The 71,014-nt window shown below is 45.9% G+C and overlaps 3 protein-coding genes and 1 non-coding gene across 14 annotated transcripts in view; 3 read left to right on the forward strand and 1 right to left on the reverse strand.

Moving 5' to 3' along the window:
• The first annotated feature begins 1,785 nt into the window (after positions 1-1,785).
• On the forward strand, positions 1,786-23,165 carry CALU (calumenin). 2 transcript variants are annotated; one of them, XM_070754508.1, is made up of 7 exons: positions 1,786-1,891; positions 9,046-9,281; positions 15,139-15,332; positions 16,807-16,973; positions 18,928-18,988; positions 19,168-19,367; positions 20,723-23,165. In XM_070754508.1, exons 2-7 carry the CDS (start codon positions 9,055-9,057, stop codon positions 20,825-20,827), a joined length of 954 nt encoding a protein of 317 aa, XP_070610609.1. In that variant the 5' UTR covers positions 1,786-1,891; positions 9,046-9,054; the 3' UTR covers positions 20,828-23,165. The 2 variants fall into 2 exon arrangements, with proteins under 2 accessions (XP_070610609.1, XP_070610608.1); XM_070754507.1 differs by lacking the exon at positions 15,139-15,332 and adding an exon at positions 14,879-15,072 and having other exon boundaries at positions 1,810-1,891.
• A 1,717-nt stretch (positions 23,166-24,882) lies between these two features.
• On the reverse strand, positions 24,883-30,798 carry OPN1SW (opsin 1, short wave sensitive). The gene is given in 6 exon segments (XM_070754509.1): positions 24,883-25,002; positions 25,880-26,119; positions 26,900-27,065; positions 28,059-28,102; positions 28,104-28,228; positions 30,453-30,798. Coding segments are annotated over 6 exon segments (1,041 nt in total).
• Positions 30,799-32,791: 1,993 nt separating this feature from the next.
• TRNAP-AGG (transfer RNA proline (anticodon AGG)) lies at positions 32,792-32,863 on the forward strand. The gene has a single exon. It is a non-coding gene; the product is annotated as a tRNA-Pro (tRNA).
• A 30,596-nt stretch (positions 32,864-63,459) lies between these two features.
• CCDC136 (coiled-coil domain containing 136) overlaps positions 63,460-71,014 on the forward strand; it is a 38,629-nt gene continuing 31,074 nt past the window's right edge. For 7 of the 10 annotated variants that reach the window (XM_070754515.1, XM_070754524.1, XM_070754513.1 and 4 more), the window contains exons 1-3: positions 63,842-63,895; positions 66,860-67,198; positions 69,891-69,965. In XM_070754515.1, the coding sequence (XP_070610616.1) occupies positions 63,850-63,895; positions 66,860-67,198; positions 69,891-69,965 (460 nt within the window). In that variant the 5' untranslated portion in view covers positions 63,842-63,849. Of the gene's footprint in view, positions 63,525-63,687; positions 63,726-63,841; positions 63,896-64,819; positions 64,900-66,859; positions 67,199-69,890; positions 69,966-71,014 lie in introns of those variants that run through there. The other 3 variants (XM_070754518.1, XM_070754519.1, XM_070754517.1) reach the window with 3 other exon arrangements.

Here is a 71,014-nt window from a genome sequence, read left to right on the forward strand (position 1 = left end):
AAGTGTTTCCATTGTTTTGTCCACCCCCTGTAATTAGCAATTAGCAAGAAAGAGAACTCCGGTATTTGGGGGCATGAAAGGGGAAGTGAAGGGAAGCTTTCTCTGAACCTATAAAGTGGTTGAATATGTGCATAAAAGGGAAAGTTTCAGGTTTCGTTATGACCGAACGGGCTAAAATATATGTCAGGAAGGAAAGAATCGGTGATAGCTAAGTGGCTGAGAATGAAATTAAAAAGCCACAGGTTGGTGAATGTCCCACATTACACTCCAAGTGGAAATTGCGGAAGAATCCAAGATCCGAGGGAACTCGGTTTCTGAGAAAACATTTGAACGGAGAAAGAGGAACATAAAACCATTAAATCACTGACATCTCTGGGGAAATATCTACAGACCCTTCGCATCCTGGATATCAGCCGCTCCGAGTCTCGGGAGAGGGTTGGCATACAAATCTAATAAATAATAATAATAATTATTATTTCAGCTTCTACCCACAAAAGGGCGCTACAAAGCACGGCACACCAGAACAACTGGAAACAAGGATGGTTTTTCCCCCCAGATGCCATCACTCTGCTAAACAACTCATTCCCTGACTATTGTCAAACTGTTCAGTAAGGGTGTGCATAATAAGGGTGTTGCAGAGCCAAGAGTGCAGTGATCCAATGTACACGCACACACATTCTGTTACACTCTCTTCTCTCCCTTTCTCCCTCTCTTCATTCTCTCCCTCTCTCCCCCTTTTCTTTCTCTTTCCCTCTTCTCTTTTTGTTTCTCCCTCTTTTCTCTCCCCCTCTCCTCACTCTCCCGCCTTTTCTCTCTCTTCTCTTTTTCTTCTCCCTCTCCTTCTTTGTTCTCTCCCTCTCCCCACTTTTCTCTCTCCCCCTTCTTTCCCATTCTTTCTCCCCCTCTAATCTCTCCCTCTCTTCTTTCTTTCCCTCCCTTTTCTTTCTCTCCTTCCCCTTCCTCTCCTTCTCTCCTCTTTTCTCTCCTTTCTCTTCCTCTTTTTCTCTCTCCCTCCTCCCTCTCCCCTTCTCTTTTCTCTCTCTTCACTCTCCCCCCTTTTCTCTCTCTTCTCTTTTTCTTCTCCCTCTCCTTCTTTGTTCTCTCTTCTTTCCCATTCTTTCTCCCCCTCTTCCTGACTCTCTCTCTCTCTCCCTTCTTTCTTTCCTTTCTTTCCCTCCCTTTTCTCTCCTTTTTTCTCTTCTTTCTCCCCCTCTCTTTTCTGTTTCTTCTCTCTCTCCCTCTCTTCTCTCCTTTCTCTCCCTCTCTTTTTCTCTCTCCCTCCTCCCTCTCCCTTTTCTCTCTCTTTCTCTCCCTCCTGCCTCTCTTTTCTCTGTCTCCACATATCACAGCAGGGGCTGGACTAGGGGATCTTCACAACGCTCCTTCCCTAACACGTGTTTGTTCGTGCTACTCTGACAGCATGACTACACCAGTGTTTCCCAACCGTGGCCCCTTGAAGACATCTGGAAATCAGCATTCGCTGGCTGGGGAATTCTGGGAGTTGAAGTCCAAATCTCTTCAAGTGGCCAAGGTCGGGAAACACTGGACTACACAACGATGAATGACACCGGCATGACAGATAACGATTGCGACACCCCCACAGAAACACCCGCCTCCACTCCGCCCTCGCCGCTGCCACGGCGGCAACTGCGGGGCCGTGGCCGCCGAGCGCCCCTTTTATAGCCTGCTCCGGGGAGGGGCGGGACCGTTCTCCCCCCGGCAGCCAATGGGAGAGGCTTTGCCGACGTTCCCGCTCGCCGTCCCCGGCCTGGGCCTCCGTCACGTGGGCGTTGCGCGCCTGCGCGGCTCCTCCCCTTTCTCTGTCGTCTGTTTCTTCCCCCGCCCGGCGAGGTTTTGCCGCCGCTGCTTCTCTCCGTCGTTGCCGCGGACGGTAAGCGAGGACGGTCGGACGGTCGGACGGTCGGGGAGAGGGGGCGCTGGATATGTGTGTGTGTGGGCTTCGGCTTCTTTTAGGCTGGGAGGGAGTCGCTCGCTCGGCGTGGAGGGCCAGGGGGTGGACTACACCTCCCATGCTCCCCAGCCGCGCCTGGCCGAGCCCCATGGGCTTTATAGTCCCCCCCACCTCCCGATTTTCCTCCCCTTCCAGGCCGGACAAGGTGGCTCGGGCAAAGGCCTCCCTCCCTCCCTCCGGCCAACTCACCCCCCCTGGCCGGCTTCCAGCTGCCCAAAGGGATCTCCCGGCCCCATCGTCCCCAGCGGGGGTCCCCCCCCTGTTTTTGGACGGAAAAGGAGGCCCAGGGGAGCCCAGGAGGAAGGAGCCAGTTCAGGAGGCGCGGAGGGGTGGGGGTCAAAAGGAGGACGCGCCCCTCACCCACCTTTTGGGGGTTCTCCTTTGGGTCCGCTCCAGGTCGGGGAGGGGGGTCCTGAAGAGAGAGGGGGGTCTCCTTTGGGTGCTCAGTCTAGCAGCTAGAGGGGGGAGGTCTCCCTGGTGGAACACGCTGGGAAGGGAGGAGGAAAAACTTGCTGACCCCTGGACTCCCAGGAGAGCCTGGGGGGGGGGGGGGTCCACTGGGAAGGTCTCAGCTGTTGAGCCGCAAAGATGGGACACACAGGGCTTCAAACTTGGCAACTTTCACACTTGGGGACTACGACGCCCAGAATTCCCCAGGCACAGTGGGGAGGGCAGGCAGGGAAGGGAAGGGAGGGAGGAATGGAGGGGAAAGAGGAAGGAAGGAGAAAGAGGGAAGAAAGAGAAAGAAGGGAGGAGGAAGAAAGAGGGAAGAAAGAAGGGAGAAAGGGAGAGGAGGAGGAAGAGAGAAAGAGAAAAAGAAAGAGAAAGAAAGAAAAGGAGGGAAGAAGTAAGGAAGGGGGAGGGATGGAGGGGAGAAGAAAGAGAGAGAAAGAGAAAGAAAGAAAAGGAGGGAAGAAGAAAGGAAGAGAGAGAGAGAGAGAAAAAAAGGGGGGAGGAGAAAGAAAGGAAGAATTCTGGGAGTTGAAGTCCACAAGTCTTAAAGTTTGGGGACCCCTGATTTCTGACCCCTTTGGGAGTGGGCCTCCCTTTGCACCAGGAGGAAGTTGGATTTTTTTTTGGGGGGGGGGTGTTGCTCCAATGCCTGCTTAGAAGGGGGCAACACACAGATTCCCTCCCCCCCACCCTCCGGGACAGCCAGAACCAGCTTGGGCCCAATTGTTCTGGGTGCAGAGCTTGTCTTTTACAAAGATGTATTTGTGTAGGTCAGGTGGGATCTCCAAACTTGGTCCCTTTAAAGCTTGTGGACTTCAACTCCCAGAATTCCCTAATCTGGCTGAGGGAATTCTGGGAACTGAAGTCTACAAGCTTTAAAATGGCCAAGTTTGGAGATCTTTGTTGTACGCCAGTTGAGGCTTTGATCTCTCGCAGGTCGAGACCAGGAGTCTCCAAACCTTGGCAACTTTAAAACTTTGTGGACTTCAACTCCCAGAATTCCTCAGCCAGCTTTGCCACGTGAGGAGTGCTGGGAGTTGAAGTCCATAAGTCTTAAAGTGGCCAAGGTTGGAGACGGTTGGGCTATACCAGGGGTAGGCAAAGTTGGCTCTTCTGTGACATGTGGACTTCAACTCCCAGAATTCCTCAGCTAGCATGATTGGCTCAGGAATAATTGAGTTGAAGTCCACAAGTCATAGAAGAGCCAACTTTGCCTACCCCTGGTCTATACTCACCAGGTAGAGGCCTTTCCCTAGCTGGACTCACCTGGTTCCACCTTCCCAGCCTAGTAAGTCTCGCCTCGAAAAAGAAACTTCATTCGTTCCGTGACCTGGTTCTTAAGTAGAAAAGTTTGTAAGAAGAAGCAATTTTTCCCATAGGAATCAACGTAAAAGAAAATAATGCGTGCAATTGGGGAAACCACAGGGAGGGTGGAGGCCCTGTTTCCTCCCAGGAGATTCCTAGAGAGACCCCATGGAGGCTTCTTCCCACCTTTTCCCTCCCTGTTTCCTCCCAGGAGATTCCAAGAGAGGCCCCACGGAGGCTTCTTCCCACCTTTTCCCACCCTGTTTCCTCCCAGGAGATTCCTAGAGAGGCCCCACAGAGGCTTCTCCCTGCCTTTTCCGGCCCTGTTTCCTCCCAGGAGATTCCTAGAGAGGTCCCACGGAAATTTCTCCCCACCTTTTCCGGCCCTGTTTCCTCCCAGGAGATTCCTAGAGAGGCCCCAGGGAAGCTTCTCCCCGCCTTTTCCGGCCCTGTTCCCTCCCGGAAAATTCCTAGAGAACCCCAACAGAGGCTTCTCCCCGCCTTTTCCAGCCCTGTATCCTCCCAGGAGATTCCTAGAGAGGCTCCACGGAAGCTTTCCCCCTCCTTTTCCGGCCCTGTTCCCTCCTGGGAGATTCCTAGAGAGGCCCCACAGAGGCTTCTCCCCATCTTTTCCGGTTGCAGTTTCGTAGACTTAGGTTTGTAAGTAGAAAATGGTTCTTGAGAAGAGGCAAAAAAAATATTGAACACCCGGTTCTTATCTAGAAAAGTTCATAAGTAGAGGCATTCTTAGGTAGAGGTCCCACTGTAGCTCTTCTATGCAGATAGTCCTCGACTTTTGACCAGGATTGGGCCTAATCTTGTCTTTGCTTAACAAAACAGCTGCTACGTGAGCTTTGCAAGATTTTATGAGCTTTCTCCCCGCAGCTGTTAAAGTGAATCCCAGGAGCTGTTAGCGACATGGTCATTAATTGCCCCCTTGATTTTGTTGGTCGGAAGGTCGCCAAAGGAGATGGCATGACTCCACATGCGACGGTCATAAACATGAGTCAATTGCGAAAACATCTGAATTTTAAATCGTGTGTCCATCAGCGGCTGCTGCAACAGTCGTTAAGTGTGAGAACCAGCCATAGGTCACTTTCCCCTCCAGTGCTATGTGAATGGTCACTAAACAAGGACTGCTTGTATATCCGGACGTATGGAGTGAATTTTCAGCTGCCTGTCATCCTTTGCCACCTCTTGAGGAAGTAAAATGAATCCCTTATCTCGTCCGTTCCCAGTTTGTGTCTCTTGTTAATGAATGAACAAAACTTGATTGCCAGGTCCAGGGATCGACTGCCAGGCTTCATGGTGGATTCATTCCAGGGAATTCCAGGCAGTGACTGGATTCCAGTGATATAAGTCCAATTGTGTTTAAAACCACCAGTCTCCTTGCTGGAAAGTTTGCTGAGTAAAATGCACTTTTATGACAATGGGGCTCTCCCCGCTGGTTATATTTTTAATATTATTTATGTATTTATTGTTTTATTTTTATTTTATATTTTATTTATCTTATGTTATATTTTATATTCTGTTTTATTTTATATTTTTATTATTTCATTTTATGTTTTAATATTTTATATTTTACTATTAAAATTATTTTATAAATATGTAAAATATTTTGTATTTTATTACTTTTCATGCCCTTTGTTGTAGTTTTTTTCTGTTGCTTTTTACATTTTCAATTTCTCTGGGTTCCTGCGCAGAGTTGTTATATTATTGTTATGTCAGTACAACACAGCAAACGAGATCACTATGCTGGATTTCGTATTTCATCACCAGTGGGGCGCTTCCCAAGCACCTAGAACTGCGTGATGCAGCAGCGAATTATGTTTGCCCATCCCAGTAAAGCGGCCTTTTGCAATTGACAGATGGAGATTTTGTCAATTCCGATGGTTTTCAAATGTCCGCTGAGATCCTTTGGCCCTGCGCCCAGCGTGCCAAGAACCACTGGGACCACTTTCACGGGCTTATGCCAGAGTCGTTGCAGCTCGATTTTTAGATCTTCGTATTTCACTAATTTCTCTAGCTGCTTCTCCTCAATTCTGCTGTCTCCTGGGATTGCGATGTCGATGATCCATTCTTTTCCTCCACAATCACAATGTCTGGTGTGTTATGCTTCACAATTCGGTCAGTCTGAAGTCCCATAGTAGTTTTGCTTGCTCATTTTCGACCACTTTTTCGGGCTTATGATCCCACCAGTTCTTTGCCACTGGAAAATGGTAGTTCCGGCACAAGTTCCACTGGATCATCTGTGCCACATCTGTTGTTGTTGTTGTTGTTATTATTATTATTATTACTATTATTAATTTGCATGCCGCCCTTCTCACTCCATAGGTAACGAGGTGGGTGTCTATATGGGTAGTTCTTGACTTACGACAATTCGTTTAATGACTGTTTGACGTTACAACAGCTCTGAAAAGAGTAGCTTAATAGAATAGAATTCTTTCTGGGCCAAGTGTGATTGGACACACAAGGAATTTGTCTTTGGTGTAGATGCTCTCAGTGTACCTAAAGGAAAATATACATTTGTCAAAAATCATAAGATGAAAAACACTTAATGATGGTCATAGGGATGAAATAAGCAGTCAGGAAACAAACAATATTAATAAAAATCTTAAGGATATAAGCAACAAGTGACAGTCATCCAGTCATAAGTGGGAGGAGATGGGTGATAGGAATGATGAGAAAAAGCTACTAGTAATAGTAGTGCAGCCTTAGTAAATAGTTTGACAGTGTGGAGGGAATTATTTGTTTAGCATTTGGGGAAAAAACCTGTTCTTGCGTCTAGTTGTCTTGGCGTGCAGGGCTCTGTAGAATGAATTTCTGCCTGCGGTATTTGCTTTGCTTATGAATAGTTCTATCTAGATGCATGCCTTCCTCTTTTGCTAAGCTCTATATCTCTCAAGTCAGGTATTCTCAAACTACGTTTTGAGGGTAGGAGTTGAAACAGTTTGTGTCCAGGATGCGAGGGGTCAGTAGATATTTTCACCGCCTTCTTTTTGACTTGTGCAGTCTACAGGTCCTCAATGGAAGGCAGGTTGACAGCCCTTAAATTCTGGGCTCCGTTGTGGTCGTTGGTCGAGGACCTCCCGTGTTAAACTCACAGAGACCAATATATCCGGTGATTTTGCTGTAGGATCCTTTAAACTGGAACCCGGTGCCATTCCAGGGACAAGCTGCTCTTAACCTACGTCAGTGGTGTGGTTGAATTTGTGGTCCCGAAAATAGCACAGCGTTGGAAGGACACCAATCCACCGGTCCTCATTGCCTCGGAAAGATTTCCTGACATTTTGAAGTCACCAGTTGGAATTTATCCAAGGTTCTTTTGGCTGTGTGATTGTGTGTGTGCGCGCGCACGTTTGTGCGCCTTGTCCCGAAAAGGTGGTGAAATATAAGTTGGCTTCTTTGCAAAGAGATCCATGCAGGGATCTGGAAGGATCCGAGAAGTTATAAATAGATCTGTAGGCTGGAAATGCGACCTGCATGGTCAGGAATGGGTGAAATGCATTTAAGCCCTGGGATAGCACAGAAGGTCCTCGACTTACGACACTTCGCTTAGTGACCGGTGTTACAACACACCGGGAAAAAAAGTGACAGGTTCATTTTATTATTATTATTTATTATTATTATTATTATTTATTAGATTTGTATGCCGCCCCTCTCCGAAGACTTGGGGCGGCTCACAACAGTAATAAAAAACAATAGTAATGGAACAAATCTAATATTAAAAAACATATAAAACCCTATCATTATTTAAAAAACCAAACAGCACATTCATACGAAACATAAAACAAAGTATAAAAAAAGCCTGGGGGAAAGGTGTCTCAACTCCCCCATGCCTGGCGGCATAAGTGAGTCTTGAGTAGTTTACGAAAGACAAGGAGGGTGGGGGCAGTTCTAATCTCCGGGGGGAGTTGGTTCCAGAGGGCCGGGGCCGCCACAGAGAAGGCTTTTCCCCTGGAGCCCGCCAAACGACATTGTTTAGTCGATGGGACCCGGAGAAGGCCAACTCTGTGGGACCTTATCGGTCGCTGGGATTCGTGCAGTAGCAGGCGGATCCGAAGTTTTGCACACTTAACGCCCTTTTCAAGCCTCCCACGGTGGTTTGATTTACATTGGATGTTTCACAGCTGTCTCATATTTACAACAGTTGCGTCGTGTGTGTAAGAAAGTTACACGCAGGACCGGATGATAAAATAATTACAAAGATATACCAACATTTTTAAAAATCTGACAAGATGGAAGAAATAGTAAAAGGTCCCATGATTGCATGGGCCAAAAATGTTGGACCCAATATTCACCTAGCCGACTGGGAAAAATCCTGGAACACTAACTGTAAAATTACAATATCTGCAGCATATAGAGAAAGCTACTACAAATTATTTTATAGATGGTATCTTCCCCATTCAAGACTGGCTAAAATGTACCCGAAACTGAGCGCAAATTGTTGGAAATGCAATAAAGAGATTGGCACTTTCTATCACCTGTGGTGGTCCTGTCCCAAAGTCAAAGGGTTTTGTGGAATACAGTGTTCCCTCGATTTTTGCGGGTTCGAACTTCGCGAAATGTCTATACCACGGTTTTTCAAAAATATGAATTAAAAGGTGACAGCCGGGCGCCGCCGCCCAGCGGAGCGCCATTTTGCGATTGTTTTTCTTTTTGCATGCATTAATCGCTTTTACATTGTTTCCTATGGGAAACGATGTTTCATCTTACGAACTTTTCGCCTTACGAACCTATTTCCGGAACCAATTAAGTTCGTAAGACGAGGTTTAATGTATATCCAGCCTTGGCCACTCTAAGACTTGTGGACTTCAGGTCCCAGAATTCCTCAGCCAAGGAATTCTGGGAGTTGAAGTCCACAGTTCTTAAAAGTTGCCAAGATTGTCATTTGTCATTGTTATTGTAATTTTTATATTGTTGTGAGTCCTTCGGGATTGGGCGGCATAGAAGTCAAATTAAATAAATAAGATTGGATCCCCTCTACATTGGAGCTGTCAAGATGGTCAGGTCAGGATTGACCCAGTGGATCCAATTTTGGTGACTTTTAAGACACGCGGACTTCAACTGTGCTGGCTGGGGGATTCTGGGAGTTGAAGTCCATAAGTCTTAAAAGTGGTCCAGGTCACCCGCTCCAACCTAAAGATGTTTTCTTTGGTCCGTCCTGGTTCTTCCAGGTTTCAATATTGCCAACTGACCTTCAGGTCTGGTCTTCAGTGGTCCACCAGCTCCTTGAGCCACACCATTCGTGACTCCCCACAGATGTCCCCATATTTATAACTCTCTGCGTGTCCTCTGCTTGAATCTTTTACCAGGACCTCACCATGGTGTTGGCTGTTCAACAAGTGGTCGGCTACTTGGCCCTGTGGGCCCTCTGCGTTCAAAGCAAGCCCACCGAGAAGAAGGACCGCGTCCACCATGATCCTCAGTTGAGCGACAAGGTCCACGATGACGGACAGAACTTTGATTACGATCATGACGCCTTCTTGGGGGTTGACGAAGCCAAGACATTCGACCAGCTGACCCCAGAGGAGAGCAAAGAGAGATTAGGGTAAGATAAGAGAACCTTAAACTGAATTGAAACTAGCCCTGGAATGGCAGCTTCTCCATGGTTTAGTCCAGAGGTCTTCAAACTTGGCAACTTTAAGACTTGTGGACTTCAACTCCCAGAATTCTCCAGTCAGCATAGCGCAATTCCTAACTTAGATGACGTTTCTGGCCTCTTCCAACTCTATCATCCATGGCTGGTGAGCAATTCTGGGAGTTGAAGTCCACAAGTCTTAAAGTTGCCAAGTTTGGGGACCCCTGCTTTTTAGTCTATGGTTTCCAAAATTAAGTTCCACTTTTTCTCCCCTAGAAGGCAGTTTATTTATTTATTTTAAAAACCCAAGTAGTTCTCGACTTATGACCATTTATTTAGCGACGGAAGATGCAACAGCAATGGAAAAAGTGACTTACGACCGTTTTTCCTCACTTACGACTTGCAGTATCACCCACAGTCGCATGACCAAAGTTCGGCTGCTTGGCGTCTGATACATATGGCGGTTACAACGTCCCAGGGTCGTGTGATCCACTTTTGCGACCTTCTGACAAGTGAAGTTAGTGGGGAAAGAGCCCGATTCACTTAATGATGACAGTGTTGCTAACTAACTGAGCAAACACAGGGATTTTTACCTCACAATTTTTATGCTAAATGTAACAAGCACAGGGATTTTTACCTCACTATTTTTATGCTAATTGTAACAAGCGCAGGGAATTTTACCTCATGATTTTTATGCTAATTGTAACATATGCAGGGATTTTTACCTCACGATTTTTATGCTAACTAACAAGCACAGGAATTTTTTTACCTCACAACTGTGGCAAACAAGGTCGTAAAGTGGAGCAGACTTCACTTAACAGCTGTCTTCGCTTAGAGAAAAGAAACTTTTAGGGCTCAATTGTGGTCGTAAAGCCAAGGACTTTCTGGGATTGCCCACCCATGAGCAAATTAAGTGTCACTCATGGCTTTTGACAGAATGCATTCTCCAAAACATTTGATTCTTTCCAGCTCATTTATTTTCCTTGCTGTTTTTTTAAAAAAATCTGGATTCTTAATTCCCAATGGGAATTGGGTGGCATAGAAGTCGAATTAAATGAATAAAAAAAATTAATTCTGCTTCTGTTTAACCCTCTGGATTTAAACTTGGTTTTTTCCTCTTCAGTTAGTACCGGTTTGCATAGCCACGGTCTCAGTTTCTTGGAAACCTGGATAGCTCATCTTTTTTTAAAAAAAAATAATTTTTATTAAATACATATATTAAAAAAAAGACAACATATGAACATACATTATACACACATAAATTAAATATTTTCAAGTTGTTTGACGTCCGCATTTTAGCGTTCTTATCTATATACAGTGGTACCTCGTCTTACAAACGCCTCGTCATACAAACTTTTCGAGATACAAACCCAGGGTTTAAGATTTTTTTTGCCTCTTCTTACAAACTATTTTCACCTTACAAACCCACTGCCGCCGCTGGGATGCCCCACCTCCGGACTTCCGTTGCCAGCGAAGCACCCGTTTTTGCGCTGATGGAATTCCCCTGAGGCTCCCCTCCATGGGGAACACCACCTCCGGACCTCTGTTTTTGTGATGCTGCAGGGGAATCCCAGCAGGGGAATCCCAGCAGCACAAAAACGGGTGCTTCGCTGGCAACGGAAGTCCAGAGGTGGGGTTTCCCAACGAGGGGAGCGTCAGTGATATCACAGCATCGCAAAAACACAGAGGTCCGGAGGTGGGGTTTCGAGGACTTCGGTGTTTTTGCGATGCTGCGATTTCATTGATGCTCCCTTCGCTGGGAAACCCCACCTCTGGACTTCCGTTGCCAGCAAAGCACTCGTTTTTGCGATGCTGGGATTCCCCTGCTGGGATTCTCCTGCAGCATCGCAAAAACACAGAAGTCCGGAGGTGGGGTTTCCCATGGAGGGGAGCCTCAGGGGAATCCCAGCAGCACAGAAACGGTCGCTTCGGCTGGCAAAAGGGGTGAATTTTGGGCTTGCACGCATTAATCACTTTTCCATTGATTCCTATGGGAAACATTGTTTCGTCTTACAAACTTTTCACATTAAGAACCTCGTCCCAGAACCAATTAAGTTTGTAAGACAAGGTATCACTGTATTATACGTTTGTATATCCGTACATATAGTCTTGTATAGGGAGCCATTTTTCATTGTGAGTTTTCTTTCCTCTTTTGCATCCATTTATACCATGTGGTCGAGGTAGAATAACAGTCCGAATCTTTTTTGTCGTTCAATTCCATGGTTAACCGGCCCATTTCTGCACAATCCAATTTTTAAGAATTGTCTCTTTATCTCCAGGTACTGTACTTTTGAGTCCTTCCATTTTTGTGCATAGGTGATTCTAGCTGCCGTCACAATATGTAGCAGTAAATATTTAATATTTGGGGGGTATATTTTCCTAGTAATACCTAGCAAGAGTAGTTATCAGTGGCACCTGGCCACAAATAGATGGGCTAAAATATATCCAAATTGTAATCAGATCTCCTGGAAGTGTAAAAAGGAAAAAGGCACCTTCTTTCATGCATGGTGGACGTGTCCCGAAACTAAAAGAAACTTGGAAAAACCTTCATAGATGGTTACAAGAAATAACGGGAACCATGGTTGGATAGCTCATATTTTAATTTTGCTGACATGCAAGTAAGTGGCCACCCTAGAGAAAAAGAAGAATTTAGGGGTAACATGATAGCAGTCTTCCAGTATTTGAGGGGCAGGGCGAAAATCAACAGATGGAAACTAACCAAGGAGAAAAGCCATCTGGAATTGAGGAGAAACCTCCTAGCAGCGTCGACAATTAACCAGTGGAACGCCTTGCCACCAGAAGTTGTGAACATTACTGGAGGTTTTTAAGAAGCGACTGGACAACCAATCCTTTGTCTGAAACGGAATAGGGCAGTGATTTTTAATTTTTTCCCTCCACTCCAAATGCATACAAATCCAATAAACAAACAAACAAACAAATAAATAAATAAATAAATAAAGTATCAATGCATATACCTTGCAAAGATCTCAAAGACAAACATTAATCTCACATTTCTTAACCAATCTCTTTTATACTCGTATCGACACCCCTATCTTAACTATCTTAATGTCATTTGGCGGGCCCCAGGGGAAGAGCCTTCTATGTGGCGGCCCCGGCCCTCTGAAATCAACTCCCCCCGAGATTAGAACGGCCCCCACCCTCCTTGTCTTTCGCAAATTACTCAAGACCCACCTTTATCGCCAAGCATGGGGGAGTTAAGTTATCCTTTCCCCCTAGGCCATTACAAGTTATGCATGGTATGTTTGTGTGTATGTTTGGTTTTACTATAAGGGTTTTTAATTGTTATTATTAATTGGATTATTACATGCTGTTTTTTTACCATTGTTGTTAGCCGCCCCGAGTCTGCGGAGAGGGGCGGCATACAAATCCAATAAATAATAATAATAATAATAATAAAAGTACAATACAATGCAACAGCAATAATAAGAAGTCAATCTAAATAGCAAATTTTAAAAACCCCATTAGCAATAATATATTGCTAATGAAATTAGATTCTCTTGTTGTCCCTTCCCTTTTTATATTGCATACCATCATCCTTTAACTATTAGTATGCACTTTGAAATTAATATTTACCTTATCCTTGTATTATACTTTTATTTTATTTTTCTCTGAGTCTTCGGAGAGGGGTGGCATACAAATCTAATAAATTATTATTATTATTATTATCATTATCATTATCATTATCATTATTATAATTATGTCAGTACAACACAGCAAACGAGATCACTATGCTGGATTTCGTATTTCATCACCAGTCGGGCGCTTCCCAAGCACCTAGGACTGCGTGATGTAGTGGTGAATTATGTCTGCCGATCCCAGTAAAGCGGCCTTTTGCAATTGACAGATGGAGATTTTGTCAATTCCGATGGTTTTCAAATGTCCACTGAGATCCTTTGGCCCTGCGCCCAGCGTGCCAAGGACCACTGGGACCACTTTCACGGGCTTATGCCAGAGTCGTTGCAGCTCGATTTTTAGATCTTCGTATTTCACTAATTTCTCTAGCTGCTTCTCCTCAATTCTGCTGTCTCCTGGGATTGCGATGTCGATGATCCATACTTTCTTTTTCTCCACAATCACAATGTCTGGTGTGTTGTTGTTGTTGTTGTTGTTGTTATTATTATTATTATTATTATTATTATTAATAATAATAGTTTTCCCGGAGCCTACAAATCTTTAGTCTTTTAACTAGCTTTATTCTGATTGATGGATTAAATAAGGGAGCTGTTTTCTTCTTTATCTGGGCACACTTAAGGAGGGGCTTGGTATGCCAGTATATTAATTAATATACTATTAATTAATATTAATGGACATTAATTAATGTCCATTAATACAATGCGCTTAATCTCCCTGCTTGTACGGCGTCAGCTCATGAGAGGCCCGGAACAGATCCAACCTTTGGCTGAGAATCTCTTCCCCACCCCAACCTTCTCCCTGTGCAAGTGTCAACTCGAAAGAGGAGTGACAGCTGTGGTTATATTTGGCTCTTAACGTGGACGCTTCTCCTGCTCCAGAGATTGGCAGGGTGGAGAGACAGACTCATGGGCTTTGGAGTCTGCTCTTACATCAGCTTTTTCAATTTTTTTATCACCCGGGGCTGTTTTGAGAAGGGAATTCTCTCTGGATCGAAGTTTCTAGTTTTGGGTTGAACGACAATGGATAGATTGATGGATATTTATTTATTTATTTATATTATTTTATTCTTCTTAATTATATGCTGCCCAACTCTTGAAGGACTCTTGGCGGCTTCCAGCAAGAAAAAAAACTAATTAAAAACAATTAAAAATAATTAATTAAAAACCCTAATAACCCTTATGTAATGCTCACTTTAGAGCTATAGATTGGGAGAGATGATCGATAGATGAAGAATTCTGGGAATTGATGTCCACTCCCTTTAAACCGGACTGAAGAATTCTGGGAACTGAAGCCCACCCCTCAAACCAGACGGAGGAATTGTGGGAACTGAAGTCCACTCACCTTAAACCAAACTGAAGAATTGTAGGAATTAAAGACCACCCTTCAAAGCAGATTTAGGGGATTATGGGAATTGCAGTCCAATCCATCTTAAAGCTGTTGAGATGAAGAGATATTACTCTCCTGGGCCATAACAAACTGGACATTTGGGGGTCTGGTCTTCTGGTCCTTTCCGCCCTCCCTCCTCCATCTCTCTCTCTCTCCTCTCTTTTCTCTCTCTTTCTTTTTCTCTTTTTCTCTCTCCCCCTCCCTCCTTCTCTCTCTCCCTCCCTCCTTTCTTCTCTCTCTCCCCCTCTCTCTTCTCCCTCCTCTCTCTCTTCCTCCCTCCTTCTCTTTCTCCCTCTGTCCTCCTCTCTCTCCCTCCCTCCTTTTCTCCCTCCCTCCCTCCTCTCTCCCTCCCTCCTTTTCTCTCTCCCTCCCTCCTCTCTCCCTCCCTCTCTCTCCCTCCCTCTCTCCCCCTCCCTCCTTCTCTCTGTCCCTCCTTTTCTCCCTCCCTCCTCTCTCTCTCTCCCCCTTCCTGAGTGCCTGCCTCCTCCTCCTCCCCTTAACGCTTTTTCTGCCTCCCCCCCATACAGAAAAATTGTAAGTAAAATAGACGGCGACCGGGACGGGCTTGTCACGGTGGAGGAGCTGAAGGCCTGGATTAAGTTTGCCCAAAAGCGCTGGATTTTCGAGGACGTGGAGCGCCAGTGGAAGGGCCACGACCTGAACGGGGACGGCCTGGTTTCGTGGGAGGAGTATAAGAACGCCACCTACGGCTACGTCTTCGGTAGGTCCGCTCGGCTCCCCCCGAGGCTCAACCTTGCTGCCCCCCCTCCCCACTTTTGTCTTGTAGCGCCATTGTGAGCAAAATAGACACGGATAAGGATGGGTTTGTGACCGAGGGGGAGCTGAAGGACTGGATTAAGAAGGCGCAGAAGAAGTACGTCTCTGAGAACGTAGCGCGCCAGTGGCAGGAGTATGACTTGAACCAAGATGGCTCCATCTCCTGGGAGGAGTACATGAATGTCACCTATGGGACTTACCTGGGTAAGGGGCAGGTGCGCGCGCGTGTGGCAGCCTTGTTGGGAAGGGCTGTGAGTGGCCCACGGCCGGCTCGGGGTCGCGGGCTTTGAAGAGGATGAGACGGGTCCGTCTGGGTGTCCCAGGAGGGAAGTGTTATCAATGGGAAAGTGAACCCAAGAACAAGGGGGCCCAATCTGAGGTCAGTTTATTTATGCCACCAGGCTTGGGGGTGATGTGATGTGATGTGCTAGTGCCTGGAGGCTGGATGGGTGTCAACAGACTCAAAATCAACCCAGACAAGACGGAGTGGCTGTGGGTTATGCCTCCCAAGGACAATTCCATCTGTCCGTCCATTACCCTGGGAGAGGAATCACTGACCCCCTCAGAGAGGGTCTGCAACTTGGGCGTCCTCGTCGATCCACAGCTCACATTAGAGAAACATCTTTCGGCTGTGGCGAGGGGGGCGTTTGCCCAGGTTCGCCTGGTGCACCAGTTGTGGCCCTACCTGGACCGGGAGTCATTACTCACAGTCACTCATGCCCTCATCACCTCGAGGTTCGACTACTGTAACGCTCTCTACATGGGGCTACCTTTGAAAAGTGTTCGGAAACTTCAGGTCGTGCAGAATGCAGCTGCGAGAGCAATCATGGACTTTCCCAAAAATGCCCATCCAACACCAACACTCCGCAGTCTGCATTGGTTGCCAATCAGTTTCTGGTCATAATTCAAAGTGTTGGTTATGACCTACAAAGCCCTTCATGGCACCTGGCCAGAATATCTACGAAACCGCCTTCTGCCATATGAATCCCAGCAACTGGTTAGGTCCCACAGAGTTGGCCTTCTCAGGGTTCTGCCAACTAAACAATGTCGCTTGGTGGGACCCAGGGGAAGAGCCTTCTCTGTGGCAGCCCCGGCCCTCTGGAACCAACTCCCCCCAGAGATCAGAATTGCCCCCACCCTCCTTGCCTTTCGTAAGCTGCTTAAAACCCACCTCTGCCGCCAGGCATGGGGGAATTGAGATACTCTTTCCCCCTAGGCCTTTACAATTTTATGCATGGTATGTCTGTATGTATGTTTGGTTTTATAATAAGGGTTTTTAACTGTTTTAATATTGGATTGTTATATGCTGTTTTTATTACTGTTGTTAGCCGCCCCGAGTCTATGGAGAGTGGCTGCATACAAATCCAATAAATAAATAAATAAATAAATAAATAAATAAATTAGATCCCAGCCTCTGGCCACTGAATGCTTAATATACTTATGGTTTGTATTGAATGAATGATTTTGATATTTAGCTTTTATAAATATTTGAAATTGACTATATTAATTGAATCCAACTGTATTTTGTACGCTGTTTTATTGTTGACATGTTGTGAGCTGCCTCGAGTCCACAGAGAGGGACGGCATACAAATTCAATAAATAAATAATAAATAAATACGGTCGAACGGTGGCCTGTAGTTGCCTCTTCGGTAAACAACCCACCTCTTGCTGCTGCAGATGATCCAGATCCCGACGACGGCTTCAATTACAAGCAGATGATGGTGCGGGATGAAAGGCGCTTCAAAATGGCCGACCAGGACGGAGACATGGTGGCCACCAAGGAGGAATTCACCGCTTTCTTGCACCCGGAAGAATATGACTACATGAAGGACATCGTCGTGCAGGTGGGTGGGCCTGATTTCTGACGGTCTCCAAATGGGTGACTAGGATTGATATTCCTGGAGGCGTTTGTAATCTGGCATGATTTAGCTTTACTAGATAAATAGTCAAAGCAATGGAAACTGCAGTTTAATGTTTCCAAATGTGAAATAATGCACTCGGGGAAAAGGAATCCTCAATCTGAGTATTGTATTGGCAGTTCTGTGCCAGCAAAAACTTCAGAAGAGAAGGATTTCGGGGTAGTGATTTCTGACAGTCTCAAAATTTATTTATTTATTCAATTTTTATGCCGCCCTTCTCCTTAGACTCAGGGCGGCTTACAACGTGTTAGCAACAGCACTTTTTAACAGAGCTAGGCTATTGCCCCCACAATCCGGGTCCTCATTTGACCCACCTCGGAAGGATGGAAGGCTGAGTCAACCTTGAGCCAGTGATGAGATTTGAACCGCTGACCTTCAGATCTACAGTCAGCTTCAGTGGCCTGCAGTACAGCACTCTACCTGCTGCGCCACCCCGGCTCTATGGGTGAACAGTGCGGTCAGGCGGTGGGGAAAGCAAGTCGAATGCTTGGCTGCATACCTAGAGGTATAACAAGCAGGAAGAGGGAGATTGTGATCCCGCAATCTATATATATTTGCCACTTTTATAGTTATATATTATATTATATATTTGTTTTCGTAGATTTTCACGGGTACAGGTATGACGGTCTTGGTATATTCGAGTTTCTTCCCGTGTAGGATTTAGAAATTTATATATATACATGCACATACACACATATAATTTTATATATATGAATCACATGTTTTTGCTGAATTTGAAAATTAAGGAAGACTAGGATAGATCTATTTCGGCCTTATTTTGGCCTCATCAGTTAGCCATACCCTCCCTGGGACTTGAACTTGCAACCTTTGCCTTGTAAGGCAGAGAATTAACCTCTAGGCTACAGTATCCAATCCCTTCAGCTATGTATATATGTATGTATGTATGTTTTTTGCTGGGGATGCGTTCCAAGACGACCTGTGAAAAACGAATTTCCGTGAAGTAGAGGAAATATATTTTTTATGTATTTAAGGAGTATTTGGACTTTTAAACCCACCCTTTGCATGAAACAGTCATTCTATAATGTTTCTCAGCTGGAACTACATGGGATGTCCTACCAGTTTCTTTAATAGAGTACAGCAGTACTGTAGAAGAATTTTATGCATTTTTAATAGATTTAAATTTTTTAATGGATTTAAGCCCCCTTTGAAAATCCATCAAGTAGTGAATCTGCAAAAGATGAACCGTGAAGTAGCGAGGGATTATTGTATATATGTCACGTGTTTTTGCTGAATTTGAAAATTAAGGAAGACTAGGATAGATCTATTTCGCCCTTATTATATATAATATAATATAGTAATATAATATATAATATATAATATAATATAATATAATATAATATAATATAATATAATATAATATAATATAATATAATATAATATAATATAATATAATATAATATAATATAATATAATATAATATAATATAATATAATATAATATAATATAATATAATATAATATAATAATATTATATTAATACAATACAATACAATTACAATACAATACAATACAATACAATAACATACAATACAATAAACTATTGTATTTATTACATTATATTATATTATATTACTATATTATATTATATTACTATATTATATTATATATAATAAGGGCGAAATAGATATATAATATATATATATAATATTATATTATATATAATATATAACTATATAACTATAAAAGTTATATATATATATATATATATATATATATATATATATATATATATATATATGTCACATGTTTAAGCTGAATTTGAAAATTAAGGGAGACTAGGATAGATCTATATATATATAAAACCACCAAAGTGGCAAACAAAATGAATAACACTGCCTCTGATTTTTTTCCCCCTACAGGAAACCATGGAAGATATCGATAAGAACGGAGACGGCTTCATTAATTTGGATGAATACATAGGTGAGTCTTCGGAGAAGGGCAGCAAATCTTAATAATAATAATAATAATAATAATAATAATAATAATAATAACAACAACAACAACAACAACAACAACAACAACAACAACAAACAACACTAATAATAACGCTACTGCTACTGCTACTAATAATGCTGAGCCTTCCGGCGTTCCTTCCGCAGGCGATATGTACAGCCACGACGGCAACACGGAGGAGCCCGAGTGGGTCAAAACGGAACGGGAGCAGTTTGTGGAGTTCCGGGACAAGAACCGCGATGGGAAGATGGACAAGGAAGAGACCAAAGACTGGATCCTGCCTTCCGATTACGACCACGCCGAGGCCGAAGCGCGGCACCTGGTTTACGAGTCAGATAAGGACAAGGTGAGAGGGCTTCTTCCTCCGGGCACCTGCCTCTCGTCTCTGGCCCGGGTTTCTTCTCTCTCTCCTGCTCAGCTGAGACCCCAGAAAAGACCCCCCCCTCCCCGTTCTTCCTCCTCCAAGCGAGGCCCAGGGGAACTAACTGGCCGCAGGGAGGTGTGAGGCAGGAGGCGGTCCCATCAATAGTCCGGCCCTGAGCTATTTAGGGCTTTAAAGGTGGTAACCAACACCTTGAATTGGCCTCGGAGACAGCGCGCGTAAAGTTGGAGTAATACGGGCATACCTAGGTATAGAGAAGGGATATAAGAGAAGGAAAGGGAATGAAAGGGAGGAATGAAGGATGGAGAAGAGAAGGAAAAGGAATGAAGGTAAGGAATGAAAGATGAAGAGGAGAAGGAATGAAAGGGAGGAATTCAATTCAATTCAATTTATTAGATTTGTATGCAGCCCTTCTCCGAAGACTCGGGGCGGCTCACAACAATAATAAAAACAGTATAATAATGGAACAAATCTAATAATAAAATTATATTAAAAACTCCAACAATTTAAAAACCATACAACCCATACATACCAAAACATAAAATATAAGAGAGCCTGGGGGAGATGTCCTAGTTCCGCCATGCCTGGCGATATAGGTGGGGTCTTGAGTAACTTGTGAAAGACAAGGAGGGTGGGGGCCGTTCTAATCTCTGGGGGGAGTTGATTCCAGAGGGCCGGGGCCGCCACAGAGAAGGCTCTTCCCCTGGGGCCCGCCAAACGACATTGTTTGGTCGATGGGACCCGGAGAAGGCCAACTCTGTGGGACCTTATCGGCCGCTGGGATTCGTGCGGCAGAAGGCGGTTCCGGAGGTATTCTGGTCCAATGCCATGAAGGACTTTATAGGTCATAACCAACACTTTGAATTGTGACCGGAAACCTATCGGCATCCAGTGCAGGCCACGGAGTGTTGCAGAAACGTGGGCAAATCTAGGAAGCCCCACGATGGCTCTCGTGGCCGCATTCTGCACGATCTGAAGTTTCTGAACACTTTTCAAAGGTAGCCCCATGTAGAGAGTGTTGCAGTAGTCGAACCTCGAGGTGATGAGGGCATGAGCGACTGTGAGCAATCGGAATGAAGGATGGAGAAGAGGAGGGAGAGAAGGAGAAGGAGCGAAAGGGGAGGAACACTGGAGACATTTCATCACCCAACTAGGGAACCTCCTCAGTGCTAAAAGGCAGCAGGGGTTTGTAGAAGAGGCCCTCGGCGTTCTTCGAAGCTGCTCGTTTCTTCCGCAGACGTTTCGTGACCCGAGTAGGTAATGCCATGAGGGTCTTGCCTCGGTTGTTTTTCACCTTCGCCTTCTTTTCCTTCCCACAGGACGGCAAGCTCACGCGAGAAGAAATCGTGGAGAAGTACGACCTGTTTGTGGGCAGCCAAGCCACGGATTTCGGGGAGGCCTTAGTACGGCACGACGAATTCTGAACCAGGAATCTCCCTGTTATTTTTTTATTTTTATTTTTTATTTTTTTTAAAAAGGAAGAGGTCGGAGGGGGAGTGTTGGCATTCCCGGGGTTGTTTCTTTTTAGGATTAACACAAGAAAAGTCTCACTTATCAAGACTCAAGTTTCAGCCCAGGACGGGTGGGGGCGCCGAGAGGAGAACCAGCCCCTCCCCTCGCTTTCCCTTTCACCCCCCCCCCCCCCTGTCCACCCACCTCCAAGGTGGGAGGTCAATATTCTTGAAACGTCACGTTTGGGTTTGAAAATCCAAAGGTTTTTTTTTTTTTAAAGAAAAAATTGATTTGCATGTTCTTTTATTGTCTTTAACAAGTTCGGTTTTTATTTTTGTATTTTTATTTTGGTTGCGTGTGAAATGAAGAAACGCATCTCCCAAAAGCCCATTGGGGGGGGGAGCGGCCTTGTCCCCCAATTAAAAAAAAAAGGGTCGGGATTTTTATTTTTATTTTAGCCACAAAGAAAGCCAGAGAACAAGACGTGGCCGAGAGGCAGGTGGGATCTACAAAGACACCCCCCCCCCAAATCCGTTTTTCATTTTGTCAAAGAAACCGACGAGAGAATTTGGGGGGGCTCCCGTTTAGCTTTTCTGTCTCCGGGCTCCCCAATTTGAAGGCGCCTCTCCTTCGCTGCCCATGCCTCAGTTTCCCCAGCCGTCCCTCCAATTGCATCATTTGCAGCCTGGAGAGGCCGTTCAGGGATTTTACCTCTGTGAATAATAATATTCAAGCTGGGCTGATCTCTGCTTGGTGCCTGTCCCAGGCTCGGGAGAGACGTGTTGAAGAGGCGAGGCCGAAATTGGACTCTGTCCCAGGTTGAAGTAGCCAACCTGCCTTCCTTCCTCCCTGACCACCATCTGGCAATGTTGAAAAGTTCAATCTTTAGAAGGGGCAGTGGGACGGCTGGCCGATTTTAAGGACGCCCGGAGTAATTCTGCATTTTTGAAGTGCCTTTTTAAAAATAAAAATAAAAATTTGGAAAGCAAGTTTGCCTAACTCGCAGGCCAAAACATTACTCCTAAGAACGAGTGCAGAATAGGAAGGCTCCTGAAAATTAAAACACACCGCCCTTCTGTGCTTTCTGCCGTCCACGTCGCTTCGGGTGGGGAGTTGGGAAGACAAAGAGATACCCCCCTTCCAGACCCTGACCTGAAGCTTCTCACCCTGGAGAAGTCAAATCTGCCCTCTTATCCCTCCGCTCCATGCTTTGAATTTTGGAAATGATGCCGTCTCATTTCCCCCCCGAAAAAGTATTCTCAAGAAATATTTTGACGGTCCTTTTTTTCCCTTAAACTTTGCCCCCTGTTCAGTGCCTGTTTTGTTGAGGATTTGTGGGGTTCATTTCGACCGCGCTCGTCTGGATCTCTTCTCTCCCGAAAGCTGAGTTTTTGCAAAACAAAATAATTGCTTCTTCTCGCCCGCAAAAACTTCCTAGAACACTAATTGTGAATTTACTAGCAAATGGTTTTCCCCGAATGTGGTGGTGAAACCACCCCGATAGCCAAAGGTGGAAGCTTCCAAACAGTATTACTTCCTGGTCAGTTCCCCCCCCCCCCCCATCCCTTTCTGAGTGCAGTGGGAAGGAAGAGATTCATTTTGATGACACTAAAATCTGGCCACGGATTTGCCACCGGAGGGGTGGCGCTCGGCTAGCAATCCATTGTCGCAACGAGGCTATTGTGTTGGACAATTTTTTTCAGGGAAGCAGGTGAAAGCATGAAATGGGCCACCAATCAGTAGCCCCGCCAGGTGTATCTCTACCTGTAGAATGCCCCTTGGTATAGATCAGAGGTCATCAAACTCGGCAACTTTTAAGACTTGTGGATTTTAACTCCCGGAATTCTCCAGCCAGCTGGAGTTGAAATCCACATGTCTTAAAAGTTGTCGAGTTTGATGACCTCTCATATAGATCTTGGCTTCTCATGGTCGGGATTTTTTTGCAACTGTGGCTTGGAATGCCCAATCCGTTCTTCGCTGTACAGGCGGAGCGCGAGCTTTGTTGTCGTTTTACAACAGGTTTGGGACAAGTCTCGCAACACGTCTCATTTTTTTTTATTTTTTACGATTTCGGCGGTGTTCCTCGTTGGATGTTCTTCCCGTTAATTCAAATAAAGCTGATGGCGAAAGGATAGGATAGGGAAAGAGAAAGGGAAAAAAAGAATAAAAAGCTTCTTTCTCTCCATCCATGCAATTCTTCCGTCGCCAAATCTTTTTTGAGAAGGCTTTTTTCTTAATACGGCATCCGTGGAGTTTTATATAATGTACCACACACAAATGGTGTCTTAATAAAAAACTGTTTACATCCTTCTTGACGTGTTGTGTGATTTGCTGTTTCCCCCTCTTTATTCGATTTTTATGCCTCCCTTCTCCTTAGACTCTCTTCCCACCCATTTTTGCACCCAAGTCTGAAAAAAGGACACAGCTGCTTTAAACAATAGGTTCATTAAAGCCTCTGTTTCTCTTTTTCCATCTCCCCCTCTTTCTCTTCCCACCCATTTTCTGCACCCATCTGAAAAGACACAACTGCGAGTTCATGAAAGCCTCCCTCCCTCCCCCTCTTTCTTTCCACCCATTTTCTGCACTCAAGTCTGAAAAATAGGACACAGCTGCTTTAAAGGGTTCATTAAAGCCATCTTTTTCTCTCTTTCTCTCCATCTCCCTCCCCTCTTTCTTACCACCCATTTTCTGCACCCAAGTCTGAAAAAAGGACACAGCTGCTTTAAATAGTTGTTTCATTAAAGCCACTCCGAGCAACAGGGTTCTTAACAGGAGCTGGAGAAAAAGATGGGCTTGTTTGCCCAGGCTGTTTGTGAGAGTCCTATGAGTTCCGTTTCCTTCCAGACGATTCGGCAGATAATCGCAACTGTTCTCCCCAAATTGACGCCTCGCACCAGATCCTTTGAACTGGGTTTATTGTGGGCCATGGCTGGCTCCGAATTCTGAGAAAAAGATACAGGTGGTGGAGAGAGAGAGAGATGCGGTGCTAAAAATTCTCACCATCTTTGTGCATAAACAACAACGACAAGGGTTTCCGCTCCATCCTTTCCAAAACCTGCCAGAATCTTGGCCACCCAAAAGAGACAAGTGGAGGGAGTCTGGGTGCGATTCTAGCTATGGTATCAACAGATTGTAAGACCTAGACTGAAGTTATGCAATGCTGACAAGATAGGGGCTAGGAGAGTGCTAGGTAAATAAATAGGTTTTCTTCTCTGGGTAACAGCTCACAAGGTTATGATCCAATCGCAACAGGGACATTTAGCCCTGATAATGTTACCTAGTTGGGTAATGAAACGTCTGCAAGAAAACAAGGTCAGAGAAAACCAAGGACCCCACAATCCTCTTCTTCCTCCTTTTTTTCTCTTCTTCCTTTCTCCCTCTTCTTTCTCTTCCTTCTCTTTCTCCCTCCTCCTTTCCAAAAGCTCCATTCCCTTCTAATACAAATTAAGTTTCCATAAATTACTCCAAATTAGTGGAAAGTGAGTTTTCCCTCTGGGTAACAGCTCACAAAGCTACGACCGAATTGCAACAGCGACGTTTAGCCGTGATAAGGTTATCTAGCTGGGCAATGAAAAGTCTGCAAGAAAACAACTTAAGTTCAGAGAGCACCAAGCACCCCAAAATCCTCCTCCTCCTTTCTAGCCCTGATGATGTTCCCTAGCTGGGTCCAGAAACATCTGCAAGAAAAACCACCAAACTCCGAGAGCATTTGACCTCTATTGGGTAGAATCGACTTTCTGATAGGGACTTGGGGTAACGAAGGGGGAAAAAAAGGTTTGGGGAGCTTTTTGGGGTTCAGATCATCTGGAAACGTGCCGCTCCTCTTGAGAAGGAACAAACTCTTTTTGTCCACTCTAAATGGAGCCCTGGAGTGCTGCCGTTGGAAGAAAATGATGCGCGCGTGTGTTTTGAAAGAACTCCGTGGGACAGTGGGGTGAGGAGAGGCCCCCTCTTTTTTGGCATAGTCATCGTCTTGGTTGCGTTCCAACATGCAGAGTGGCTGAGGGCCTTGGTCTGTGGGGGCTTCTCAGCTCTTGGGGCTGACTTGACTGGAAGACGCCGAAGAAACCTCCGTCCTCTGAGAAGTCACGTCGGACTCATCCGTCATGGGTTTGCCGCACACCGTTTCCATGATGCAGGCACGGAACTAGGAAGGGAGGAGACAGGAGCTGTATAACTGCTTGAGAATTGATTGATTGATTGATTGATTGATTGATTGTACTTCTCTGAGGACTCAGGGTGGCTCACAAGATATAATAAAACAATACATAACATTTCGGGTCAAATTCATTAAATATAAAATCTAAAACTAAAAACCATAAAAACCCCAGTCATTCCCATTCAATCAGTCTCTCTCAGTCCATTCATCGGTCAGAGGGCAAGAATCTAATAACCCCAGGCCTGGTGACATAAGTGAGTCTTGAGACACCTCTTTCCAAGTTGTAGTTGATTGATTGGAGAGTGCTGGCTCTTGCATGAGGTGACCTGCACTGTGATTGGTTGCTGTGGGTGCGAAGGGGGGGGGTTCCCTTTTTCTCCGCCTTTTTTCATCTGTCTGATTTGAATGCTGTTTAGATTTACTTCACGTCCCTGACGTATCTTGTCTGCTTATGCATGAGGTAATCTGCACTGTGATTGGTATAAATGGGTGTGTTTGTTCCACCTCCCCCCGCCTTTTTCTTCTGTCTGCTGTTTAGATTTACCTCACAATGTTTCCATGTCCCTGACTATCTTGTCTGTTTGTCCATGAGGCAATCTGCTCTGCGATTGGTTGCTGTGATGTAAGAGGGGAGTTCCTCCCACTTTTTGCCCCCTTCTGTGTGCTTGGTATACTCTGAAGATTTACCTCAGAATATTCCTGATTCTCTTGTCGGCTGAATGTGTAAATTTTTATTTACACAAAACTAGATGTTCCTGTTGACAAATCTAACTTCATGTGGACAGCAGCTGCCCAATTCCCTGACCAAGCAGTCTAATTGGATCTTGATACGTAGACCTGATCGTTTTGGATCTGACACACTCACCTGCTTGTTCATGAAGCAGTAGATGATGGGGTTGTAGACGCAGGAGCTTTTGGAGAAGAAGGCAGGGATGGTGACCAAGCGCAGGTCGAAGCCGTGCTGAGGATTATTCACCATGTACATGGCCAGGGCGGCGTAGGGAACATAACAGACACAGAAGGACCCCACCATCACCACCACCATGCGGGAGACCTCTCTCTCGGCCTTCTGGGTGGTGGCTGATTCTTGCTGCTGAGCGGCTACCTGCGGACAACCAGCCCAAAGAGTTGTGACATTTTGCAGCACTAATGAGGTGAACCTAGTTGGGTCATCAAAAGTTTGCAAGAAAGGTCATCATAAAACGGGGTGAAATGGACTTAACAATGGCCTTGTTTAGCCAAGGAAATTTGGGGCTCCATTTTGTGGTCGCAAGTCAAGGACTAGCCGCCCCGAGTCTTCGGAGAAGGGCGACATACATATCTAATTAATAATAATAATAATATATAATATATATATATATATATATATATATATATATATATATATATATATATATATATTGTTTCTGAGTTCGGGTTTTGCCCCGTGTAATATTTTGAGTGTCTATGCAAGGGGCAAAACCCGAACTCAGAACAATCTACATATATATGTGCTGCAACGACTCTGGCATAAGCCCGTGAAAGTGGTCCCCAGTGGTACTTGGTACGATGGGTGCAGTGCCAAAGGATCTCAGCGGATATTTGAAAACCATCGGAATTGACAAAATCTCCATCTGTCAATTGCAAAAGGCCGCTTTAACTGGGATCGGCAAACATAATTCGCCACTACATCATGCAGTCCTAGGTGCTTGGGAAGCGCCTGACTGGTGATGAAATATGAAATCCAGCATAGTGATCTCGTTTGCTGTGTTGTACTGACATAATAATAATAATAATAATAATAATAATAATAATAATAATAACAACAACAACAACAACAACAACAATAACAACAACAACAGCAATAACAACTACCTATAATCCAGACAGAGCATGCATGACTTACCGCCGGAGGGCACCCCAGTAGCCGCGCGTAGGAGAAGATGATGAGGGTCAGAGGTATGAGGAAGCAGAAGATGAAAAGGAACCACGAGTAATATTCGCTCTTGTATTTGGTACCCACCGTGTACCAGTCGGGACCGCAGGAACACTGCAGCCCTTCCGGGAGGAACCTGGAAGACGGAAAGACATCGCCAGGGATAGAATGATAGACTCCTAGGGCCGGAAGGGACCTTGGAAGTCCAACCCTCAAGGCAGGAGACTTTACACCGCACTGGACAAATGGTTTTGATGCAGGTTAAAAATTCAGAGTAGAGTTGGAAGGAACCTTGGAGGTCTTCTAGTCCAACCCCCTTCTCAACCGGCAGACCCTATACCAGTCCAACCCCCCCTGCCCAAGGCAGGAATCCATGCACCACCCTGGCCCAACAGTTATCCAATTATTTTTCTTGATGACTTCCAACGATGTAGGAGAAACTACCATATTTTTCGGAACATAAGACGCACCAGAATGTAAGACACACCTTAGTTTTTGAGGAGGAGGAAAATAGGGAAAAGAATCTGCTTACCAGGTATTTATCTGGCTAGCATCCTTAGTCTGGTCAGTTTCAGCACATTATTTTATCCCCTGGTTAAGGGCTTAAAAAAAAATTATTCTGAGCGAGTAACAATGAAGGAGCTTGCAAGCCAGTAAGAGCTGTGAACATCATTAGCACCTGGAAAGAAACATTTAGAGCAAGTAGAGCAATGGAAAAAACTCTGCAAAGACTTAGGACTTGGAAAACATTCCTTCGCAGAGAGTAACAATGAAAGAGCTTGCAAGTTGGTAAAAAGCTGGGAACATTGTTAGCACTTGGTTAGGGCTGGAAAGAAACATTCGGAGCAAGTTAGAGCAACGGAAAAAATTCTGCAAAGACTTAGGGCTTGGAAAACATTCTTTGTAGAGAGAAAACAATGAAAGAGCCCTGCAAAGTAAGAGCTGGGAAGATCATTAGCAGATAGTTAGGGCTGGAGGGGGGGGGGGGGGCGGGAAGCTACATTCAGAGTAGAAGAGACATCCAAATTATCGGTCTCTTTTAGGGAGGAAAAGGTGCGTCTTATACACCGCAAAATACGGTACTTCCTAGAGGAGAAACTACTCCGGTTCCTCTTTGTGCCCATCAAACCTGCTCCAGCCGAAGAAGGGGGGGATAGCCACCCCCACTCCAATGGACCCACGTGGTCGCCACCACTACCAGAGCATGTTTGGCGTTGAAACGGAAGTTCCCCAGCGGCTTGCAGATCACGATGTAGCGTTCGAAGGCGAGGAAGGCCAAGGACCAGCCGGTGACCATACCTGTGGACAACGGATAGAGAGACAGACATTGATAGTGGGGGACAGGGCAGGGCTCCCTGTTGCTAGCGCTCCCTGCGAACTTCCGGTGATAGGTGTGGGGGAAGTTCAGTGTGCGCATGCACAAGGTTCGGCTTTTGTGCATGTGCAGGAAATGAAATCTTGTGTGAGGACACTCACGTGCGCAAGATGTCACCGATTTGGAGTGGTTTCTTTAAAAACGCTGAAAATCAGTGAAATCTCCCCATGGAAGTATCATCATGGGAGATTTCGCTTCCTGTGCGTGCACAAAATCTGAATCTCGCATGGGTGCAGGTGCGCATGTGTCGGGGATGCGTAGATGCATGCGCATCTCCATTTTTCCAACTGGGAGTGTGTACCACACCACCCATGCAAGATCCCACTACTAGTGGGGGATTAGAAGTGGACAATAGCAGGAGAGACAGAGACAATGAAGAGGGAGAGAGACACACACACACACACACACACACAGAGAAACAGACAGAGACAGAAAGAGGGAAACAGAGAGACAAAGAAAGACAAGAGACAGAGACAGAGAGACAAACAAACAAACAAACAAACAAACAAACAGAGAGACAGAAAGAGAGAGACAGAAAGAAAGAAAGAAAGAAAGAGAAATATGAGAGACAGAGAGACAAACAAACAGGGAGAGACAGAAAGAGAGAGACAGAGACACAGAGAGAGACACACAGAGACAGAAAGATGAGAGATAGAGAGAGAGACAGAGAGAGAAAAGGAGAGAGAAAGAAAGAAAGAAAGAAAGAAAAAGACAAGAGACAGAGACAGAAAGAGAGAGACAGAGAGACAAATAGAGGGAGACAGAAAGAGACAGAAAGGGAGAGGGAGAAAGAAAGAAAGAAAGAAAGAAAGAAAGAAAGAGAGAAAGAGTGAATGAGAGAGAGAAAGATGAGAGACATAGATAGATAGACAGACAGACAGACGAAGAGACAGAGAAACCGAGAGAGAATATAAACCCCCCAACCAAGGTTACACTCTCAACTCTTCATCTCCATCCTTACTTTCAGGGCAGTGTTTCTCAGTGTTGGCCATTTGAAGAAAGGTGGACTCCAACTCCCAGAATTCCCCAGAAGCTTGCTTCATTGCCTGAACTGTCAAATGATGTGTAATTAATAATTTCTCATCTGAGGGATAATACACTACTTCCAATCCATTCATACAGAGGTCTCCAAACTTGGCAACTTTATGGAGTTCAACTCCCAGAATTCCCCAGGTGGAAAATTCTGAGAATTGAAGTCCACCATTGTTAAATTGCCCTTGTTTGATGACCACTGCATTATTATGTCAACACGGGCTTTCCACCCAATGTTTGAGAAGCGTCGAATAACCTCCAAGAGGACTAGATCCACCTCAAACATCCTAGATTGCAACTTCCATCACCTCCTCCTGATTGATCCACCTGAAGAACGTGGTTGCATGGCTACGTTATGGGAAGATCCACTCAATCCTTGTTTCTCAACCTGGTTTTTCTTAGAGGGGGGGTGGACGTCAACTCCCAGGATTCGCCTGCCAGCTGGTTTTAAGAGGCGTGTGGTCCTCAGTGCCAACTGGAGGATTCTGGGAGTTGAAATCTACACCTTTTAAAGTAATCAAGATGCTAAACCAGTGGTTCTCCACATGGGGGTCGGGACCCCTTTGGGGGTTCGACGGACTGTTTCACAGAGGTCACCGGAGACTGTGGGAAAAAACAAATTCCCCCTGGTGTTGGGAACTCCGTCTCCGGAGAGGGGCGGCTTACAAATCTAATAAATTATTATTATTATTATTATTATTATTATTATTATTATTATTATTAACTAAAGATATTCTGGCACCTTGGAACATATTTTTACAATCCGACCAATCAGGCATTTACAATGGGGATGTCCCTCTGACCTTCCTGCCAATCAGCTTCAAGCTCTGTTGGGAGAATTGGCGCTCGACTTATGGTTGGGGGTCATCACAACATGAGATATATTAAGGGGTCGCAGCATTAGAAAGGCTGAGAACCACTGTGCTAAACATTCAACAAAACTGGGACATCAACTCTCAGGTTTCTCCAAGCAACCCTGATGGCCACACTTCTTGAAACAAGGGGTTGGGGACCTCTGGGAGTTGAAGTCCACCCTGCTTAAAACAGCAAAGGTTGAGAGCCGGATCCGCCGAGGGGGAAATCACCTGGTTCTGCTTTCCCAGTCCTGGTATTTACCTGCCACCGTGCCTAGGAAGGCCTCCAACCTACAGACATGTCGTCCGAGGAAGAAGTAACCTTGGGAGCTGGACAAGAAGACGGTGAAAACGGCAAAGACGCAGAAGATAAATCCGGCAAAGGAGATGTTGACCAAGATGTAGTTGAGCGGCTGCCTCAACTTCTTGTACTTGATGGTGACAAAGAGGATGATGGCGTTGAGGGGCGTCCCGGCGAAGAAAACCAGGCCCATGAAGATGGTTTGGAAGTGGAAAGCCCACATGGGCGCGATATGATATTGGGGGCCATCCCAGGGCCTCACGGAGGAGATGTTTTCATAGATGTAGAAGTCTTCTTCCTCGGACATCCTCCCAAGCACGGGACAACAGTGTGGACCCTTCCAGAAGACTTCTCCTCTCCTATTATAGGACGCCTATGGAGAACAAAGTCCACTTAGTGGCTCAAGCTGGGATCAGCGGCTAATCCTGATCATCCAAGATGCAAACTTGGGGATTAGGGATGTATAAGAACCCGGCCTTCTGTTCCATAGACCTCCATTCAAGTAATCTCATTTGTGGATTAGCTGCAACTGACCAAACAGGATCTTGAGATCTTAGAGGACAAAGATGAATAAGATCATAAGACAAAAACTGTCCTCTTCAGCTTCACTTGTTGGGGCCCAAGATGTCAAACTCCACCTTATCTATCACTCTGTCTGAATCTTGGTTGCTATCTATCCAACTGATGGACTCGTTGCTCCATGGAGTTGGGCTTCCAAAATTTGGTGGCTATCAAGAATAACTTCCTGTATTGCTTTGCTGTTCTGGAAAGGCCAGTTGGACATTCCTACATTTGTTGAGACTTAAACCTCTGGTCAACTAGCCAGGATAAGGTGGTTGAGAGGACCTGGGTCTTGACCATCATTGGCCCAATGAGGTGTCCCTTGTCTTAGTCCAATTAGCATCATCATCAACCTCAGTCCCAAGTAGCATGACGGGAGTAAGAATATTGTTTCTCTTGAAGAATTCTGGGAATTGAAGTCCACTCATCCTCAAGTTATTTATTTATTTCTTATTAGAGTTGGAAGGGACCTTGCAGGTCCTCTAGTCTAGTCCAACCCCCCCCCCCCGCTGGTGCAGGGGACCCTACGTCATGCTCGTCCAATAGAAGTCCATTTTTTTCTTGAAGGTCTCTAGTGTTGGAGACTATCCATGCCCAATTCCTGCAACCTTTCCTCGTATGTTTGAGTTTCTAGTCCCTTTATCATTCTGGTTGCTCTCTTCGGCACTTTTTCTAGAGCAGAGGTCTTCAAACTTGGCAACTTTAAGACTTGTGGACTTCAACTCCCAGAATTCTATGCTGGCTGGAGAATTCTGGGAGTTAAAGTCCACAAGTCCTATTGCTCTCCTATATCTCCTCTACCTTTCTTCTGTTCCTATATCTCTTCTATTCTTTCATTGATATGTTCTATTACTTTATCTTCTTTTCTATTATTTCTTAGATATATTTTACTATGAGTATCTCCTCTATAACCTTCATCATGTATTTTATTATGTGTATATAGATATATACCCACTAAAACCTTCATTGTGTATTGGACAAAACAAACAAACAAACAAACAAACAAATAAATAAATAAATAAATGTTGCACCTTAGTTTTGGGGGAAGAAAATAGGGAAAAGAATCTGCTTACCACATATTCATCTGGCTATTGTCCTTAGTCTGGTCAGCTTCAGCACATTATTTTATCCCCTGGTTAGGGCTTTAAAAAAAACTTTATTTGGAAAGAGTAACAATGGAAGAGCTTGCAAGCCAGTAAGAGCTGGGAACATCATTAGCACCTGGAACGAAACATTCGGAGCAAGTAGAGCAATGGAAAAAACACTGCAAAGACTTAGGGCTTGGAAAACATTCTTCACAGAGAGTAACAATCAAAGAGCTTGCAAGTGAGTAAGAGCTGGGAACATCGTTAGCACCAGCTGTTGCCAGCTCTGATTGTGGTCACTAAATGAGGACTGCTTTTCTATTTTTCCCCTCCTATTTTTTGTTTGGCTTGAGTTTTAACCACACTCATGAAAAAAAGATGTTTGGGACTGCAGTGCCATGTTCTGAATGCATTTTCGGAGGACTCTTGCCTCCATAATCCCCAACTCCCAGAGGCACTGGAGTCAAGTGGCATTGATGTTTAGCAAATTGTCACTGAAATGGTACCTCCAGTTAAAATGTTTTGTGCAAGCGAAAAAACTCATAAACGTGGCGCATAACTGGTTCTGCCAGCTGCCAAGAGTGAAGCATGACATTTGAGCCTGTAATTAGCAGTCTGGCCAAAAGAAACATCTGCAAGACATTTGAAACAGCTGGCTCGTTGGTCTAGGGGTATGATTCTCGCTTAGGGTGCGAGAGGTCCCGGGTTCAAATCCCGGACGAGCCCAACTTTTCATGCCTGGCATAACTTTTCCAGAAAGCAGAGAGACAGAGACATGTGGAGAGAGACAAAGAGACAGAAAGAGAGACACACAGAGAGAGATAGAATAGAGATAGAGAGAGACAGAGAGGAAGAGAGATAGATAGAGACACACAGAGAGAAAAACAGAAATAGAGAGAAAGAGAGAGAGAGAGAAAGAAAGAAAGAGACAGAGAGAAGTAGATAGACAGACAGACAGACAGAGATAGAGATAGACAGAGAGAGAGACAGACAGACAGACAAAGAGAGACAGAGAAAGAGATAGATAGAGACAGAAATAGATAGATAGAAACAGACAGACAGAGATGAAAAGAGAGACAGAGAGAGAGAGAGACAAAGAGACACACAGAGAAAGAGATAGATAGATAGATAGATAGATAGATAGATAGATAGATAGAGGAACAGAACGAGAGAGAAGATAGACAGAGAAACACAGATTAAAATTTGATGTGCACTGTTTGCTGTACCAGTAGACTTCAACCGAAAACCAGAATTGACCCCCAAATTTATGTCGCTAAGCGAGACCTTTGTTAAGTGAGCTTTGTCCCATTCTATGACTTTTCTCACCGCATTTGGTTTCAGCGAATTACTGCAGTTGTTAAGCGAGTAACCCGGTTGTTAAGTGAATCTAGCTTCCCCACGGACATGGTTTGTCCAAAGATCATGTGACCCCAGGACAAGACAATCGTCATAAATGCGAGTCGGTTGTCAAGCATACGAATGTAAATCGCATGATCCTTGGGAGACTGTGATGGTCGTAAGGGTGAAAAATGGTCCCGGGTTGCTTTTTTCAGTGCCGTTGCAACTTTGAATGGTCACTAAGTGAACTCTTGTAAATCGAGGACCCCCTGGATGTGCTAGTTGGGGAATTCTGAAAGTCCACACATCTGGAGGTTTATTTTTATTTCATTTATTTATTTGTTTTGTCAAGTACATATTGGTGGTATGCAAAGATACAATAAGTAGTAGTAGTAGAAGAAGGAGAAGAAGAAGGAGAAGGAGAAGAAGAAGAAGAAGAAGGAAGAGGGGGAGGAGGAGGAGAAGAAGGAGAAGGAGAAGAAGAAAGAGGAGGAAGAGAAGAAGAAGAACAAGAAGAAGAAAGAGGAGGTGGAGGAGGAGGAGGAGGAGGAGGAAAGAAAGAAGTCAAGATCTTCATTCCATCTCCTGCTTCTGTCCCATCTAGAGACCAGGGATGGTGGCCATGGTGAGCCAACAAACCCTGGACTCAGATGCCCCTTGGCCTGAGCCCCTCAAGCTAATCTGGCGGAGGTCCTCCTCTCCCTGCCAGGTGCATCTTCAAGAGCCCCATGGCTTCTCGGCGGTTGCTGGCACTGCCTGGCAACGGAGGAAGTGATGGAGAAGTTGAGGATGAGCAGGAGGAAAGCAGCTTATCCAGAAGAGCCTGGAGCAGCCCCTGACCCAGGACGGAGAGCGGGATTAAGGACACCGGCTGATTACTCCAAGGTCCCACCCGCCTCCTCTTCCCTCTCGCTCGACCGCCCGCCCACCACCCATTGAGTTAATCCAATGGAGGGTTGAGGCTCCCAACTCAAATCTGCCTGGTCTGGTCTTCAATGGCTGAAGGGAAAAGTTTCCTTGAGTGATGGACTCTTTCTTTCTTTCTTTCTTTCTTTCTTTCTTTCTTTCTTTCTTTCTTTCTTTCTCTCAATTCTTTCCTTTCCTTCCCTTCCTTCATCTTTCTTTCTCTCTATTCTTTCCTCCCTCCCTCCTTGCTTTTCCTTCCCTCCTTCCTTCCTTCCCTTCCTTCATTTTTCTCTCTATTCTTTCCTCCCTCCTTGCTTTTCCTTTTCTTTCCTTCCTTCCTTTCTCTCCTTCCTTTCCTTTCCTCCCTCCCTCCTACCCTGCTTCATCTTCCCTTCTCTCTATTCTTTCCTTCCTCCCTCCTTTTTCCTTTTCCTTTTTCCTTCTTTCTTCTCCTCCCTCCCACTCTCCTCTTTCTTTCTCTCCACTCTCTCCTTCCTTCCTTCCTTCCTTCCTTCCTTCCTTCCTTCCTTCCTTCCTTCCTTCCTTCCTTCCTTCCTTCCTTCCTTCCTTCCTTCCTTCCTGTATACATTCCAAGTACCGATATATCATTCGTGACAAATAGCCACCCAATCCTTTCTTGAGCACCGATCATTTATTTATCTGATTAGGTAATCTGATTAGGCCTTGTTGACATGGTGGCATCTAGTCACCACGTCAACAATGTTTCCAGGTTGGGTTTTTCCTGCAGTTCTGTATCTGTCCGGAAGGACACGAGATCGGAACAGAACAGAATAATGGACGAGACCTCGGAGGTCTTCTAGTCCAACCCACTGCTCAGCCAGGAGACCCCAACCTTTTCTTAAAAACCTCCATTGATAGAGCACCCACAACTTCTAGAGGCATGTAGTTCCACGGATCCTTCTTCCGCTTCCGCCCAGGTGGGTGGGCATAGGATGGCCTTGAACCTCTCGAAAGGATGCTTTGTGGTTGCATCTGCTCCCTCATGAAAATCACCCCTGCCAAGTTCCCATAAATCTCAGGCCTTCTACAGGGGGCAAGGCTGTTAAGTTAGCACCAACTCCTGTACCACCTTGACACCACATATGTGAGACATACGTGCATGTTCTCAGCAATCCATACGATACCATATGCAGCCACCAGAGGGAGCCCTCAGCCTTCACTTAAGGACTTGGAAATTCTGTGCTGATATTTTAATTTAAATTTCTCCTTGGTTTCCTCTGTCTGCTGAAGGCTAAATTTATTTCCCAGCTGGTTAGTTGACTGGGTCAACCGATGGCTTTTGGACGTTCTGGAGGTAGTTAACACTTTTGCTGACCTGGTTAAGTGTGTATTTGTGTGTGTGTGTGTGTTTACGAGCAGATTGTTTACCATGGAAGAATAAATTGATATGCAGAATAATACATTTTGCGCACAGCTCCATTTTCCCTACCAGTGCTTGAAAAGTGATGAGCCATGCAATGGTGTGGTTTTTGTGCAGACATTTTGTTTCACCTCTCTCTCTCTCTCTCTCCCTCCCTCTCCCTCCCTCTCTCTTCGGAGGTTGCTCTCTCCCTTCGGAGGTTGCACCCCCAAAACGATACCTCTGAGTGGACGCATTGCTGGAGGTTTCTCCATGGAGCCAATCCACCACCAGTGGGAGCATCCTTCCCTCCAGAGATGACAGGGGCTCCATCAATAGACAGCCGTTGGTCCAGAATGGTAAGGTCTCCCACTCCAGCAGGGGGGTTGGACTAGATGACCTCCCCAGGTCCCAATTCTATGACTTCTATGTTACATGGTCTATTCGAGAGTAGGATGGTAAGGTCTGCTGCCTGGGGTACGAAGTTGGGTTAGAAGACCTCTTAAGGTCTCTTCCAACCCTGTCAGTCTATGGTCTTGGTCTTTTGGGGCCTCCTCAATCTGAGTCCTGAAGAACAAAAGGGGCCATTTAAATACAGGTGGTCCTCCAGTTACGATATCTATTGAGTCCCAAATGATGTGGCTAAGGGAGAAATGTGTGAAGTGAGTTTTGCTCCAGTCGCCGACCTTTTTTGCCACAGTTGTTAAGTGATCCCTAAATGACCCACCCACCCACCCTCCTTCCTTGCTTGCTTCCATCCCTCATTGCTTGTTCTCTTCCTTCCTTCCTTCCTTCCTTCCTTCCTTCCTTCCTTCCTTCCTTCCTTCCTTCCTTCCTTCCCTCCCTTTCTTTCTTTTAAAAATAGTTTTTATTGAGTTTATACATTTCCTCTTCTTCTCTCTTTCTTTGACCCTATGGTAGTGAGAGCTGCCTCAGTTCCAGGCCTTCAGCATCAGTGTTCAGTACAGCCTGTAAAGCAGTGATCTTTCTTTCTTTCTTTCTTTCTTTCTTTCTTTCTTTCTTTCTTTCTTTCCTTCTTTCTTTCCTTCTTTCTTTCTTCCCCTCCCTCCATTCCTTCTTTCCTCTCTCCCTCCCTCTCTTTTTTCTCTTCCCCTCCCTCTCTCCATCCATTCCTCTTTTTCCTCCACTCCCTCTTTTTTCCCCTTCTCTCCTTCCTACCTTCCTTCCTTCCTATGTTCCTTTCTTCCTTCCCTCACTTCCTTCCTGCCTTCCTCTCTGTTCTTTCATCCTTCCTTCCTTCCTTCCTTCCTTCCTTCCTTCCTTCCTTCCTTCCTTCCTTCCTTCCTTCCTTCCTTCCTCCCTCCCTCCCTCCTTCCCTCCTTCTCTTTTAGCCAATCAATGGTTTAGCCAATCAGGACTGACTGAGGAAAGTATAAATAGCCCCCTCCATTTTAGGTTTCCCCCCTTTGACTCAGGCCCAGTCCAGGACATGTGCCTGGGCTTCCTTCAACTGCCTCAATCAAGAGTTCCTCACCATCACCCACCTGTCACCTACCTTTACCATCCTTACTTGTGAGTCCCTTCCCCCTGCGAGCTTCCCTAACACCAGTGTGGCCTAGAGTCGGGTGGAGGCAGACTTGGGATTTTCAGGATCCAAGGCCTGCACATTTGCTAAGGCCTGCTGCCGGGTAGCGGGAAAGGGGATGAGGCCTAGCCGGGAGAAGATTCACCTCAAAATGGTGGTGAGGGTGGGGATACAGAGCAATAAGTCAGGCAGGCCTCAGCTTCTGGGCCTATGGCCACTCAACAGCAATAGGGCTTTCAGCCCCCTTTTGTGGTCCCTTCCCACTAACCCTTGGGCCTTTCCTGGATCAGGCAGGCGGCCTCTACAAGCTTTTGTTACATGGCCTGTCCAATGGCCGAGGAATTGCTGCTGCGGCTTTAGGCCGAAGCCAAAAAAACTCCCCCTGGGGAGTTCCAGCTGTTGAGCGCCCTTCGTTCTTACAGTTTTACATTATATTATAACTTATAGTTATAATGAGGCCTGCTGATCAGCTGGCCCAAAAATCGCCTGCCCTGCCGTCCACTCTCCTCACATTACGAGCAGCCATTTAGAATGAGGCTGGGTGAGTGGTGGCCATTTTGAATATAGTAACTCCCCTGCCACATGGCTGGTGGCCATTTTGGATGCACCAGGAAATGGTAATAAGGGCAGTGGCCATTTTGAGGGCCTCTCTAGACCAGAGGTAGGCAAAGTTGGCTCTTCTATGATAGATGGACTTCAACTCCCAGAATTCTCGAGCTAGCATGATTGGCTCAGGAATTATGGGGGTTGAAGTCACATGTCAGAAGAGCCAACTGCCAACCCCTGCTCTAGGCCAATGGCAGCAATTTTGCATGCACTTGTGTGAGTGGTCATTTGGAATGTACCTGACTTACGGCGGTGGCCATTTTGGATGCTCTTGTGTGTGGCCAACTTATGGCGGTGGCCATTTTGGATGGACTTGTGTGGGAGGCCATTTTGAATGTACCTAATGTATGGCGGTGGCCATCTTGGCAGCCATTTTGGATGCACTTGTGTTGGTGGCCATTTTGAATGTACCTCATTTATGGTGGCCATTTCAAGTGCTATCTTATTATTTTAAAAAGGGGAAATGGAAAATAATAAAATAACCTGCAATAAAATAAAATAATGCAAAAGTAAGGAGGAATTAGGAAAAAAGAACCCTGGGGTAGTGTTAAAGCATTGGATTATGAATTGCTTTGCTATGCACTGCAATGAACTGCCTTCAAATGCCGTGCACCTACATTTAAAGCTGACTATCATTAATGTGAACTCAATGCAACGCAGTGCAATGCAACCCTATGCAATACAATATCTGCAATGCAGTGCAATGCATTACAATGCAACGTAGCAAGTCATGTTACACTGCACTGTACTTCTCTGCAATGCAATACATGGAATGCAATACAATAAATGCAATCATGCAAACACTGAAATGAAATGAACTGCATCGCAGTGCGATGTATCGGTGTGCAACATGATGTAATGCACCGCAGTGTTATGGAGTGCAGTGCAATGCAGGGTACTGCTACGAGTGCAAGACATTTCACTGAATTCATCCGATACGGTATGAATTGCAATACGATGCAACACAATGCACTGCAGCACAATGAAATGCAACTCTATGCAACTCTATGCATGGTAAGAACAGACATGATCTGAAACAAAACAAAAAGAAAGATGATGATTCTCCCTTTGACGGCTCTTTTGCAGGCTGCTATGCCAAGGCTGATAAGGTTGACAAGTCCAAGGCTAATTCCAACAGGCCTACAGTGGACAAGTCCCTTGCCAATTTGCTGCCCACCAGTTGCCCCTCCTGTGACAACTCAAGGGTTACAACTCAAGCTTGGCAGGATGAGCAGCTTTGCGATTTTGTGTTCTGTCTCTAGATTTGCCAGTTCATTATTTATAACCAGTTTCCTGTGCATACACAATACTAATTCTTCACTTAACCTAGTTACAGTAGGAATGATTAAGATGTAACACATAGCATGCAGACATAATCCTGTCAAGACAGGGTGGCTAAAATAAACCGGAGAAGTATCTAATTAGCTTTTTACCTTAGACCATTAATAGCAAACCAATGGCATGGGTGCTACAGGTGGCACGCGGAGCCATATCTGCTGGCACGCAAGCAGTTGCCTTAGCTCAGCTCCAATGTGCATGTGTGTGCCGGCCAGCTGATTTTTGGCTCGCACAGAGCTCTGGGAGGGCATTTTTGGCTTCCAGAGAGCCTCCCCTGGCATCGGGGAAGCAGGATGTTTCTTCGGAGCCTGGGGAGGGTAAAACACGATCCTACTGGGCCCACCAGAAATTGGGAAACAGGATGTTTCTGGCTTCCAGAGGGTCCCCGAGGGGGTGGGGGTGGGAAGCTGCTTTCACCATCCCCAGGCATTGAATTATGGGTGTGGCCACTCACGGCACCCAAGGTAAAAAAGGTCCACATCACTGCCTTAGACAAACAGAAGGGTTTTGTTTATGTTAGGGGGAAGCATAAATGGATAATTATTTTCGGAAGCTAATCAAGGGCATGTAGATTTAATTCTATCATATCCACAGAGGGCATTCCATGATTGCTGGTGTAACCTTTGGTCTTAGCTAGAACAATAGAAGAGCTGAATAAGCAAATAGCCTTTACCCTAGGCTTAATATAGGCTTAAATAATACAGAATAATGAGATACTTTATTGGCAACATAGGTTTGCCATATCATTGCAATAATTTGGCAATAGCCTACACTATTAAAAATAGGCTCCATGGCTCCTCAACTCTACTCTTGGCGTTGCTGATATTGAGTGTGATATTTCTATGTCAGGTGAATGGACCCGTCGAAGAAGGAAATGGATGGAAAGGAGCCAGAAAAGTGGGATGAGGAGGAGAAGGAGGAGGAGGAAGAGGAGAAGGAGGAAGAGGACACAGAGGAGGAAGAGGAGGAGGAGGAGGAGGAAGAGGAGACGGAAGAAGAGGAAGAGAAGAAGGAAGAGGAGAAGGAAGGAGAGCAGAAGGAAGAAGAGGAGCTGATAGACGAGGAGGAAAAGGAAGAGGAAGAAGAGAAACAAATGTTGGAGAACAAAATAAAGCAGCTTCAAAATGAACTGGAGGAAATGCGGCAGGTCATCCTCAAATCGGAAAGAGATTCAGTAGAGTTGCAAGGTAAGATCTTAAGCAGGTCACAGAATTGGACCATTCCGGCTCTGGAGCCGCTTCCTTCCTAGGTTGGCTGAGGGATGATGGTGAGCTAGAGTGAGGAGCATTCTTCTTCTTCTCCTCATCCTTCCTCTTTCCCCTTCCTCTCCCCCTCCATCCCCTCCCTTCCCCTTCTTCCTCTTTTTTCTTTTTCTTCTCCCCCTTTCTCTTTTCCCTCCCTCTCCCCCTCTGTTCCCTTCCCCATCCCCTTCCTTTCCCTTATTCATCTTCCTCTCCATCCTCTTCCTTCCCCTTCCTCTTTCCTCTCCATCCCTTCCTTCCTCTTCCTTCCTCTTCTCCCCCTCCCCTCCCCCTCCCCTGCAGCTGGGACAATTGTTCTTGTGGTGTTTGCTCCCTAGATCTTTTCCCTCCTTTTCCAATCCCCCCCCCCCCCGGTTTCTGGAGAATAATGAGTTATAATGAGGCCTGCTGATCAGCTGGCCCAAAAATCGCCTGCCCTGCCGTCCACTCTCCTCACATTACGAGCAGCCATTTAGAATGAGGCTGGGTGAGTGGTGGCCATTTTGAATATAGTAACTCCCCTGCCACATGGCTGGTGGCCATTTTGGATGCACCAGGAAATGGTAATAAGGGCAGTGGCCATTTTGAGGGCCTCTCTAGACCAGAGGTAGGCAAAGTTGGCTCTTCTATGATAGATGGACTTCAACTCCCAGAATTCTCGAGCTAGCATGATTGGCTCAGGAATTATGGGGGTTGAAGTCACATGTCAGAAGAGCCAACTGCCAACCCCTGCTCTAGGCCAATGGCAGCAATTTTGCATGCACTTGTGTGAGTGGTCATTTGGAATGTACCTGACTTACGGCGGTGGCCATTTTGGATGCTCTTGTGTGTGGCCAACTTATGGCGGTGGCCATTTTGGATGGACTTGTGTGGGAGGCCATTTTGAATGTACCTAATGTATGGCGGTGGCCATCTTGGCAGCCATTTTGGATGCACTTGTGTTGGTGGCCATTTTGAATGTACCTCATTTATGGTGGCCATTTCAAGTGCTATCTTATTATTTTAAAAAGGGGAAATGGAAAATAATAAAATAACCTGCAATAAAATAAAATAATGCAAAAGTAAGGAGGAATTAGGAAAAAAGAACCCTGGGGTAGTGTTAAAGCATTGGATTATGAATTGCTTTGCTATGCACTGCAATGAACTGCCTTCAAATGCCGTGCACCTACATTTAAAGCTGACTATCATTAATGTGAACTCAATGCAACGCAGTGCAATGCAACCCTATGCAATACAATATCTGCAATGCAGTGCAATGCATTACAATGCAACGTAGCAAGTCATGTTACACTGCACTGTACTTCTCTGCAATGCAATACATGGAATGCAATACAATAAATGCAATCATGCAAACACTGAAATGAAATGAACTGCATCGCAGTGCGATGTATCGGTGTGCAACATGATGTAATGCACCGCAGTGTTATGGAGTGCAGTGCAATGCAGGGTACTGCTACGAGTGCAAGACATTTCACTGAATTCATCCGATACGGTATGAATTGCAATACGATGCAACACAATGCACTGCAGCACAATGAAATGCAACTCTATGCAACTCTATGCATGGTAAGAACAGACATGATCTGAAACAAAACAAAAAGAAAGATGATGATTCTCCCTTTGACGGCTCTTTTGCAGGCTGCTATGCCAAGGCTGATAAGGTTGACAAGTCCAAGGCTAATTCCAACAGGCCTACAGTGGACAAGTCCCTTGCCAATTTGCTGCCCACCAGTTGCCCCTCCTGTGACAACTCAAGGGTTACAACTCAAGCTTGGCAGGATGAGCAGCTTTGCGATTTTGTGTTCTGTCTCTAGATTTGCCAGTTCATTATTTATAACCAGTTTCCTGTGCATACACAATACTAATTCTTCACTTAACCTAGTTACAGTAGGAATGATTAAGATGTAACACATAGCATGCAGACATAATCCTGTCAAGACAGGGTGGCTAAAATAAACCGGAGAAGTATCTAATTAGCTTTTTACCTTAGACCATTAATAGCAAACCAATGGCATGGGTGCTACAGGTGGCACGCGGAGCCATATCTGCTGGCACGCAAGCAGTTGCCTTAGCTCAGCTCCAATGTGCATGTGTGTGCCGGCCAGCTGATTTTTGGCTCGCACAGAGCTCTGGGAGGGCATTTTTGGCTTCCAGAGAGCCTCCCCTGGCATCGGGGAAGCAGGATGTTTCTTCGGAGCCTGGGGAGGGTAAAACACGATCCTACTGGGCCCACCAGAAATTGGGAAACAGGATGTTTCTGGCTTCCAGAGGGTCCCCGAGGGGGTGGGGGTGGGAAGCTGCTTTCACCATCCCCAGGCATTGAATTATGGGTGTGGCCACTCACGGCACCCAAGGTAAAAAAGGTCCACATCACTGCCTTAGACAAACAGAAGGGTTTTGTTTATGTTAGGGGGAAGCATAAATGGATAATTATTTTCGGAAGCTAATCAAGGGCATGTAGATTTAATTCTATCATATCCACAGAGGGCATTCCATGATTGCTGGTGTAACCTTTGGTCTTAGCTAGAACAATAGAAGAGCTGAATAAGCAAATAGCCTTTACCCTAGGCTTAATATAGGCTTAAATAATACAGAATAATGAGATACTTTATTGGCAACATAGGTTTGCCATATCATTGCAATAATTTGGCAATAGCCTACACTATTAAAAATAGGCTCCATGGCTCCTCAACTCTACTCTTGGCGTTGCTGATATTGAGTGTGATATTTCTATGTCAGGTGAATGGACCCGTCGAAGAAGGAAATGGATGGAAAGGAGCCAGAAAAGTGGGATGAGGAGGAGAAGGAGGAGGAGGAAGAGGAGAAGGAGGAAGAGGACACAGAGGAGGAAGAGGAGGAGGAGGAGGAGGAAGAGGAGACGGAAGAAGAGGAAGAGAAGAAGGAAGAGGAGAAGGAAGGAGAGCAGAAGGAAGAAGAGGAGCTGATAGACGAGGAGGAAAAGGAAGAGGAAGAAGAGAAACAAATGTTGGAGAACAAAATAAAGCAGCTTCAAAATGAACTGGAGGAAATGCGGCAGGTCATCCTCAAATCGGAAAGAGATTCAGTAGAGTTGCAAGGTAAGATCTTAAGCAGGTCACAGAATTGGACCATTCCGGCTCTGGAGCCGCTTCCTTCCTAGGTTGGCTGAGGGATGATGGTGAGCTAGAGTGAGGAGCATTCTTCTTCTTCTCCTCATCCTTCCTCTTTCCCCTTCCTCTCCCCCTCCATCCCCTCCCTTCCCCTTCTTCCTCTTTTTTCTTTTTCTTCTCCCCCTTTCTCTTTTCCCTCCCTCTCCCCCTCTGTTCCCTTCCCCATCCCCTTCCTTTCCCTTATTCATCTTCCTCTCCATCCTCTTCCTTCCCCTTCCTCTTTCCTCTCCATCCCTTCCTTCCTCTTCCTTCCTCTTCTCCCCCTCCCCTCCCCCTCCCCTGCAGCTGGGACAATTGTTCTTGTGGTGTTTGCTCCCTAGATCTTTTCCCTCCTTTTCCAATCCCCCCCCCCCCCGGTTTCTGGAGAAGCTTGTGCTGTGGGGAGCGGGAGTGTGGATGGTCTCCTTTGACCCGGAGCCTCCCAAGTGCCTCCTGCTGAAGCCCGGCCTTCTCCTTGTTCTCTCCTCCAGGCTCCCCCTAGCTGAGTTCGCACAACATGCTCTTCCCCAGGTGAGGTCCAGAAGCCGGCAGCTGCTTTCCTGCCACCTGTCCAGCTTGGCCGCTTTGACTTTTGTGTGTCGCTTAAGTGTGTTGTTCAAACCCAGCCCTGTTGTCTGGTGCACTCTTGCGCCAAGCATTGTGTAAATGCAACAACCAAGGCGGATGTTTTGTTTAGCGGGAGCAACGGGGCCTGTGAATGTTCAGCCTGGAGGGATAAACTGACCAACTGTGGTTGGGCTCAAAGTCTTGTGTCCTTCCATCCCTTTGTGTCTCTGGGTCTCCCTGTCTCTTCTCTTGAACATTTTGTGGTTGTGCTGCCTGCAGATCACCAAGCCCAGCTTTGCAGGCACCAATCAATCAGTCAATCTACCCATCAATCAGTCAGTCAGTCAGTCAATCAATCAATCAGTCGATCAACCAAACCAATAACTAGTCAGTCAAACAATCAAAAAATCAGCCAGTCAGTCAATCAATCCATCAACCAGTCAGTCAATTTACCCATCAGTCAGTCAGTCAATCAATCAATCAATCAATCAATCAAACAAATCAATCAATCAATCAATCAAAAAACCCAACAGTAAGTCAGTCAATCAATCAATCAATCAATCCAACAGTCAGTCAATCAACCCATCGATATTTCAACCAACCAATTAATCAATTAATCAATCAATCAATCAATCAATCAATCAATCAATCAATCAATCAATTAATCAGTCAATCAATCAATCAATCAATCTCCATCAATCAACAAACCTATCAACCCATCAATCAGTCAACCAACCAACCTGTCAGTCTACCAACCAACCAACCAACTAGTCAGTCAGTCAGCCAATCAATCAATTACCCCACCCAGTCAATCAATCAGCAGTCAGTCAGTCAACCAACCAACCAACCCATCAATCAATCAATCAATCAATCAATCAATCAATCAATCAATCAATCAATCAATCAATCAATCAATCAATCAATCAATCAATCAACTGACCGATCAACCCATCAGTCAGTCAATAATCAAACTAACCCATAAATCAGTCAATCAACCCATCAAATTGATCAATCAGATTCAATCAATCACAATACAGCTGGAAGGGTCCTTGGTGTTCCTTCTAAGCACAAACTCAAATCTTTAATTTTGATTGATTGCTTTGGGCTGCTCATTCAGAGTGACTGGCCCCAAAACTGGTCATCTGGCCAGTGTTTCATACATTAGGCAGGGCTAGAACTCCATGTCTCCTGGTGTCCATCCTGGAACCTTCACCAAACTGGCTTAAACATTCAATCTCTTAACCAGGAATGGACAGTCTTTCTAAGAAATGGTGGATGCATTTCGCTATCGAGAACTCTTGGATGAATGTCAGGATGTTTAGAATCTGGGTTTATTGGGCTTTCCAGGAGAGAGTTGATATAAAATCATAGGGCTGGAAGGGACCAGCCAGGAGCCGCGGTGGGTTGGACTAGAAGACCTCGCGGACTTTTCCAACTCTTGCCATTCCGCATTACCTTTCATCCCTGCTCCTGTGCTTTGCAGGTGAGCTGGATGCCACGAGGCACAAAATGGCGGAGCTGAAAGAAGAGTTCCAGACACTGCAGGCTAGCAACAATCTTCTGCTCCACCAGCTGGAGAAGCTTGAAGCCATAAAGTACAAGTAGGTTTTGATGTTTCTGATCCTGGTGCGACTGTTCCACCTCGATATGGATGAGAACGAGGGGCCTGCCTCTTCGGCACTACTGGTGCGCCCTCCGAGGCCGCCGCGAGTGTGCACATGTCTTGTTTGCGTGCATGCACCCGTCGGCATGAGATTTGGCTTCTGCGCATGTGTAGCAAGCGAAATCTTGTGTGAGGACTTGCGTGCAAGTGAGAATTTAATGATTTTTGGTGATATTTTTGCTTGCGCGCATGCGCAGAAGCAAAAAATTAGCGAACATTGCCGAAATTTCACTTGTGTGAGCATCTTCACACAAGATTTGAAGCCAAATCTCATGCATGGGTGCATATGCACATCCCAAAAATCGCCACTGGAACGTAGCACTTTACCGTTCCGGTAGCAGGCTATCACTGGCCCTGAAATGGGTGGTAGAAGACGGTGGGTGGGTGGATCTCTCTAGTAGTCCAGGGGTCTCCAACCTCCGTAACTTTAAGACTTGTGAACTTCAACTTCAATTATGGGAGTTGTATTTGTTAAGGAGTGCACAGAGTGATCTCTGAGTTGTTAAAGGTACACGTACGTGGAGTTCAGCTGATAGCCCAGCTGATAGCCCAGAGAAACAAGTAGTGGTTCAGTAATACAAACTAGATACATTAAGTGTATAAAACATTATTTACTTTGGCAAATATCTTAGTTAAGAACAGCCCTAATCATACACAGTTAAATCAGTCGATACATGTACAAAACTATAACTCTTACTTGTTTAACTTACCAATACACAAACCAGCATTTAACACACAGTTCCTACCTTAGCAACCACAGAGAACATAATAGAAATAGCAGAGAGAGAGAGAGAGAGAGAGAACTACGCTTCTGGCTTCCTCTTACGGCAGTCTATAAAACTAAAAGCAATAGAGTTTCAATACATTTAAGCATACATCAGCACCCCAAACAACGGGGGTTCGGCAATTCCCCCGCAGGAGCAGAGAAATGCTGTAGCACCACGGCGGATGATCACACCCTCTCCAAGTCTTAAAGTGGCCATGTTAGGAGTCCCCTGCTGTAAACCATGGTGAGTGGGGCTCCAGTAGTGTGACCTTGTCTTCCCCCTCGAAGTTGCTTGGGTTGCAGGTGACCCAAGGTGGAGGTCTTCCCTTCTGGTTTCCTGGTCTATTTTCTCATACCGGTCTACCACTTTTGGAAGATAAAGGCGGGCAGGAAGGTCACTTGTGGACCACCCATTGTTGTCCCAGCTCCGGCAGCTGAATCAGAGGAGGAAGAGGAGGAGGCGTGGGAGTCGGAGTCAGTGTCAAGGCAAGCTGGGGGCTCCAAGGGGGAAGAAGGAATAGAGCTGGCAGAGGGAGAGAGAGAGAGACAAACAGAGACAGACAGAAAGAGACAGAAAGAAAGAGAGAGAGAGAGACAGAAAGAGAGTTGGCAGAGTGGGAGAGGCAGAGCCTGGGCTGTCCATCATCCCTCAGATGGTCAACAGCTCACAGGTCTGGAGATGGCTGATGATGGAGAGGAGGAATAGCTGGGTCCTGTTCCTGATGCACCATTGCCCAGAAGACAGAGGAGAGGAGAGCAGTGGAAATCTATGGGCCGGTTCTTGGGATAGAAGAGCCACCACTGCTACTGGATCCACTACCCTCCGAGGTCCGCACGGCACCTACCCTACTGGGTTTCCGAAAAGCCTTGAAAATCTGGCTTGAAAGCCTTGAAAACCTAGCCCCTCCGAGTCTCCGGAAAGGGGTGGCATACAAATCTAATAAATTATTATTATTATTTTAATTATTATTTGCCGGCAGGCTTGGGGGCTGTGAGAATTGGAGCCTCTTTATCCGGCCAAGACACGAATTGATTGGGATGTTTGGTGTATGAATGTAGGGTAGAGTTCCTGTAGGGTTTTCATTATTGTGAAATGTTTTATTGTTATTATGAAATTTATTTATTTATTATTATTATTATTATTATGAAATGTTTTATCATTATGAAATTTATTTATTATGATGATGAAATGTTTTTTTTATTATTATGAAATGTTTCAACCTGATTAGAATTATTTTTAACTATTATATTAATATAATACAGTATAATATAATCAAATATACACTGGTCAAAAAAATAAAGGGAACACTTAAACAAAAGAATATAACTCCCAAGTCAATCAAACTTCTGTGAAATCAAACTGTCCACTTAGGAAGCAACGCTGATTGACAATCAATTTCACCTGCTGTTGTGCACATCCAACTTTGTACAGAACAAAGGATTCAACGAGAATATTTCATTCATTCAGATCTAGGAGGTGTTCTTTGAGGGTTCCCTTTATTTTTTTGAGCAGTATATTTATATTTGAATATAAATTCAGTTAAATGAATAAAATAAATAAATAGTGAAGCCCCACCCTAGCTCTGGGGATAAAAGGCAGGGGGGTGGAGAGGAACAGTTGTGGCAGACAATTATTCATCTCCCAGCCAGGTGGAGTTGTTAGCCTGTTGTGAAAAAGAAACGTTTTAGCCGGGGTTACTGGCATGCCAGAAGTTGAAGGGCAAGTACCATTCTGGGGGATTCTGGGAGTTGAAGTCCACAAGTCCATAAAGTTGCCCTGACTTGGGGAGCGCCTGACTTGAGCCGATCTCCCGCAGTAAGTACAGAAACAGGACAGACGAAGCCGCTACGTCTCTGGAATGCATCGCTCAGTGGCCCTCGGATCGCCGCTATTCTCTTATAAAACAACCCGCCGATCAGAAAAGCAGCTGTGTCTCCTTCAAATTAGTGGAAATTGTGGGCATCCTCAGTGAGGACATCGAAGAAGAGAGGATGGAGAAGATGGAGGAAAACAACGAGCCCGACCAGTCACACCAGCTGGCGGCGACGGAGGAGGAGGTGGACAAAGAGTGGAACCAGGTATTTCCAATGGTCCTTGGAAGAAGCCGATTATCTAGGCCCTCAGCAGTCAGGATTCAGGCCCGGCTACAGCACGGAAACTGCTTTGGCCACACTGATGGATGATCTCTGGCAGGCCCGGGATAGGGGTTTGCCCTCTGTCCTGGTGCTTCTTGACCTCTCAGTGGCTTTCGATACCATTGACCATGGTATCCTTCTATGATGGCTGGAGGGGTTGGGAGTGGGAGACACCGTTTTATGGTGGTTCTCCTCCTACCTCTCCGGTCGGTCACAGTCGGTGTTAGTGGGGGGTTAGAGATCAACCCCTGGGTTCCTCCCTTGTGGGGTTCCTTAGGGGTCGGTTGTCTCCCCCTTGCTGTTTAATATCTACATGAAACTGCTGGATGAGATCATCCAAGGACACAGGGTGAGTTGCCATCAGTACACCGTTGTAATCTCCACCGTGTGCCCACTCGGTGAAGCAGTGGAAGTGATGTGTTGGTGCCTGGAGGCTGTTAGGGTCTGGATGGGTGTCAACAGACTCAAACTTAACCCCAACAAGACGGAGTGGCTGTGGGTTTTGCCTCCCAAGGACAATCCCATTGTCCGTCCATTACCCTGGGGGAATTATTGACCCCCTCAGAGAGGTCCGCAACTTGGGCGTCCTCGACCCACAGCTGATGTTAGAACACCATCTTTCAGCTGTGGCGATGGAGGTCATTTGCCCAGGTTCGCCTGGTACACCAGTTGCGGCCCTATTTGGACAGGGAGTCTCTGCTCACAGTCACTCATGCCCTCATCACCTCAAGGTTCGACTACTGCAATGCTCTCTACATGGGGCTACCTTTGAAGAGTGCTTCCCCTCCCGCCCTCTTCTCGCCCTCCCAGGGCAACTTGTCCCAGTGCTATCTAGGTGAAATGGAGAATGAGGACCAGGCTTGCAGCCAAGATGTTAAGAGAAAACCACGAAAGAGGAGAGATTCGGATGCCCGTAAGGTAGGAAGAGAGGGCAAAACGGAGGCAAGGGCAGGTCAGCTTAATGGTGGAGAAGGATCAGCTCAAACCCATCCTAGATGTTTCTTGGGCTCATCTCAACGGTTGGCTCCTACCAGTGTGGTTCAGAGCGCTGTACCGATAGGAACCCATCGATGATGCAATTTTTGGGTGATTTTTTCCCCTGGCGTCTCCATGTGGAAGAATCCCTCAGCTGTGCTTCGGACGAGGAATAACGGTCAGCATTAAGACGAGAGCGGGCAGGAGGGCTTAGAAACATAGAAACATAGAAACATAGAAGTTTGACGGCAGAAAAAGACCACATGGTCCATCTAGTCTGCCCTTACACTATTTTCTGTATTTTATCTTAGGATGGATATATGTTTATCCCAGACATGTTTAAATTCAGTTACTGTGGATTTATCTACCACGTCTGCTGGAAGTTTGCTCCAAGCATCTACTACTCTTTCAGTAAAATAATATTTTCTCATGTTGCCTTTGATCTTTCCCCCAACTAACTTCAGATTGTGTCCCCTTGTTCTTGTGTTCACTTTCCTATTAAAAACACTTCCCTCCTGAACCCTATTTAACCCTTTCACATATTTAAATGTTTTGATCCTGTCCCCCCTTTTCCTTCTGTCCTCCAGACTATACAGATTGAGTTCATGAAGTCTTTCCTGATACGTTTTATGCTTAAGACCTTCCACTCCCGACACGGAGATGTGCACATAAGGATTCCCTGGTGTGCTCCCAGTAACAGGTGTGGTGGTCATCCAGCAGGTGGCAGGCACTTGTCAGTGTGAGATTTGGCTTCTGCAATATGTGCAGGAAGGCCAATCTTGTGTGAGGAGGCTCGTGTGCGAGAGATTTCGCTGATTCTAGACGATGTTTTTGCTTCTGTGCATGTACAGAAGCAACCCCCCCCCCCAAAACTTGGCAAAATCTCTCTCACATGAGCTTCCTCACACGGAATTTGGCTTCCTGTGCAGGCACAGAAGCTGAATCTTTCGCTGACACATGTCCATCCAGAGCTGTGCATGCAGCTTTAGAATGGCCCGTACTGGCAGGAACCCATTACTAGAGACACTGGGAAAAAGTAGCCAAAAATTACATCATCAGTGGGGTCCTACAAGTCCTATCAGTAGGAACCCACCACTGGCTCATCTGAAGATCTCAGTCCTGTCTCCTGGTTTCTTGGTTCTTAGGGGCCAACTTTGAGGCGAGAGAAAGAACAATCCATCCATCCAGTGTATTACAAAAGAATTGATCATCCCCATGGAGGGTGGCCCATTGTTGACCACAAAAACCATCCAAAATCCTTTTAACCCTATGATTCTAGGAGAAGGGATGGGGCATTTAAGAATTTAGGAGGACCAGAAAGTTCTTCTGGGTTATCTAGAACTTGGAGGAAAGACGGAGTGGCCCAAACTTGAATTTCTTGACTTGGAGAGCTATTAGTTTAAAGCAGTGGTTGCTCCATTACTGGTGTGGTCCAAGAAGGGAGTGGACCATCACTTGTCCAGAATGGCAGGAGGGTTCCTGCCTTGGGCAGCCGGGGTTGACTAGGTCACTAGAAGACATAGAAGGTCTCTTTTAACCCTACAATTGTATGATGAAGGATGGGGCATTCAAGGAATTTAGGAGAGCCAGGAAGTTCTCCTGGATCATTGTCTAGACCAGGGGTGAGCAACCCGCAGCTCTTGAGCCGCATGTGGCTCTTTCATTCCTCTGTTGCAGCTCCCTGTCAACAGTCGGCAACACAGTTTTGAGAGGAGGTTCCAGTTAGGGTGGGGGAAAGCAGACGGTGCCAGCAGGAGACTCTACAGTTTTCCGGTCACCTCCACAATTGATAGGGCTTTAGGTTAGGGCAGGTAGAGAGAAAAAGGGACGCCGCGTTAGGAGGAAACCCTTATGGTGGAGGCATTGGACTTCCGGTCACCTACGGAATTGAACGGTATGTTTCGGGCTTCCTGTTAGGACGTTTGCAGCTCTTTGAGAGTTTAAGGTTACCAATCCCTTTGAGGTCTAGACCAGGGGGGAGACCAAAGATATAGATGGGGAGGATGGGATGATAGAGAAGCCACCTCCAGGAGAGATGGTGATGGAGCTATGAGAAGCTTCTTCTCCCATCCTCTTCTTGCCTACCAGACCCAGTGGAATCTGCCGGAAACGGAGAAAGAAGACCAGACTTCCCAACTGGAGTTGGTCAGTGGGAGAAGATCGAGGAGGAGAGGTTCCCTGAGAGAGGAGAAAGAAGAAGAGCTGGAGAATTGGAAGGAAAGGGAAAGCAATATGGAGTCCCTTCTTGGCCAAGAGTCCAATGCAAGTTTAGAGAGGGAAGGGCAGGTAAGCAGGTAATGGTGGAGAAAGGTCAGTTCAGGCCCATCCTGGGTGGCTTCTTGCACTCCTCTGGGGGCTTCAGTTGGGCCTCTTGATCAGGAGACACCACGATGGCCGGTCATAGAAATCTCACGAGGGGACAGACGCACACAATATATATATATATTTTTGCGTGCATGTACAGGACCAAAAAAATAGCTGAAATCTCTCTTGCGTGCGCCTGTCCCCTCCTGAGAGTTTGCTAAGACACGGCAAGATTTCAAAGAGGTAAAACTGGAGGAAATTTTTCTCTCCTCTACTTTTGTCCTCCCAAACCCTCTGTGCAAATGGACCCGTCTCTCCCCCATTTTCTTTTCTTTTTTTAAATGGGGTGCGCAGAGGCTTTGGGAGGCCTGCAGCATGCGAAAAATGGGATACTAACTTGAATTAAAGTTTACTTTGAGAAAAAAAGAACATCTTCAGATACAGTCTAATGTCATACACATAATAAGTCAGAATAACAATCCAAATATTATTACGTACGTAGGCTTTTTTATCAGTAGTGATGGGCGAACCCAACGGTGTTCGGGTTCGGCAAGTTCGGACGAACTTTACGCAAAATTCGGCCGAGCCCGAACCCGAACTCGAACCCAAACGGGGGATCTCTCCCACGAAGAGATTCCGGGGGTGGAGCTTTGACGTCACCGGCAGGTTGCTAAGGACGCCAAGATGATCACTTCCTGGATTCCATGGAATCCAGGAAGTAATCACCTTGACGTCCTTAGCAACGTGCCAGTGACGTCAAAGCTCTGAACACTGAACACGACCCCGAACTTTGCCCGAAGTTTGAAAAAATTTCGGGTTCGTCTTCGGCATACCGAACACCGCAAAATTCGGTACGGACCCGAATTGTGCGGGTTCGGTTCACCCATCACTATTTACCAGTTGTCTTTGTCATGATTAGCAAACAGATACCAAGCCTAAACAAACTTTAGCTGTAATACATGATTACAATACAGAGAGATTGCAGAGCATGGCTAACAGTGATTAGCCATTAACAGTGAATAGCTAGACAAAGAGAAACAGAGAGGGCGACTATAAACTCTAGCTCCCCCTTGTGGCAGTCTGGAGTACCTTGCAGCCAATATATTGCCAACCCAACAGTTATGGAACGTCCTAACAGCGCGCATGCCCACAGAGGGGGGAGGCTCTGCGTGCCACTTCTGGCATGCGTGCCATAGGTTCGCCGTCACATGTATAGGGTCTCCTGCGCGAGCAGGGAGTTTATTTATTTGTTTGTTTGTTTGTTTGATTTTTATGCTGTCCTTCTCCTTAGACTCAGGGCGGCTTACAACACGTTAGCAACAGCACTTTTTTAACAGAGCCAGGCTATTGCCCCCACCATCTGGGTCCTCATTTGACCCACCTCGGAAGGATGGGAGGCTGAGTCAACCTTGAGCCGGTGATGAGATTTGAACCGCTGACCTACAGATCTAGTCAGCTTCAGTGGCCTGCAGTACAGCACTCTACCTGCTGCGCCACCCCGGCTCGTTGGAGTAGAAGACCTCCAAGGTTCCTTCCAAGGAGAAATTTCCTAACAGTGAAAACAATGAACTGCTTCCCTTCAAAAGCTGTAGGTGCTCCACCACTAGAGGTTTTCAGGAAGAGGCTGGAGGGCTATTCACCTGAAAATGGTAGGGGGACTCCTACTCCACTAGCCTCAGAGACGGCAGCCAAACAGCCCGCCTAACCCCTTGGCACAACCAGCATGGCGCCCTTGCCATATCCATCCATCAGTAAACAAAGATATCAAGCCTAAACACATTTTAGCCGATATACATAACTACACTACAGAGGGATTGCAGAGCATAGTTAACGGTGAATAGCCGTTAACTGTGAGTGACCAGACAGAGAGAAACAGAGAGGGCTGCAGAGGGCTCGCGGTGGGACCCTCCATGATGGTTCTCCATTCTTCTCTGGGGGGTTTTGGCAGCAAGACATCATGCAGCAAGAGCTCCAGGAAGTGGAAGAAAGGCACCATCACAGCCAGGACGAATGGGAGGTGCTCCAAGAGGAACTCCAGCTGTGCAGGGAAGAGATTGAGCGGCTGAACGGCAACATCCCGACAGGGGGACGGGTAAGGCCGTCAGCACCCCTCGGCCATCGCTGGGAGCGAGGGGGTGGTGGTGTTTCTTCTCCTCAAGGTTGCATTCTGAGATGGCCCGACTTCCAATAGAGGGTCCTCCACATTGATCCCCATCCAGTGAAGGGCTACCAAAATTTTTTACTACCACACTGTGGGCGCGTGGGTTATGCAAGACCCCCTGCATTTTCTTTCAATACCTTTCGGTGCAAATTGGGTGCTGTGGGGTAGAGCTGCCCACCCCTGCCCCCATCCCAAAGAGCCAGGGGTGCAGATCCAGAGGTGTTTCACGAAAATCCAAATATTCAATTCAATTCAATTTATTAGATTTGTATGCCGCCCCTCTCCGAAGACTCAGGGCGGCTCACAACAACAATAAAAACAGTATAACAATGGAACAAATCTAATAATAAAATTACATTAAAAACCCCCAACAATTAAAAAACCATACAACACATACATACTCCAGCAAAGCAGCCTTCTTGGTTCTTGACGGCACCTGAACTCGATTGTTTCCTTTAAGATGTTTCCTTATACCCAGATTAGGTTAATATCGTCAGTGCTGGAATGGAAGGGGGTTTATGGAGAGGAGGAAGGAAGAAGAGGAGGAGGAGAAAATGGTCCTTGGTGACCTCTGAGCTTGGTGGTTTAGTGGTAGACATTTTATAAAAAAAATAGGTTTTATTAAATTTATATATATTTAAAAGAAACACCACAGCATCAGTAATTATAAATCACAAGCATAATAACACCTGGCACATCTAAACCAAAAGGCAAAAAAGGGAAGAAAAATGTGAAGATGACAAAGACATGATGTCTGTCTTGACAGCTCACCCTTTTTCTCTTGGTTTGTCTTACGGAGCTTAGATATCCACGGTTTGCATTCGGTTTTTATATAAGACCTCTTTCTACAGAGGAACCACTGAGCCTCTCATTTGCACCTCTATGTCTGGTTCGGTTCTGCAACCCAACAAGACCGACACAGACTGCAGAACAAAACAATGGCTGCCCACCTGCCTTCCATTGAGGACCTGTAGACTGCACGAGTCAAAAAGAGCGCCGTGAAAATATTAAGTGACCCCTCACATCCTGGACACAAATTATTTCAATTCCTACTCTCAAAACATCACTACAGAGCCCTGCACACCAAGGCAACTAGACACAAGAAGAGTTTTCCCCCTGAACGCCATCACTCTGCTAAACAAATAATTCCCCCAACACTGTCAAATTATTTATTAAGTCTGCACTTCTATTTCTACTAATTTTTCCCATCATTTCCCTCACCCATCTCCTCCCACTTAGGTCTGTAGGACTGTCACTTGTTGCTTGTATCCTAAGATTTTTATTAATATTAATTGTTTCTCCATTGCTTATTTGACCCCTATGACCATCATTAAGTGTTGTACCTCATGATTCTACACAAATCTATATTTTCTTTTATGTGCACTGAGAGCATCTGCACCAAAGACAACTTCCTTGTGTGTCCAATCACACTTGGCCAATAAAGAATTCTACTCTACCTCTACTCTACTCTACTCTACTCTACTCTACTCTACTCCCTCTTAAACTCCATTGTATTATCACCCTTTTTAAACTTTGCTTATCTCATCTTTCTTCTTTCAATTATTCTCCATCTTTTCTAAAACATTCGCTTATTTACTTTCTGAACAATACAATCCTGCAACTCTTTAACATATTTGCATTCACTATATGCAGCTTCCTTTTATTTCCTCCTTGCTAGTGGTGGACATTTCATGACCAAAAACAAGAAAACCCACCAACCTCAAGAGAGAACCACGGAGAACTTATCCCAACCCCAAGTTACAAAAATATTCTTCTTTATCGGTGGCATTGTGTCCCTCTGGGTTCTTGGGTGGAATTCACCCTGGTTTTATTTGAAGTCTTGATCTCCTGGAACGTGGAGATCAAAACCACGGAAGGAAAAGGCAACCGATGTGAAGACAAGGACTATTTTGTAAAATAACTTTGCCATTGGGTCTGTTTCGGGGTGCGCTGTGCTCCAGAAGGGACAACGTGGGTGGGCCACCAGAAAGTGTCTATGGAGATTTTCCATCGTTCAGGTCATGGTGGTCCCACTCCACCCTCCGAATAGCGGCCTGTTCCAGACCCAGAGTGTTCTGCCTGACTGGCTCAGGCAATGCGTAATAGTCCAAGAAAAAGAAATCAAACACACATGTGCTCTGCTAATCAGCAAACTTGTATTAAATAAACAAAAAGGGGTTACTCAAAACAGTTCTTAGTGTCCAAAAACAATGATAGTGCAAGGCTTACTTCAGCCGCATACAAAAACACAGGAAAAAACAAACAAAGACAGCCTGGAATGAGCAAAGAAGTTTCAGGAGTCCTTTTGAATCTTTGAAGCAAACAGCAAGTCCCAGAGTTTTCACCTCCCACTTGTCTGAAAAAGCTGGGTTGAAAACTCCAACGGCACGGAACAGAAACTTCAGAGCAGGAATCACAAAATAACAGAGATAAACAGCCACAGTTTGCCTTGGGCCTCTGTTCCCTTTTATCCCTTTAGCCCTCATTAAGGGAACCACACCCAGCCCTCAGTATAAGAACCACACCCAGCCCAGGTGCTCCTATAATGACTTGTAATACTCCTTAAAGCGATCCCTTCTCTGCATAGCTCTTCTGCTACGGAGATCAATATATTGATCTGCAGAAGAATCCAGAGACGAAAGACTGTCTGAGGGACTGCAGGCCAAATCCCCTGGGCTGTCTGCTGAATCCTGCGTCCCAGTGGCCTTGTCCTCCTGGCTGTCTGCCACGTCTTCCTGGCTGTCAGCCAGGCTTTCGCATTCACTTTGTGCCACGTCTCTCCCATCTGTGGGAGCAACGGCTGGCCCAGGCCCAAACACAACACAGAGTAAGGCAGGAGAGTGGGTTTCAAGGAGTCCCACCACTGATTATCGTCTGTCGTCTCCTGTTCCGCAGGTCTCCAGTGGAGGGATGGTGCCGTTCTCCTTGTTTATCATCTGCACAGTAGGCTTAATCTTGTACTCCTTCTTCAAGAAATCCCGTTGTTGAGCTGTGGGTAGAGGAGAACGTTCTCCGTTTTGGCAAGGCATGAAAGACGTTCCGCTTTGATTCGGCAGATGGAAATGTCCTTGTTTTGAGGATCAGTGAGAGGGGAGGACACTGGAGAGGTTGGGAACATTTTCAACAAGTTTTGTGGCTTTATTAGCTGTGTTTTAGTTAAGTGTGTGTATTGCCTTCTGTCTGTCTTGGTGGGTTGTATATGGCTTGCTGTTATGCCATTTGTTAAAAGGGCATTATAAATAAATTATTATTATTATTATTATTATTATTATTATTATTATTTATTAAGTGCGGTCACGTTCTTTTATCCATAGCCTTTGTCAGTTCACAGCCATTCATTTTTTAAAAAATATATATTTTTATTGGTTTTGCACATAAGAATTACATAAACAAACATAAAACAGTGCCCATTGCATGTGCCCATCACCCGACTGACAATACCACCACCACCACCAATAGCGGGGGGTTCAAATATTTACTAATTTATATTCTTTATTTCCTTAGCTCTATTTTGCATTTGTTATTATTAAAAGAGTGATTGGAGTTTATTTTTCACCTTTTCGTCACAAATTCTATTCAGCATATAATCTTTCACCTTATTCCATCCTACCATGGACGATGGCTGTTCCTCGCCTCATCTGGGCCACCTCCCCCTTCGGGTCACTTACTCTCCATCAAGAAGGGGCCCGTTGCAAGCCAGCCCAAGAGACTCTGCAGTACGTTCTCCTCCTTGCACAGAAGCAAAACCCCACACTAGGACCAGTGAGGGGACGCACTTAACTCCATTGGGACCATCTTCTGCCACACGAATCCCAGCGACTGATTAGGTCCCACAGAGTTGGCCTTCTCCGGGTCCTGTCAACTAAACAATGCCATCTGGCGGGACCCAGGGGAAGAGCCTTCTCTGTGGCGGCCCCGACCCTCTGGAATCAACTCCCCCCAGAGATTAGGACTGCCCCCACCCTCCTTGCCTTTCGCAAACTCCTAAAACCCCACCTTTGCCGCCAGGCATGGGGGAATTGATTCCCCTCGGTCGCTCCATTTTATGTATGGTTTGTTTGGGTTGTATGAGTGTTTTTAATCCAGGGTTTTTAACTGTTTTGCTTTTTTAATCATTGGATTTGTAGTTTGTATTTCTGTTGTGAGCCGCTCCGAGTCTTCGGAGAGGGGCGGCAATCAAATCAAATCAAATCCAAATCAAATCCAAATCAAATCCAAATCAAATCAAATCAAATCAAATCAAATCAAATCAACAAATAAATTTACTGGGATGCCTCCGGGCAGGTGTGAGTGGGTGGGCGGCAGTTGGGGGTTGGGTGTGTGTGCCCCAGGAAGCAAATCTCGCAAATCTCACACGGGCACATGTGCCCAACTGCCAGTCAACTGGAGCTGCGCGCACAGCTCCATTTCCGCTACTGGAGGGGGGTCCTCCCTGTGGGGGAAGCAGCCCCCTCTGACCTTTGGCGGGCTGCTAGGGGTTCGCAGAGGTTCAGGAGAACCTCTTGCTAAGATTCTGTGCAGTTTGGACAAACCCCCCCCCCCCAAATCCTACTCCTGGCTGGCTCTGCCCACCCTGTGACACAAATTGGGCGGTCGTAAGTTGAGGATGACCCGAATTTCCCAAACTGATAACAGGCCTATCAAAAATCAAAATGATTCCCCCTTCTCTCTTCTCCGTTGGACTCCAATCATTCCTCATGCAACATTCACAGCTTGTATCTGTCACTCTCCAGTTTGGAAAAAGCAAGGAAGTAGCTGGATTTTAGCCCAAGGGTGACCGGGGGTGGGGGGAGGCAGACAATAAGTTTGCAACTGAAGCCAATTGTGTATTCCATTCCCCCAACCCCTCCTGCCCCACAAATTGCTTTCCAAAGCCAGCTGGATGTGCAGCTGGACTTAGCTTGGGAGTGTGTGAAGTGGTTGTGCTCTTTAGCAGCAGCCGGGAGTCAGTTTACAAGGTCCTGTCCAGCTGTGCAGGGGTTGCACACCTGATGTTTGAACAGCTGGAAGGGACCTCCACATCTGCCCCAGAAGGCCTCTCTTAATGCTTCCCAAGGGAAGGTCTAGAAATACAATCGGGGGTAGTCAGACGATGGGCTCAGGATCCAGAAGGCAATTGACAGAGTAGAACGACACCACAGAGCGAAATTCCAACAGTGGAAAAAGCCAAGCTCTGTTTTTTTCTCCACTTATGAAGAGGAGATAGATGAGAGGGATGGAGGATAGGAAAAAGAAGAGGGGAAGGAGGGAGAGAGGGAGGGAGGAAGGAAGGAAGGAAAAGAGATAGATGAGAGGGATGGAGTGTAGGAGAAAAAGAAAGGGGAGGGAGAGAGGGAGGGAGGAAGGAAGGATGAGAGGAGATAGAGGGATGGAGGATAGGATAAAAGAAAATGGGGAGGGAGAGAGAGGAAGGGGAGGGAGGGAGGGAAGGAAGGACGAAGGATGAGGGGAGATAGATGAGAGGAATGGAAGGTAGGAGAAAAAGAAAGGGGAGGGGGAGAGGAAGAGGGAGGGAGGGAGGAAAGATGAGAGGAGATAGATGAGAGGGATGGAGGGCAGGAGAAAAAGGGGAAGGAAAGGAGGGAGGGATAAATGAGAGGGATAGAGGAGGAAAAAAGGATGGAAGGAAGGAAGGAAGGAAGGAAGGAATGATTTGGACGAGGGGATAGATGGAGAACTTATCAAATCTGCAGATGACACCAAACTGGCAGGAATAGCCAACACTCCAGAAGATAGGTACAAAATATAAAAGGATCTTGACAGACTTGAACAATGGGCGCTATCTAACAAAGTGAAGTTCAAGGGTGAAAAAAGTCAGGTTCTACATTTAGGCAAGAAAAACAAAACACACAGGTGCAGTGTATGTGGTACATTTCTCAACAGTAGTAACAGTGAGAGGGATCTTGGAGTCCTAGTGGACAACCATTGAAATAGGAGCCAGCCGTGTGCAGCAGCTGCCAAAAGAGCCCACACAGTTCATCTGCCAATGAATTTAAAGAAATAAATTCCATGTAATTCCCGCCCTTACGTTGCTGGATTTCGACTGCCCAAATCTTCCTGACACGAGCACAGCCTCTTTATTCCAGTGCATGCGCCGCTGCGCCATCAAATGCCTGTGTTGGGCTTGGATTTGAGTGTTGGTGGCTGATTAAATTAATATTTATTTCTATTTACCAGCTAGGCCTAGCGCTGCTGTCGGTTGCAGGCACCTTATAGACGGAGCAAGCGGAAGAAATGTAAGGCACAGCAGTGTAGCAGTCTGTGGAGAGGGGTGGCATACAAATCTAATAAATAATAATAATAATATTTATTTATTTATTTATTGGATTTGTATGCCGCCCCTCTCAGCAGACTCGGGGCGGCTAACAACAGTAATAAAACAGTATATAACAATAATCCAATACTAAAATAATAATAATAATAATAATAATAATAATAATAATAATAATAATAATAATAAACAACTCCTCCTTCCGCTTCCGCCCAGGTGGGTGGGCATAGGATGGCCTTGAACCACTCGCAAGAATGCTTTGTGGCTGCATCTGCTTCCTCATGAAATCAGCCCTCCCAAGTTCTCATCAGCATCAGGCCTTCTATAGATAATGTGACAAGCTGTTAATTTATCACCAACTTCTGCACCACCTTGACACCCCATATGTATGTGAGTCCTTCGCATGTTCTCAGCAATCCATGCCATAGCAGGTGCAGCCACCAGAGGGAGCCCTCGGCCTTCACTTAAGGACTGGGAAATTCTGTGCTGATATTTTAATTTAAATTTCTCCCTGGTTGAGTCTGTCTGCTAAAGGCTAAATTTAATTCCTGGTTGGCTAGTTGACTGGGTCAACCGATGGCTTTTGGATGTTCCCGTGGTAGTTAACCCTTTCGCTGACCCAGTTAAGTGTATTAAGAGTGTGCATTTGTGCGTGTGTGCGTCTGGGTCTCTGTTTTAGCAGAATGTTTAGCAGGGAAGAATAAATTGATATGCAGAATAAATTAATATGCCATCTGGTTATGCAGCAGAAATAATCACTCACTACGGCCACTAGGGAGCCCAAATTTCTGTTGCTCAATGGGACATTTACCAAGTGAGCCTTGCCCCATGTTACGACTTTTCTAGGGCACGTTTGTTAAGTGAATTGCTGCCGTTGTTAAATGAGCAATAGAGTTGTTAAGTGAATCTGGCTATTCCCATTGACCTTGTTAGTCAGAAGGTCACAAAAGGGGTCATGTCTTGGTCCTTTCTGAGCCTTGAACTTCCTGCCTTCAACTTCGGGCTATTTGCTGACATTCTACCTTATTTATGTGCCCTTCTTCCCAAAGTTGCATGGGGAATGGGGGTAAATTAATTAATTTAAAGGTTGACTCAGCCTTCCATCCTTCCGAGGTGGGTAAAATGAGGGCCCGGATTGTGAGGGCAATAGCCTAGCTCTGTTAAAAAAAAGTGCTATTGCTAACATGTTGTAAGCCGTCGGGAGTCTAAGGAGAAGGGCGGCATAAAAATAGAATAAATAAAATAAAGAAAGAAAGAAAGAAAGAAAGAAAGGGGCTGATTTCTTTTTTAAAAAAACTTTTAAGGATGGATGATTGGCATGTGGATGTACGCATGCATGTGCAGTGGCAAAAAATCCAACCCCCACCCCAAAACCCCCAAACAAAAACGTGATTGCATGCACAGTGCCGGAAACTTGGTTTTTGCACAGGTGCAGAAAGAAAAAAGCCCAGAAAGACATTCAGAAAAAATATCTAAAAACAAAAACCAAAGGAAATAAAAATTAAAAAAAGATGGCAGTGCCCACGGACCCTTGTCTGCCCTTGTTCTAGAGTCTTGATGTCTTCTTCTTTATTTACTTATTAGTTTGACTAATTATATTGTGGCGTCAACGGGATGCCGCCCTGAGTCTATGGAGAGGGGCGGCACACAAATCAAATCAAATAAAATCAATCAATCAATCAATCAATCAATCAATCAATAATGCAGTATTCCAGGTGTGGCCTAAGGCTTTATCTTGCGATTCTGCAGTCCAGCTTGGAAGCAGCAGAGACCTCTTGGTCAAAGGATGCTGTGGTCCATTGCCAGGGCAACACGGAACTTAGAACCCCCAGCATGTCCGAACAGTCTGCAGAAGAGGCTGGGCTGGGAGGAAGCAGGTGTTAACATGTGGTCAGCTGTGGGGACAAAGAGGTGATGGGGCCTTCTTGAATAGCAATAGCATTCAGACTTATACACCCACGGCACAGTGCTTTTTCCAGCCCTCTCTAAGCGGTTGACAGACTCAGCCTTTTGCCCCCAACAATTTGCATCCTCATTTTACCCACCTTGGAAGGACGGAAGGCTGAGTCGACCTTGAGCCGGTGGTGAGATTTGAACTGCTGAACCCCAGCTCTTGAGAGAGAGAATGGGGGTGGGGGAGACAGATGATGGATGGATGGATGGAACCCTACACTACTTCAGACAAATAGTTATCCAACATCTTCATTAAAACTTGCAGTGTTGGAGCATTCACAACTTGAGGCAAGCTGTTCCATGGATTAATTGTTCTATCAGGAAATTTCTCCTTAGTTCTAAGTTGCTTCTCTCCTTGTTTAGTTTCCACCCATTGCTTCTTGTTCTACCCTCAGGTGCTTTGGAGAATAGCTTGACTCCCTCTTCTTTGTGGCAACCCCTGAGATACTGGAAGGCTGCTATCGTGTCTCCCCTGGTCCTTCTTTGCATTAAACTAGCCAGGCCCAGTCCCTCCAACCGTTCTTCATAGGTTTTAGCCTCCAGTCCCCTAGTCCTCTTGATTGCTCTTCTCTGCACTCTTTCCAAAGTCTCAACGTCCTTTTTGCATCCTGGTGACCAAAACTGAATGCAGGATTTCAAGGGTGACCTTCCCAAGGCCTTTTACATTTGTATTAACACTTCACATTATCTTAATGCCGCCTAGAACAGCACTGCCTTTTTTGGCAGCTGCCAAGATTATTATTATTGTTGTTATTGTTATTAATTATTATTATTAATCTCTATAATCTCTCTCTGCATTCATCCCATCCATCCATCCTCTAGGATATTTCCCAACCTTGGCCACTTGAAGATATCTGGACTTCAACTCCCAGAATTCGCTGGCTGGGGAATTCTGGGAGTTGAAGTCCCGATATCTTCAAGTGGCCAAGGTTGGGAAACACGACTCTAGATGTCTTATCTTTCCATCTTTCATCTATCATCTCTGTCTCGGGAAGGTGCCATCAGCTCACGAAGCCCAGTTGGATGAAGAAGGGCTTTCACGGACCCCTTGAATTGCGGGCGGGGGTCGGCAGGCGGCCCAGCCGGGACCTTGGAGGGGAGGGGGCGTCCTCCCTTCCCACCCCGATGGTGCGGCGGGAGGAGAAGCGGCCCGAGCGAAGCGGGGCTTTGCAGGGCTCCAGCGCCCGAAGGCGCGCCCCTCTTCCCGGGTGGAGTGAGGGAGGGTCGTGGGGAAAAGGGGGTCCCGGGCATCCGCTTGGCTCGGGCGGCGGTGCCAAGGAGCATCCTTAGCCAGGCGGGGACGCGCGTGTCTGCCTCTGCGTGTCCACTGTAGGTGTGCACGTGCACGCGCCTCTTGCCCGCCTGGGGGAGGGTCTCCCCTCTGCTCCTCCTTCTCCTCTCCCTCCCCCCCCCGTACAATTTCTTCCTCCAAAACGCCATGGAAGCGGCTGGGATGATGGTGCTGCGGAGGAAGAGGAGGAGGATGAAGGCCAGAGCAGGTCGGTGGGGGTGGGGGGTGGGGGAGATCCTCCTGGCCCCCTCCCACCCACCCCCCACGCAGCCCCCTCCCCACTCCCCCGTGGCCGGCTCTCGTCGCCCCCTCCCCTGCGGGGCAGGAGCTTCTGCCCCCCTCCACTTCCTGAGCCCCCACCCCATTTCAAGACCCCCCATCCTCGAGTTTCCACCCCCCCTTTCTGGTGGCATCAGCTCCCCCAGCCTTGTCTCTCCGCCCCTTCCCCCCTCCCGTCAGCAAACACCTGCTCCTGATGACGTCACGGGCCAGGAGGTGGGGAGGGGGGAACGGGAGGAGGGGGTGGGAAAAGCCATCGGACGCCCGCTCCTCATGGATTTTAGAACCACTCCGGATTTGGAAGAAAGCCCCCCATCCCGGTTGCCCAATGCAGAATTTGAACCTCTTTTTTTGTCGGGGGGGGGGGTGTTGCATTTATTTTGGGGGAGAGCCATAATCCCACCTCGGAGGGGGAGGGGGTGTCCCCCGCTGCTGCTTCCTTCTGGAGGGAGTCTTTGGGCGCCTCCAAGCGGGCTGTGACACCCATCCAGCCATCTATCTTGGTTAATTCTCCTTTGAGGTTAAACCTGGATCAATTAATTAAATTAAATTAGGAGAATTCCATCTTTATTTTTCCAGCCAGGTCTGCTGGTGGGGGCATCAGGGAGGGTCCCACACTGGTTTTTTTGGGTGTGGCGTGAAGGGGACCCACCTGTAGCTCTGTTATGGAAGTGTCAGTGGGATGGGTGGGGGTGGCAATGTTGGGGAAAGGATCCCCCCCGCTTTAAAATAGAAAAGGAGCCTTGAGTCGTTCTGAGATGATGGGCCAGAGGTCTGCAAATTAGCAGTTAGCATTTAGACTTATATACAGCTTCGTAGTGCTTTTCTGGCCCTCTCTAAACGGTTTTACAGAGTCAGCCTCTTGCCCCCAACAATCTGGGTCCACATTTGACCCACCTCGGAAGGAGGGAAGGCTGAGTTGACCTTGAGACGGTAAGGATCGAACTGCTGGCAGTGGGCAGACTCTGGTTGCAATACTGCATTCTAACTATTGGGGAAGGAAGGAAGGCTTTCTCCTTCCCTTCTCTCCTTCCTTCCTTCCTTCCTTCCTTCCTTCCTCTTTTTTATCTATTTTATTTTATTTTATATTTTGTTTTGTTTTATTTTGTTTTTTATTTTATTTTATTTTATTTTATTTTATTTTTATTTTATTTTATTTTATTTTATTTTATTTTTTTTTATTTTATTTTATTTTATTTTATTTTATTTTATTTTATTTTATTTTATTTTATTTTATTTTATTTTATTTTATTTTATTTTATTTTATTTTATTTTATTTTATTTTATTTTATTTTATTTTATTATTTTATTTTTTATTTGACTTATATGGCGCTCTTCTCCGAGGACTCAGGGCGGGTCAAAACATATAAAAATACAATCTTCCCCTCACTACCTCCCTCTCTCCGTCTCTCTCTCTTTTCTTCCTTCCTTCCTTCCTTCCTTCCTTCCTCTTTTTTCCCCTTCCCCACTCCCTCCCTCCCTCTTTTCCCCCTCCCTCCCTTCATTTCTCTCTCTTTTTCCTTCCCCTCCTCAACAGTAGACCAACAGTTTTGGGATGTAGCAGAGAAGGTGCCCCAGCTGATGCTGGGATCCTTGGACCATTATTGGTCATAACTCCAGTTCCATCTTTTTCTTGACTCTTAACTGGGAGTAAGTTGCCTTCTATTATCCGTCTTTGATTAGCCTTCAATCCTGCCCATATTGTGTTGGGCTGGTATGTAGAAGTAGCCCATTTTGTTTTGGAAAGGTTTGGTCTATAGCAAGTTGGCCTACTATGTAGAAGTCACAGGCGCGTAGACATTATTTCTTGAACAAAGCTTGTCTGGGCCAGGAATTAGCAGCTTTGTTATTTTAGAAACATAGAAACCTAGAAGATTGATGGAAGAAAAGACCTCCTGGTCCATCTAGTCTGCCCTTATACTATTTCCTGTCTTTTATCTTAGGATGGATCTATGTTTATCCCAGGCATGTTTAAATTCAGTTCCTGTGGATTTATCACAGTATTTTGAGCTCTGCCTCTAAACTTGCCATTTATATTATTTATAACTAGTTTCCTGTGCATACAAATATAAAGTATTAATTTTTCACTTAACCTAGTTACAATAGGAATGATTAATATGTAACATATAGCATGCAGACATAATCCTGTCAAGATAGGATAGGCTAAAACAAACAGAAGAGTATCTAATTAGTTTTTCACCTGAGACAAACAGAAGGGGTTTATTTACTTTAGGTGGAAGCTTAAATGGATAATTATTTCCTTAAGCTAATCAAAGGAATGGCTTAAACCGGGCATGTAGATTTAATTTTATCATATCCACAGAGGGCATTCCATGATTGATGGTTTAACCTTTGCTCTTAGTTAGAACAATCGAAGAGCTGAATAAGCAAGTAACCCTTACCATAGATTTATAGAGAGCAGTGAAGGGTTCCCCGTCACTGGTACTACCGGAATGCTCCTGGTACCTGGCAAGGGCGTTCATGCATCTGGTGTGCATGCGTGCGTCCGTGTGAGATTCAGCTTCTGCCCATGCGCCGGAATCAAAATCTCATGTGAGGAGAGTGTGTGTCCTCACATGAGATTTTGCTTCCGGTGCATGCGCAGAAGCCAAATCTCACACCGATGCACGTGGTTGCCTGCTGGTCAGCTGGAGTGGCACCTCGATTTTTGCTACCGGGATGCCGTATTGCCCCATATCAGTTGCAGCCCACTACTGATAGATAAACTTTTAGGCTTAAGAAATACAGAATAATGAGGTGCTTTATTGGCAAGATAGGTTTGCCATATCATTGCAATAATTTGGCAACAGCCTACACTATTAAAAATAGGTTCCATGGCTCCTCGACTCTTCTCTTGGCATTGTTGATGTTGAGTGTGATGTTTTTATGTCAGGTGAAGTGGATTTACCCAAGAAACAAATGAACGAAGAGGAGCCAGACGAGGGGGATGAGGAGGAAGAGGAGGAGGAGGAAGAGGAGGAGGAAGTGGAAGAGAAGGAGGAAGAGGAGAAGAAAGAAGAGGAGGGGAAGGAAGAAGAGGAGAAGGAGAAAGAGGAGCAGAAGGATGAGGAGGAAGAGGACGAATCGAAAGAAGAACCTAATAACGATGGGGACACCTCAAAAGAAGACTTGGAGAACGAACTCCAGGCTCAGGTGTTACAACTTCTAGATGAACTGGAGGAAACGCGGGAGATCGTCCTCAAACATGAAGAAGACGCTATGGAGTTGCAAGGTAAGATCTTAACCAGGTCACCGAGATGGACCATTCTGGCTCTGGAGCCGCTTCCTTCCGGCTCTCCCTTGTTTGAGCTGCTCTTCTTGGTTGACCGCCACGAGGGTCCATTGTCCTCTCAACAGCCTTGGGTGGCAACCTAGGATGGCTGAGAGATGATGGCGAGGAGCATTATTCTTCTTCCTCCTCCTCTTCTCTTCATCCTCCTCCTTCCTCTTTTCCCTTCCTCTCCCTCTCCATCCTCTTCCTTCAACTTCTTCCTCTTTCACTTCCTTTGCTTCCCCCTCCTCCTCCCTCCTTTCTCTTTTTTTCTTCTATTTCTCCCCCTTCCTCTTTTCCCTCCCTCTCCCCCTCTATTCCCTTCCCCATCCCCTTCCTTTCCCTTCTTCCTCTTCATGTTCTACTTCATCTCTATCCTCTTCCTCCCCCTCCTCTTCCTCTCCATCTTCTTCCTTCTCCTCCTTTCCCCTTCTTCTTCCTCTTCCCCTCCTCTTCCTCTCCATCCTCTTTCTTCCCCTTCCCCTTCCTCTTTCCTCTCCATCGTCTTCCTTCCCCTTGTTCTTCCTCTTTCCTCTCCTTCCTCTTCCTTCCTCTTCTCCCCCTCCCCCTTCCCTCCCCTGCAGCTGGGACAATTGTACTTATGGCGTTTACTCTCTAGATCTTTTGCCTCCTTTTCCAATCTCCCTCCCTTCCCCTCTGGTTTCTGGAGAAGCTTGTGCTGTGGGGAGGGGGAGTGTGGAAGGTCCCCTTTGACCCGGAGCCTCCCAGGTGCCTCCTGCTGAAGCCCGGCCTTCTCCTTGTTCTCTCCTCCAGGCTCCCCCTAGCTGAGTTCGCACAACATGCTCTTCCCCAGGTGAGGTCCAGAAGCCGGCAGCTGCTTTCCTGCCACCTGTCCAGCTTGGCCGCTTTGACTTTTGTGTGTCGCTTAAGTGTGTTGTTCAAACCCAGCCCTGTCGTCCGGTGCACTCTTGCGCCAAGCATTGTGTAAATGCAACAACCAAGGCGGATGTTTTGTTTAGCGGGAGCAATGGGGCCTGTGAATGTTCAGCCTGGAGGGATAAACTGACCAACTGTGGTTGGGCTCAAAGTCTTGTGTCCTTCCATCCCTTTGTGTCTCTGGGTCTCCCCGTCTCTTCTCTTGAACGTTTTGTGGTTGTGCTGATTGGCAGGCACCAATCAGTCAATCTACCCATCAGTCAGTCAGTCAGTCAGTCAATCAATCAATCAATCAATCAATCAACCAACCCAACAACCAGTCAACCAACCAAACCATCAGTCAGTCAATCAATCAACCAACCAACCCAACAATCAATCAGCCAATCAATCAATCAACCAGCCAGTCAGTCAGTCAATCAATCAATAAATCAACCAACCAATTAGTGTATCAACCAACATCCAATTAATTAATTAATTAATTAATCAGTCAGTAAGTCAACCCATCAACCAACCAACCCACACATCCGTCAGCCAACCAACCAACCAACCAACCAACCAACCAACCAACCCAACAATCAGTCAGCCAGTCAGTCAGTCAGCCAGTCAGTCAGTCAGTCAGTCAGTCAGTCAGTCAGTCAGTCAGTCAGTCAGTCAGTCAGTCAGACAATCAGTCAACCAACCCATCAGTCTGTCAATCAGTTCAATCAATCAAACAAACCATCAATCACCCAATCACCCAACCAACCCATCAGTCAATCAGTCAATAACCATCAGTCAGTCAATCAATCAATCAATCAATCAATCAATCAATCAATCAATCGATCAACCCAACAGTCATTCAGTCAGTCAGTCAATGAATCAATCAGTTAACCAATCCATAAATTAGTCAGTCAGTTTATCAATCAATCAACCCATCAAATCGATCAATCAGATTCAATCAATCACCATACAGTTGGAAGGGCCTTGGAGTTCCTTCTAAGCACAAACTCAAATCCTGAATTTTGATTGATTGGTATTTTGAAACATGTTTCACAAGCAGTCCTCGGCTTACAACACTTTGCTTGGTGAAAGTTGGAAGTTACAGTGGAATTGGAAAAAACTGACATACGATCACTTTCCAGACTTATGGCCATTGCAACATTCCCTCGGTCACGTGATTAACATTTGGATTGCTTGATCGCTAAAGAGAAAATGGGAGGGTCCGATAGAGGCAGTGCTCGACCTACGCTACGACCACCTTTGTGTCGCTAAGTGAGACACTACAGCAAATTTTGCCTCATTTTGTGACTTCTCACCCCCGTCCTTAAATGAATCCACAAGAGTTGTTAAGTTAGGAACACGGTTGTCAGGTGGATTCCCCCTTGGCTTTGCTCATCAGACGGTCGCAAAGCGGGATCACATGACTCCCAGGATGCTGCGATGCTCGTAAACGGGAGTTGGTCACCAATCTTCCGAATGCGGATCCTGTGACCACAGGGATGTTGCAATGGTCGTAAGTGCGAAAAACAGTTGTCAGTCACTTTTTTCTGGTGCCGCTGTAACTTTTGAACGGGAAAAAAATGGACGCTTGTAATCTGAGGGGCAGCGGTAAATAGCTAGGACCTCAACCGCCTGTCGCTGGGCGCCATCTTGAGTTTTTGGGCCTCCGTGGACTCCCTGGCTCACCCACATTCTGCTGGGAAAGCCGCAGGGGCCTGGTGGACCTGGTTCTCTGAGGGTTTTGCGGCTGTTAATTCGCCTTTTCCCTTCCCGACAGGTTTACTGGAAGACGAGCGCCTAGCGAGCGCCCATCAAGCGGAGATTTTCACCAAACAGATCCAGCATTTGCAAGGTCAGTCCTGATACGTTCCGGTGTTTTATTTATATTTATTTATGTCATCGTCAGTGGTGGGTTGCTAGTGGTACGGAAGCAGCCTGCGCATCGGTAGTGGCCGCCAGATTGCGCAATTTCTGCACGCTTGCTCCGGCGTCAGTTCTACGGGTGCCGCCATCTTTTCTTTGTCTTTCTTGCCTCCTGCGCATGGTACATAAATTTTGCGTAGTTTGGAGAACCATACCCATGACTCATTCTTACGGGCGAGTGGCTGACTTTTGAGACTCTCTTGTCGGTCTTCTCTGTTGACCTACAAACGTCCGTCCCCGGTCACTGATACCTGACCTGGGTTGCCAGGAAAACTAAGAATATATCGGGGAAATATTTGGGCTGCTCATTCAGAGCCTGAGTGGAAGGCCGAACTGGACAGAGACGGACGGTGAGGTCATGCCTGGAACTCAGATGACCCAAGACTCTTCCCTGGGAGAAGGCCTGTAAAATAGAATAGAAGAAGAGAATAGAATAGAATATTATAGAATAGAATAGAATAGAACAGAAGGGAAGAGAAGAGAAGAGAAGAAAAGAAAAGAAAAGAAAAGAGAAGAGAATGTAGAATAGAATAGAATAATAGAATGGAATGGATTGGGATGGGACAGAATAGAATATAGAATATAAAATGGAATAGAATAGAAAATAAAATAGAATAGAATAGAAAACAGACTAACTAGACTAGAATAGAATAGAAATAGAATAAAACTAGAATAGAATAGAACAGAATAGAACAGAACAGAATGGGAAAGAACGGAATGGGAATAATAGAACAGAATAGAGAATAGAATAGAAAAGCAGAGAGAAATAGAATAAAGAACAGAACAGAATACAGGTATAATACAATCGGGAAGAGACCTTGGAGGTCTTCTAATCCAGCCATTGACTGTCCAGTGAAGAAGCAGGCATAACTTCTGGTGGCAAGCTGTTCCATTGGTTGATTGTCCTCACTGTAGGAAATTTCTCCTCAGTTCCAGGTTGCTTCTCTCCTTGGTTAGTTTCCACCCATTGCTTCTTGT

The sequence above is a fragment of the Erythrolamprus reginae genome, chromosome 6 (genome assembly GCF_031021105.1).
Source record: "Erythrolamprus reginae isolate rEryReg1 chromosome 6, rEryReg1.hap1, whole genome shotgun sequence".
Classification (NCBI taxonomy): Eukaryota; Metazoa; Chordata; class Lepidosauria; order Squamata; family Dipsadidae; genus Erythrolamprus; species Erythrolamprus reginae.

Bases quoted from the DNA above. Each gene is read 5' to 3' on its own strand.
- CALU (XM_070754508.1), top strand. From the start codon at position 9,055: ATGGTGTTGGCTGTTCAACAAGTGGTCGGCTACTTGGCCCTGTGGGCC. The intron at 15,333-16,806 runs GTAAGGGGCAGG...TTGCTGCTGCAG, and splicing joins CACCTATGGGACTTACCTGG to ATGATCCAGATCCCGACGAC. The intron at 18,989-19,167 runs GTGAGTCTTCGG...TTCCTTCCGCAG, and splicing joins TAATTTGGATGAATACATAG to GCGATATGTACAGCCACGAC.